The 72089-nt window shown below is 42.7% G+C and overlaps 2 protein-coding genes and 1 long non-coding RNA gene across 4 annotated transcripts in view; all 3 read right to left on the bottom strand.

Moving 5' to 3' along the window:
• Positions 1–32533, bottom strand: part of LOC115107962 (synaptosomal-associated protein 25-A-like) — a 38252-nt gene extending 5719 nt beyond the window's left edge. The window contains exons 1-5 of the mRNA XM_029631786.2: positions 32404–32533; positions 9857–10001; positions 8101–8142; positions 6664–6712; positions 4438–4555 (exon numbers count right to left, since the gene is read on the bottom strand). Of these exons, the coding sequence (XP_029487646.1) occupies positions 4438–4555; positions 6664–6712; positions 8101–8142; positions 9857–9928 (281 nt within the window). The 5' untranslated portion in view covers positions 9929–10001; positions 32404–32533. The remainder of the gene's footprint in view (positions 1–4437; positions 4556–6663; positions 6713–8100; positions 8143–9856; positions 10002–32403) is intronic.
• Positions 32534–40037: 7504 nt separating this feature from the next.
• On the bottom strand, positions 40038–53562 carry ankef1a (ankyrin repeat and EF-hand domain containing 1a). 2 transcript variants are annotated; one of them, XM_029631788.2, is made up of 10 exons: positions 53043–53562; positions 52096–52497; positions 51243–51442; positions 50765–50914; positions 49478–49601; positions 48399–49233; positions 47925–48151; positions 47568–47725; positions 42969–43109; positions 40038–40808 (listed from the first exon to the last, which is right to left on the bottom strand). In XM_029631788.2, exons 2-10 carry the CDS (start codon positions 52445–52447, stop codon positions 40653–40655), a joined length of 2343 nt encoding a protein of 780 aa, XP_029487648.2. In that variant the 5' UTR covers positions 52448–52497; positions 53043–53562; the 3' UTR covers positions 40038–40652. The 2 variants fall into 2 exon arrangements, with proteins under 2 accessions (XP_029487648.2, XP_029487649.2); XM_029631789.2 differs by lacking the exon at positions 53043–53562 and adding an exon at positions 52825–52900.
• A 3794-nt stretch (positions 53563–57356) lies between these two features.
• On the bottom strand, positions 57357–59686 carry LOC115108708 (uncharacterized). The gene is made up of 4 exons (XR_003860382.2): positions 59629–59686; positions 59337–59425; positions 59103–59157; positions 57357–57493 (listed from the first exon to the last, which is right to left on the bottom strand). It is a non-coding gene; the product is annotated as an uncharacterized LOC115108708 (long non-coding RNA).
• Between the last annotated feature and the right edge of the window lie 12403 nt (positions 59687–72089).

The raw sequence follows: 72089 nt of genomic DNA, 5'->3' as shown, positions 1-72089 counted from the left end.
GATGGCTGATTCTGACCCCTCCCACTGAAGTAGTATTTATAGAAATGGACTGAGGCGATGATTACACAGACCACTGTGGTAAAACACACACCGTCAGGCACACTGGCGACGCTCCTCTCTTCCTACATTCACTTGACTCAGTTATGTAATACAATTTGTTTTTACATGCAACAGTTAGGTTATCCAATTCCTTCGACGTGCCATTTGCAACGTTCTCTATCACTCTCTCGTTTTATGAGGTAAAAATGTGTTGTTGTTTTTTTTAAAGTGAGAAACTCCCAAATCCCCCGATCAGAGTGAATCTGTTTTAGTAACATACCGTATACCCTCCATGGACTTAGAGCTCTACCTACTGTACTTGGATATGATGTCAATCAGACAACAAGAGAGACACCTCATCAGGGTTAACTAACCCTTTGACCCACAGGCTCATAGTCCCAATAATCCTACTAGTGAAGAAGATTAAGTTGGATATGGTTGGAGGAGGAATAAGAAAAGAGACCTACAATACAGGTTAAATCCAGTGGATCGAGTTCTTGTCTCCAGTATAGTTCTAGATATCTAGAACGAAGCCCCGGGTTTCAGTCAACAGGGTATCTTGCCTACAGTATATATGATCTGGCTGACCTAGATCTGCGCTGCTTCCCTGGGGCTGCATGGGAAGAAGGGGGCACACAGTTACCACAGTGCTCTGTGGGAGTGGCGGTAGGCTACTGCATAGGCAATGCAGCGTGGCATCCACTCGTTTTTAGAATAATCATTTGGTTTTAGTAGCCTATTATAACCTGTTTGCGTCTGGGACCAGGAGACTGAATAACAGCTTCTATCTCAAGGCCATCAGACTGTTAAATAGCCATCAGTAGCACATTAGAGGCTCCTGCCTATATACATAAACTTGTAAAAACGGGCCACTTTAATAAATGGAACACTAGTCACTTTAATAATGTTGATATATTTTGCACTATTCATCTCATATGTATATATAATTCCAGTCTATTCTACTTTACCTTAGTCTATGCCGCTCTGGCATTGCTCGTCAATATATTTATATATTCTTAATTCCATTCCTTTACTTAGATTTATATGCATTGGGTATATGTTGTGAAACTGTTAGACATTACTCGTTAGATATTATTGCACTGTTGTTAGATATTAGTTGTTAGATATTACTGCACTGTTGTTAGATATTACTGGTTCGATATTACTGCACTGTTGTTGGATATTACTGGTTCGATATTACTGCACTGTTGTTGGATATTACTTGTTAGATATTACTGCACTGTTGTTGGATATTACTTGTTAGATATTACTGCACTGTTGTTGGATATTACTTGTTAGATATTACTGCACTGTTGTTGGATATTACTTGTTAGATATTACTGCACTGTTGTTGGATATTACTTGTTAGAAATTACTGCACTGTTGTTAGATATTACTTGTTAGATATTACTGCTGTCGGAGCTAGAAACACAATCATTTTGCTACACCCACAATAACATGTGCTGAACGCATGTATGTGACCAATAACATTTGATTTGATTAAAAATTAATGTTATTTTATGTTTATTATTATCACAGTTACTGATTATCCCTTATTCTCATTTTTTTTCCAGTCACTACCATAATAGTGGCAAATTAATGGGACCCAATTTAGCACCCAATTATATGACAAGTAACAGGAGTTCATCATGATCATCCTCAGCATCAGCATCATTTTTTCAACATGTGTACCATTACTAATATGAGCTGCATCAATCAGCATGCATGGCATCCAATGGTCATGCTCTCCAGTCATTCCAGTCAGTAGTCATTCGTGGGTTGGGTGTGCAGAGTTCACAGTTGCAGGGAGAGAGACAGAGATCTGTCTGCATGACGTGCAATTACTGATCTGTTCTGCAGATCTCAGGTTATTTGGGTGTCTGACCATGTCGTATTTACATGCAGATGAAGAAAACTGATAGGCAGTCCTGGAATCTTATAGTGGCTTAGATTGAAACTATAGTGGCTATGAAAGTAATAGTAACTATAGTGGCTATGAAAGTAATAGTAACAAAAGTGGCTATGAAAGTAATAGTGGCTACAGTGGCTTTGATAGTCCGGCAAGAGGAGGGAGGAGAATGGTGCTGTTACGTGACGATACGTTTGCTTGGACGAGAAGGGATCTTGGAGAAGGGAGCTTGGAGAATGGCACTTAGAATATGGTGTTTGGAGAAGGGTGCTTGGAGAAGGGTGCTTGGAGAAGGGTGTTTGGAGGAAGGTGCCTGGAGAAGCCCCTGCTGATGAGTTTTGGCCTGATCTATAGAAGGATAGGAGTCAAGACTTTTGGTAGGTTGGTGTGTTCAGGGGCCATAGAAAGTCTCTCCTGTCTGTCTAGCATTAATAATTAGGGACAGCAAGTGTTTGGACATTTGTGGGCAGTATTCAGCTTGGCTATTATGCTGTTGAGGAGAACTCCAATATAGTCTACATACTGTATAAGCTAACACTGCATTGTTAAGGGGTTGAAAACCTCCATACACTGTTCTCACACCTTTGTTGATTGTTGGCTGTGACAGATGGGCCTGTGGGGAGCTCCCGAGCCGAGTCTGGGGATTCCACAAGATATTCTGGGATATGTCTAGAGGCCTGTCCGGATTATTACCAGAGTGAGACATCATGTCGTGGGTGTGTGCACATATATTACCTGTCAAAGGTTTTGACACACCTACTTATCAAGGGTTTGTCTTTATTTGTACTATTTTCTACATTGTAGAATAATAGTGAAGATATCATAACTATGAAATAACAAATATGGAATCATGTAGTAACAAAAAAATGTTAAACAAATCAAAATATATTTTGATTTTAGATCTTCAAAGTAGCCATACTTTGCCTTGATGACAGCTTTGCACACTGTTGGCATTCTCTCAACCAGCTTCATGAGGTAGTCACCTGGAATGCTTTCCCAACAGTCTTGAAAGAGTTCCCACATATGCTGAGCACTTGTTGGCTGCTTTTCCTCCACTCTGCGATCCAACTTATCCCAAACCATCTCAATTGTGTTGAGGTCAGGTGATTGTGGAGGCCAGGTCATTTGATGCAGCACTCCTACACTCTCCTTCTTGGTCAAATAGCCCTTACACAGTTTGGAGGTGTGTTGGGTCATTGTCCTGTTGAAAATCAAATGATAGTCCCACTAAGCGCAAACCAGATGGGATGGCGTTTCGCTACAGAATGCTGTGTTAGCCATGCTGGTTAATTGTGCCTTAAATTCTAAATAAATCCCAGACGGTGTCACCAGCTAAGCACCCCCACACCATCACACCTCCTCCTCCATGCTTCACGGTGGGAACCACATGTGCGGATATAATCCATTCACCTACTCTACATCTCACAAAGATGTAGTCTGCGTCTCACTCTGCGTCTCACTCTGCGTCTCACAAAAACCTCATATTTGGACTCATCAGACCAAAGGACAGATTTCCACCATTCTAATGTCCATTGCTCATGTTTATTGGTCCAAACAAGTCTCTTGTTCTTATTGGTGTCCTTTAGTAGTGGTTTCTTTGCAGCAATTTGACCACGAAGGCTTGATTCACGCAGTCTCCTCTGAACAGATGATATTGAGATGTGTCTGTTACTTGAACTCTGCAAAGCATTAATTTGGGCTGCAATCTGAGGTGCAGTTAATTGCCCATTTCTGAGACTGGTAACTCTAATGAACGTATCCTCTGCAGCAAAGGTAACTCTGGTTCTTCCTTTCCTGTGGCGGTCTTCATGAGAGCCAGTTTCATCATATCGCTTAATGGTTTTTGCGACTGCAAAGTTCTTGAAATTTTCCAGATTGAATGACCTTCATTTGTTAAGGTAATGATGGACTGTCGTTTTGAGCTGCTCTTGCCAAAATATGGAATTGGTCTTTTACCAAATAGGGATATCTTCAACTGATCGGCTCAAACGCATTAAAAAGGAAAGAAATTCCACAAATTAACTTTTAACAAGGCACACCTGTTAATTGAAATGCATTCCAGGTACCTCATGAAGCTGGTTGAGAGAATGCCAAGAGTGTGCAAAGCTGTCATTAAGGCAAATGGTGGCTACTTTGAAAAATCGCAAATATAAAATAAATGTAAAACTTTTTTGGTTACTACATCATTCCATGTGTTATTTCATAGTTTTGATGTCTTCACTATTATTCTACAATGTCGAAAATAGTAACAATAAAGAAAAACCCTGGAATGAGTAGGTGTCCAAACTTTTGACTGGTACTGTATGTGTATGTGTGAGTGTGTGTCAAGAGGTCTTACGAGAGAATCAGAGGATTGAGGGGAGGAGTCAGTCTGGTTAGAGCTTGAGCAGACTAACGCACTGCTGGCTACTATGACATCACTTCCACCTTGGTTAATGGCAGGCAGGCAGGCAGGCAGGCAGGCAGGCAGGCAAGCAAGCATCACCTACTTGTTACATGGGCAGGAGCAAATACCACAGAATTTTCCTAGATCGTTCAAATTCTTTTCTGCATCCTTCATGTCCTTATTGATTTGGTCCATTCCCTCTTCGATGCGCTCCAGTTGCTCTGATTAAACACAAGTAATTCATCCCCCACAGAACGAAGCACGTGAGAAGAAAAGGAAAGGAAAGAAAGGAAGGAAGGAAGGAGGAGAGAAGACAAAGAAGAGAAGACAACAGATTCAGACACTCACTGTGACGAAAGGGGGAAAAAATGGACGCCACCACAAGTGAAGAACCTTTGGGCTCGTTGGGTCAGTACCTACTTGTTACAGGGACATATGATAAGACCACAGCATTTCCCTAAATCTTTTAAACTTTTCTCGGCCTCCTTCATGTCTTGGTTGATATGGTTCATGCCATCTTCAACACGATCGAGTTGTTCTGGTCAGGACAAAGGGATGACAGCAGTGGAATGAATTTGATTGACTATTTGACAGAAAGATATGAGTCATGAGCAGCATTGAGCTGTATACAATATGATATAATCTATATGAGTTTCTATTGCGTGCATGCATCAGTAAACTGGTATAATATGTGATGATGGATCTTCACGCCAGAGAGTACTGGGTACTGAATAAAGTTAAGACTGAGACTGTCAGTTGCAATATATTCTTTAGATTTTCATTTTACAGAAAGAAGCCTTTTAGTGTTGAAAAGTACGCAAAACCAAATATTTGTGGTTTATTACTCATTGGCGAGGGGGATTTATTATTTTTTAAATCTAAAGATACCATCATCAACGGTTTGCCATGGCTGTAGCATCACGGCAAATCTGAAATCCTACCGATCCTATACTACAGTATCATTCCCCTAGGAGATGAGCTGTTTGTGGGCAGTGTGGACATTGGGTCAAGGCATGAATATGGTAGCTGGATGGATGTTATTGGTGTGATGTCGTGCAGGGTTGGGGTCAATTCAGTTATCAATACAGGCAATTCATCAGAAAGTGTATCATGAATTAAAATGGACCATCTTTTATATGAGGATTCTTCAACTTATAAATTGCATTCCTGCAAGGGAATGAATTGAAAACAAAATGTGTGGGAGGGGATTAATGATACCGGGTAGGAAGGTGGGTGGATGGACAACTCTGATGTTCGGGTTTAGGAGGTTGCGTATGAATTACATGCAGCACGTGTTATTGTAAGATGAGGTTGGAAAGTAGAGTAGAGTAGGTCAGGAATGCAGTCGAGGCTTAAGCCAATTGATTGTAAAAATCCCCGGCATGCTTTTATACACACGTACTGTAGAAACATGTGACCTTTACAATAACAGCGGCAACTAAGAGGAACGTCAAATGGCAATAAGGTGATGTTGAATGGGTATTCTTTTCTCCGCTCAGTATCAACATAATCAATTTCTTTGCTAGTAGAACATTTGTTCACAAACCCTATATTTTTCATTCCCTTTTTAATTGATTTAATCCTGTGACTGATTCAAGCCTTGTGTACGGCATCAGTCCAGGCTTCTCCACTACGGCACCGTCAATAAGCGGAAGTCAGAGAGCAGCTAAACAGGCTTACAGCCACCTCAGCGACCAGACAGCAGTCTAAATTGGCTTCGTGGAGGCAGCGCTGGACGGATGCACTGCAGAAGGAAGGGATGAGTGGATAGAGGGATGATGATAGAGGAATGAGCAGATGACTTTGAGAGTGTCATTAAGGTCCTCGGTCAGTGGGGTTTCCCCAAAAAGGAACTGATTACTGCAGTCTCACCAGCCAATCAGAAGACTGGGTTGAGGCTAATGCCTTCTGGCAAGACAGACAATTATGCCCTCTAATCAATCCCTCCAAGCACAACAAACCAGTAGTAATGCCAGGGTTTAGGCCCTGCAATTATTTTCTCTAAATAACATTTGTTATTGGTCATTATCAGGTGTAAATCATGTCTATATTCTTTTTTTTTGAATGTGTGCAAAAAACCCTCTGTTCGTTTACATGGGTATCTAAAATATTGCTATTTGAGTGTTTTTGTACCTTCACCCATATATCTGTCTTTTTCAATGCACAAAGCCCTTAAAAATAACTCAAGTTGAAATATGAAGCAGAATCTGTCATTCTAGCTAGCCACTTCAAAGCAGGCACTGTTAAGTTATTCATAGCAAAAAGTCAGATGCAAGGCGGGGCACAAAGTCCTATTGGTTTTCCCTCCCAGAAGACATCCAACACTTACCTCCTTGCTCGTCCAACATAACCAAAGTCCTGATACCAGCATCTTTACTCTACTCCCCGAATAACCGCGGAGAAGAAGGAAGGGGTGAAGGGGAGGAAGAAAGGAAGGGGAGGAAGGAAGGGATGAAAAGGAAGGAAACAAGGAGACAGAGAGAGGTAGGATCAGTAAGGGAGTATACAGAAGCCATGTAGAATGGAGATTAGAGGGCAAGGCAACGTGATAGAAAAACAGGATGACACCGTCAGAGACACCTCACGCTTTAGACAAAGTTAGATCAAGGTCTTGCGATTTTCTCAACAACAAAAAATCTCACAATAGGGGTAACATTGTCCAAATCGCAACAGCCTGATAACATTAGCATATTCGTATAGGAGGAGAGTATGAACATTTGAGGCGAGCAATACACAGCCACTGCAGTGTATAAATATTTGTTACATTTTTTTTTGTCATTTAGTAGATGCTCTTATCCAGAGCAATTAGGGGATTTGAACCAGCAACCTTTTGGTTATTGGGCCAGCAAGCTTAACCACTAGGCTACCTGCCACCCTATAATTGATGCTGTAAATTAGCATTCGGTTTCCCAGAGAAATCCCAAAGTAGTAAATAATGACTCCTAGGGGGTTCTAATGAAACACGATCCCCATACTGCACTGCACTGATCCCTTCAGCTCTGCTCAACACTACCACATTATGCAAACCATATAGATGGAGATGGATACACCTTGATCCCGTCATTAAGTATTTGGAAATGCAGTTGCTTGTTTGTTTGCATGAAAAATAAAATGTTCTCACTTATTTGTTATGATGAGAGAGAGAGAGAGACAACTAAAATCAGAATCTGTGCTCCAAACCAGTGTGGTGACACACTCTTATCGCTGAACAATTATCACACATAATCATCTGATTAATCATAGCAGTCTGACTAATGTGTCCCTCTATTCCTCTCTCTCTCATCCTTTATAGCTCCCTCTCTCCTTCTTTTTCTCCTCTTAAGTCTTCCCTTTCGCCAGACAGCCCCTCCCTCTATCTTCACAGATGCTCGTCTGTTTGTCACGTCCGAGGTGCTGGTATCTTTCTCTCCCTCTCTTGCTCCAGTATTGACAGGGAGGTGCTGGTATCTTTCTCTCCCTCTCTTGCTCCAGTATTGACAGGGAGGTGCTGGTATCTTTCTCTCCCTCTCTCCCTCCAGTATTGACAGGGAGGTGCTGGTATCTTTCTCTCCCTCTCTTCCTCCAGTATTGACAGGGAGGTGCTGGTATCTTTCTCTCCCTCTCTTCCTCCAGTATTGACAGGGAGGTGCTGGTATCTTACCCATGTCAATACCATGCACTGTTCTGAGGCAGATACTGTACAGTACACTAAGAGCTGTGACACAGCTTGCATTGTATTCTAGCTTGGCGTGGTGAACACTAAGTATGAATGGTGTCTTTCTCTAACCTCTTCCACCAGCTGTAGCATACGACGAGTGCTCTCCAGCGACTGTGGACAGAAAGGAGAAGAAAGTTAGAATTGGAAAGCATGAGAAGACATGACAGATATGAGTGGAGACAGAGATGTAGGTTGACGAAGCTCCATAGACATCACTCCCTATGTTTGTGAAATGGAATTGCCTGGAATTGGGACGTAGACACTGGAATCAATAACCAATACAATCAACATGGCACTACAATCAACATGATGATCATTTGGAAAGCTAATGAATTATCTGTCATTTCATACAGTGATACATACATTGATAAGAAAATGTCAATATAATGTGCATCAGTAGGTTGAATGGCGAAAATAGAACTCTGATATAACTACCCGCAAAAGGGAGTCAGTCAGTTATAATATATGTTTTCTTTAGAGGCACAGAAACCATCACAACTATACTGTGGAATCAATACATTTCAAGATGTGGAAGTATTAAATAACTTGTACTGTAAATGTATTTTAATTCAAATAAGATTTTTTTTAAAACAGTGCTTCTAATTTTTTGTATCATTCAAAGCGATATAAACCCTGTTTTTAAATATCTGCATAAAGTCTGCTTTGATAGCTTAGGATCCCAGACCCCTTCTCAACCTTTACAATTGATGGCCAGCTAGCGAACAAACTATTTTGAATACTTATCAGAAAACCAAATATTTGAAGGTAATTGAATATATGCAAGTTATAAAATAATATATATATTTACTTGATGGATGCCAAATACTTGATGAAGAGCCTAAAACTACAACAGTTAGTTGAATTAGTCTAAATATATGATCATAAGCACATGGTTTGGAGGGCTCTTAGATATGAATAATAATATAGCCTATAGCCTAGAATTAATTACATGAGGGACATGGAATCAATTCAACATTGGAGTAGACCACTTTTACAGCTTCAAAATAATTAACAAATCATAGTTACAACTATAATTATCCTAGGTCTGGCACACACATGAACTAACACTTATCCACACGCACGCACGCACACACACACACACACATCACACACACCACTATTATGTAAGAACGGTACCAGGTGGACTCTCCCTCCACCTGACACACAGACACTGGCATTGCACAGTCGGAGCCAGGAGCTGTAAGCCCGAGGCTGGAGCCATCAGTATGTTACAGTACCCTCCCTGTGCATCTGCCTTGCTTGTCCTCTACAGGAGCTGTAAGCCCGAGGCTGGGGCCATCAGTATGTTACAGTACCCTCCCTGTGCATCTGCCTTGCTTGTCCTCTACAGGAGCTGTAAGCCCGAGGCTGGGGCCATCAGTATGTTACAGTACCCTCCCTGTGCATCTGCCTTGCTTGTCCTCTACAGGAGCTGTAAGCCCGAGGCTGGGGCCATCAGTATGTTACAGTACCCTCCCTGTGCATCTGCCTTGCTTGTCCTCTACAGGAGCTGGTTGCAGCTGACAGGAGGAAGTCATGTAGTGGGGATAGATTGTGATACAATGTGTGATACTGTCAAATGTGTTCGGGAAAAAAAACAAGAAGGATTTGACTGGATCTGTCTAAGTTGATTTTAAGTCAAGAGGAGAGTGAGAAATTCACATTTCCTCAATTCTACAGCTAAAACATACAGATGGTTTTGAAGTGTAGTTGCATATGCCTACATTTGGATGATTTTCTGTGTAGGCTTGAGTGTCTCTCAGGTGTCTAAAAATCTGTTGGAAATGTGGTATACAGTAGCATGGGTTGGGGCTGTGCTGCTCACCTCATCTCCAAGCTGGTCGGCGCGTTGCTGCATATCCGACAGCTCGTTGCGCATTTCCAAGTCTTCAGCCATGGCTGCTGGCTGTGCGTGGTGGAGCTGGTCTCCAACGGGGAAGAGTAGGTTCTAATGGGTGGCCGGGGATAGGCTAGAGGTGGAAGGGAGATACAAAACAACAACCATTAGCATGCTAAGCTAAATAATATCATTTAGCACAATACGCTTAGCAACAGTCTTTAGCACTGTAAGCTAAACAATAGTCTTTAGCCCGCTAAGCTAACCGACATAACGTAGCATGCTAAGCTAAGCCAAATAAGTATGTTCCCAAAGCTAAGGCTACGTTTCAACGTCCATACTAGAATATCACAGAATACATGTTTAAAACACTTGAGTGTACAAAACATAAGGAACACCTTCCTAATATGAGTTGCACCCCCTTTTGCCCTTAGAACAGCCTCAATTCATTTGGGCATGGACCCTACAAGGTGTCGAAAGCGTTCCACAGGTATGCTGGCCCGTGTTGACTCCAATGCTTCCCACAGTTGTATCAAGTTGACTGGATGTCCTTTGGGTGGTGGACCATTCTTGATAATACACATGGGAAACTGTTGAGCGTTAAAAAAAATAACAGCTGCGTTGCAGTTCTTGACACACTCAACCCAGTGCACCTGGCACCTACTACCATACCCCGTTCAAAGGCACTTAAATATTTTGTCTTGCCCATTCACCCACTGAATGGCACACATACACAGTCCATGTCTCAATTGTCTCAAGGCTTAAAAATCCTTCTTCAACCTGTCTCTTCCCCTTCATCTACACTGATTGAAGTGGATTTAATAAGGGATCATAGCTTTCACCTGGATTCATCTGGTCAGTCTATGTCATGAAAAACCTAATGTTTTGTTCATTCAGTTTTGTGTATCAGTGCACTGTTAGTGTGGATATATCAGTCTTTTTGGGAAGGGTGCTACATCATGGATTTTTATGAGATGTGTTTTGGCCCAATGTCACAGTAATTTAATTTAATTTGAATCTGTTAAGAGATTTTATCAAGGTTTAACATGAATGATTAAATAATTCTACTCAGAAACTTAACCATTAGGGATTAGAGGTTATGTAGCATGGATAAGGGGTAATTGGAAATGAAAACCATTGTGGAAGAAGGAATGTATGTGTGTGTCTAAAGTAAGCAAAGAGAATCATTAACCTATGTTTGAACCGACTCAGCTATAACTCTGTGGCGATAAAATAAGACAGCACGAACCCCTCCAGGTTTTCCTTATCTGGAACTGTCTGCTAAGTGGTAATAGACTATGGTGAGACTTCAAGAGTTAATCCAGGTATAGTGTGTCAGGTATGTGCGCTAGTGAGTTGGAATGAACTTTTGAACCTGCTTTGTCCTGGTCGAGAGGAGGAGAGACATTTTAAAACCTATGACGCCATATGTGATATATAAGCTGTTGTACATGGTTCTATGAGCAGCGCTCTCGAGAATAAATGCTATTGGCTAATTTTGGTAGACTGGTCTCTGTCTATTTTATGCAAATAAGGATCTTACAAATTCTTAGAAACAGACAGAGTGATTTTAATTGAATTGGTTAATGAACACACATAGGAATTGTTAAATTATTTTGACAGAATCTACCCAGTTTCTTCCCCCCCAAAACAAATATTTTTGTTTGATCTCATAAGCATTATTTTCTTGGATCTCAAGTGAATAAACGGCAGTCTCTTTCCAGCTGCAGTTAGAACCCAGTATAATAGAGGATGAGTGACTACAACAGCGTTTGTTCCACTCAATGAAAGGGAAGCAGAGCCATTGATGTTTGTAGAAGCATGGCAGTCTTAGAGAGTCGTGTCGATGGAATAGTGTGGATTAGCTAGCTAGCACACCAGACGTAAATGTTCTGCTGCAAGCCCGTGCCGTGTTCTCCTGTAGACAAGCGTCATGAGAGATTCAATCACACACCAGACAGGGGTTTGATCCTTCCTCGGCAGCAACGACCCACACTCACTAAGGGAATGACGACATTAATTGATTAACTTGCTGTAGCTCAGTTGGTAGAGCGTGGCTCCTGAAACGCCAGAATAGTGAGTTTGATTCCGGCACCACCCATAGGTTAAAAATGTTTGCATACATGACTGTTAGTCACTTTGGATAAAAGACTGTAAAGTTGCATATACTATCATAATAATACAAAAGAAGTGCAATCATAATGGTATAATGCTGGCTTGCCTCTGTGGGATGCAGGGTGGTCCCTGGATGAGGGACCAGATGGTGTTGGAGGGCCAGCTGGGGGCACTCTTCCCTCTGGTCTCATGAGATCCCAGGGCATTGAAGGGGACATTGCCCTGCGACGCATGCCAACATCTTTGTAAACCTCAAATACACTACCATTTTAAAATGTGCTGCATTGCAGGAAAGCTCTCCCGCTACACGGTGATCAAATTAAGATCATACATCTGTAGCTAATGTGTGGTGAGCTTTCTGGCACAAAATGGTCGGCGTGCATCACACAGGTGGGTGCCAGACATTGGCGGTGGATGATGTGAGTTTCCCCCTACTTTGTAAAGCACTATATACTGTAAATCCAATCAAGTATGCCACAACATATACAAGGTAGGTACTTCATTTGAAACAGTTTGCTCCAGCAGGAAAATAATCCTGCACCAACAGGACATTTTTCATAAGGGAAAATCAAGTCTGAAACTTCCAAGGGAAATTCACAAAATTCAGAAACCTTTTTAAAGGTCGAATGAAGCAATTTTGATCTCAATATCAAATAATTTATGGGTAGCAATTAAATACCTTTACTGTGATTGTTGGTCAAAAATAATTTAAAAAACCACATTCTTAGCAAAAAGCAATTTCTCAAGGAAAGATGTTACTACGACTGTCTGGGAGTGGTCTGAGTGTGGAGGGGAAAACGGAAAACTAGCTTGTATTGGCAGAGAGGCTTGGAACTCTCTTGGTCTATTAGCTAATTCACACCCTGGTGATGTCACCAGGCAGTCCAAAATTTCATCTGACCAAAACGGGCTAAAATTTCCAGCAGTCTTTTTTAAAACAGCTCTTACACTAAATGGGCATTACTATAATTTGTACTATTTAACAGTATTATTCCAAACTCATAGGGTGGAAATATATATATAAAACTCAGGTTTTTGACATCACTGTCACACACAAGTTTTACATTTCATGAATTGTAGAAAAGTTATCCTGCAACAGGGTGATCAAATTAAGATCCTACGTCTGTACCCTTCACAGGTTCCGTTGATTTCTATAATATATAATCTCCTCAAGGGTAACCTAACAACATTAAAATATTCAATGTTAAAGTTATGTGTATTACTGTGCAATATTGTGTGCCAGAAAGTGTATCATTGTTTGTGACTAAGGAGTGAGAAGGACATCCACAGATGTAGGATCTTAATTTGAGACAGTTTGCTACAGCAGGAAAATAATTCTACAGCAACAGGAAATGTGAATTATTATGTGGATTATAATTCATTGACATTTTGTAGGAGTTGATACATTTTCCATTAAGGAAAATCAAGTCTTTCATTTTGAAGTGGAAATGACAATCTTTAGAAGCCTTTTTAAAATTCAAATACACTGCTGTACAGGACTACTTTCTTATGTCAATCTCACTGGCACCTACAGTTTAAAAAAGTGTTGATAAGGGACAGAATGCGTCAAACTATCATATAGTTGCCATACACTCTTATGGAATTTCCACGTAGGTGAGGATATTCAAAATTGTATCAAATCCAACTGGATGACAACTTTACATTTTCCTACATAACATACAGTGCCAGTCAAAAGTTTGGACATATCGACTCATTCAAAGGATTTTCTTTACTTTTACTATTTTCTACTTTGTAAAATAATAGTGAAGAAATCAAAACTCTGAAAAAACACATATGTAATAACCAGAAAAGTGTTAAACAAATTGTTAAACAGATTCTTCAAAGTAGCCACCCTTTGCCTTGATGACAGCTTTGCACACTCTTGGAATTCTCTCAACCAGCTTCATGAGGTAGTCACCTGGAATGCATTTCAATTAACAGTTGTGCCTTGTTGAAAGTTAATTTGTGGAATTTCTTTCCTTAGTGCGTTTGAGCCAATCAGTTCTGTTGTGACAAGGTAGGGTTGATATACAAGATATCCCTATTTGGTAAAAGACCAAGTTCATATTATGTCAAGAACAGTTCAAATAAGCAAAGAGAAACAACAGTCCATCATTACTTTAAGACATGAAGGTCAGTCAAAATCTCAAGAAATTGTAAAGTTTTTTCAAGTGCAGAAGAAAAAAACATCAAGCACAATGATGAAGCTGGCTCTCATGAGGACTGCCACAGGAAAGGAAGACCCAGAGTTGCCTCTGCAGTGGATACGCTCATTAGAGTTAACTGCACCTCAAATTGCAGCCCGTTCAGAGGAGTGCGTGAATCAGGCCTTCATGGTCAAATTGCTGCAAAGAAACCACTACTAAAGGACACCAATAATAATAAGAGACTTGCTTGGACCAAGAAACACAAGCAATGGACATTAGACCGGTGGAAATCTGTCCTTTGGTCTGACGAGTCCAAATTGGAGATTTTTGGTTCCAACTGCCGTGTCTTTGTGAGATGCAGAGTAGGTGAACAGATCATCTCAGCATGTGTGGTTCCCACCGTGAAGCATGGAGGAGGAGGTATGATGGTGTGGGGGTGCTTTGCTAGTGAAACTGCTACCATTGCATTCTGCAGAGATACGCCATCCCATCTGGTTTGCGCTTAGTGGGACTATAATTTATTTTTCAATAGGACAATGACCCAACACACCTCCAGGCTGTGTAAAGGCTATTTGGCCATGAAGGAGAGTGATGGAGTGCTACATCAAATGACCGGGCCTCCACAATCACCCAACTTCAACCCAATTGAGATGGTTTGGGATGAGTTGGACTGCAGAGTGAAGGAAAAGCAGCCAACAACTGCTCAGCATATGTGGGAACTCTTTCAAGACTGTTGGAAAAGCATTCCTCATGAAGCTGGTTGAGAGACTGCCAAGAGTGTGCAAAGCTGTCATCAAGGCAAAGGGTGGCTACTTTGAAGAATATCAAAAATCAAATATATTTTGATTTGTTTAACACTCTTTTGGTTACTATATGATTCCGTGTGTGATTTCTTAGTTTTGATGTCTTCACTATTATTCTACAATGTAGAAAATAGTACAAATAAAGAAAAGCCCTTGAATGAGTAGGTGTGTCCAAACTTTTGACATGTACTGTAAATAAAACTTTGCTGGCGGTGGGGGCCCAAAAAAATCTCAACTCATCATGGTCTGCGTACCCACATGTGCACCCCCCCCCCCCCACCACATTGCGAGAGCAAAACATGTTAGCAGCCCCCCTCTTGAATGCAGGCTGCCGGTTGCCCATCCCTGGTCTTGCTGTGATGTTCTCACATTGATTTTTTAGCTCCCTACAGGAAAAAAATACAAAATCATTTCATAGAATTTAAACAAGACTAATTTCCCTTGGTCACAGATGGATGAAATCACTTTGTGTTTTAAGTTGAAGTTGTAATGAGTCTGCACACATTTGAATGGTGTCTCTGTGCTGCTCAGTAGACGTTGAGAATAAAAGTCTCTGTTGTCAATTATATGAAATAATGCCAATATTGTACTGTCAGTAAGTATGATCATATTATTTTACAGTTATAAGAATGGTGAAATCTTATAGTAGGTCATTTATAATTGGATTGCTACTATATTCAGAAAGCATTTCAGTCCTTTCAAGCCCTATTGCCTCACTGTTGTTGAATAGGGAAAAAAAATCTAATATGATTTTTCATATTTCAATCATATTTGCGCTATGTACTTGAGTTTGTGTCCTCAAAAGGGAGAAGACCTAAGCAATGAATTTTTTTAAATGACCGGAAAGGTGAGTTCTAGACCTTTCTAAGACTATGCAACATTACCAGTTATTGTTTATGGCAATCTCATGGAAAGGAATTACGTTTGGGCATGTCTATTTAGGCGAAAATCTGAACTTTGTCCTATCATAAATAGATGGAAGTATAATCTAAGCAGGAATCCACTGAGACATTTTAGATAACACAAGTTAAGCATGTTTCTACAAAAATCAAAATCTATACTACAAAATCAACACAATCAATGTGTGAGGGGGAAATGGTCCACATACATCTCCGCTGACAGATAAACAGGTTGGTTTATGTTACTCTCAGATCCAGCAGAGAGAGAATGTGTTTCTGTCATGTTAACCAGATCAGACACATTTATTGAGTGGCCTAGCTAACTTACTATGATTTACACACTTCTGCTGCACTTTGACAGCTGCCAGACATCTGCCTCATCCTCTACCTCCGCCCCCTTTCCAAATTCATCCACTATCTTCTCTTCAAACCCAAACTATACCGCCTCATTACCTCCTCCTCCACCTACCTCCCCTCTCCAAACCCATCTACTACCTCACTCTTTCTCTCCAAATCCAAAATAAATCAAATTATATTAGTCACATGCACCGAATACAACAGTGGAATGCTTACCTACAAGCCCCTAACCACCAACGCAGTTTAAAAAATATGAATAAGAATAAGAAATAAAAGGAACAAGTAATTAAAGAGCAGTAAAATAACAATAGCGAGACCATATACAGGGGGTACCGGTATAGAGTCAATGTGTGAGGGCACCGGTTAGTCAGGGTAATTGAGGTAATATGTACATGTAGGTAGAGTTATTAAAGTGCCTATGCATAGATAATAACAGAGAGAAGCAGAACCGTAAAAGAGAGGGTGGGGGGGCAATGCAAATTATCTGGGTAGTGTAAAGGTAGCTGGTGTAGAGAGTCAGGCGCAGGACAGCAGATATGAGTAATCAACGTACTTTACTCAAAAAATACAATAATACAAGGCAACATAGCGAGCCAAATCTTTTCAATCTCCTGAGGAGGAATAGGTTTTGCTGTGCCCTCTTCTATACTGTCTTGGTGTGCTTGGACAATGTTAATTTGTTGATGATGTGGACACCAAGGAACTTGAAATCGCTCAACCTGCTACACTACAGCCCCGTCGATGAGGATAGGGGGCGTGCTTGGTCCTCCTTTTCCTGTAGTCCACAATAATGTCCTGTCTTGATCACGTTGAGGGAGTGGTTCTTGTCCTGACACCCCACGGCCAGGCGACTGACCTCCCCCTATAGGCGGTCTCGGCGTTGTCGGTGATCACTGTTGTGTCATCGGCAAAATACTGTTGATTGTTTCATTTGGGATTGGTAGGCAAGTCCAACTACCTGCAGAGGAAATGTAACAACAACAACACCTTGACAATGTCTGTTGAGATGCTTTCGACTTTCATCCTTTCATTCATTACTAACACATGTTCAATTCTCCACCACTTCTGCATGCAAGCCACTGCTAGGTCTATCTTACTATTTGTCCTGATACCAACACACTCTCTCCCACAAACACACATGCAGACACACACACACACACACACACACACAATCTTGAGTGAGCTTTGCTGACTATCATAATTTAATCATTTTCTTTATGGCAGCATAAAATGTTGTTAAACATTTTATATGACAGCTATTACATTTCCCAAGGTAAATAACACTTTGTACGCCTCCAGTTGAGTAGAGACTTTTGAGGAATTATTGCGATTTTCAAAAGCAGTTCATCAGTTAATGTCTGCATTAACTTGAACGTTTCCACATTTCTAAACTTAATTGCCAAAGATACTGCTAACGGCGCCAGAGGGGATGGCTGCCGTTTTATGGGCTCTTAACCAACCGTGCTATTTTTATATTTTTTGCATTGTTTGTAACTTATTTTGTACACAGTGTTGCTGCTACCGTCTCATATGACCGAAAAGAGCTTCTGGACATCAGAACAGAGATTACTCACCTTGAACAGGACAAATAATTTTTCTTTAATGAGCCGGACGAGAGGGATTACTCCAGACACCCGACAAGGCCCTCATCCCTGTCCTTTGCAGGAGAAAAAGACGGAGATATCGCGGAAGGAGATCGGGGTGCCTTGTAAGGATCCGGCGACGAGGCTAATCTGCCTTTGCCATCGGTACTATTGGCCAACGTACAATCGCTGGATAATAAAGTGGACAAACTACAAGCACGTATATCTTACCAACGGGACATTAAAAACGGTAATATCTTATGTTTCACTGAGTTGTGGCTGATGATTGCACACTTTATCGGCAGGCTAGAACAGCAGCATCTGGAAAGACAAGGGGTGGCGGACAATGTATATTTGTAAACAACAGCTGGTGCATGATATCTAAGGACGTCTCAAGGTTTTGTTCACCTGAGGTAGAGTATCTCATGATAAGCTGTAGACCACACTATCTATATTCTTCGTAGCCGTCTATTTACCACCACAAACCGATGCTGGCACTAAGGCCACACTCAATGAGCTGTATACGGCCAGAAGTAAACAGGAAAATGCTCATCCAGAGGTGGCACTATGGCCCGGGACTTCAATGCAGGGAAACTCATATCCATTTGACCTCATTTCTACCAGCATGTTAAATGTGCAACCAGAGGCGAAAAAACTCTAGACCACCTTTACTCCACACAGAGACGCGTGCAAAGCTCTACCTCGCGCTACCTCTACCTGGCAAATCTGACCATAATTCTATCCTCCTGATTCCGGCTTACAAGCAACAACTGAAGCAGGAAGAACCAGTGACGAAGGTGCGGACTCCGGCCGCAAAACCTGAACCTATAGGGAAGGGTCTGGGTGGGCATTACTCCGCGGTGGCGGCTCTGGTGAGGGACCCCGCTCCACTTCTGGCTCGGCCGACTTTGGTAATGCATGTAGAGCGGGGACCCTCACCGCCGACCCCAGACTGCAGTACGCCATTGGACTGATGGTCGAGTCTGGAGTGAGTGTCTCCTCTGGATTGAAGGGTGCCTCTAGCGCCTCTGGACTGAAGAGCGCCTCTGGACTGGAGGGAGATTCTGGCAGCTCCGGGCTGGAGGGAGACTCTGGCAGCTCCGGGCTGGAGGGAGAACCTTGAGGGAGGAGACGGAGAGACAGCCTGGTGCGTGGGGCTGCCACAGGGCCCACCAGGCTGGGGAGACCTACAGGAGGCCTGGTGCATGGAGGAGGCACCGGCTGAACCGGGCTGTGGGGGAGCACTGGGGCTCTGGTGCGCAGCCTTGGTACCACTCCTCCAGGCTGGATGACCACTTTAGCCCGGCCCCTCCAGAGCGCAGGCACAGGTCGAACCGGGCTGTGGGGGAGCACTGGAGATCTGGTGCATACCAATCGCACCTCTCCCTTAAGCTCAATGCCCACATTCGCCCGGCACGGGTGGAGCGCAGGCATAGGGTGAACTGAACCCTCCCAACGCCCCGGAGACACAGTACACAGAGCCAGCGCAGGATACCCTGGACGAAACGGTGCACCGGAGACCAAACGGGCTGAGCTGGCACAATCCGCCCTGGCTGGATGCCCACTCTCGCTGGCCTATAGCACTCCGGACTATGAGCGCGCACTGGAGACACCTTGCGCTTCATCACATAACACGGTGTCTGACCAGTATCACGGTGCTTCCGGTAAGCACGTGAGGTTGGCTCAGGTCTCTCGCCTGACTCCACCAATCTCCCCGTGTGCCACCCCCCAAAAAAATAATTTGGGGCTGGCTGCCTCTAGTGCCTGTTGCGCTGCCTTACCTCATATCGCCGCCGCTCAGCTTTAGCTGCCTCCAGTTCTTCTTTGGGGCGGCGATATTCCCCAGCCTGTGCCCAGGGCCCCTTGCCGTCCAATATCTCCTCCCATGTCCATGAGTCCAACACTTTCTGCTCCCTGTTACGCCGCTGCTTGGTCCGTTTGTGATGGGTAGTTCTGTAACGGCTTTCATCGGAAGAAGAGGAATCATCAGACCAAAAAGCAGCGGGATACATGTTCATCTTTAATATAAGGAACTGAACACTGAATACAAAAATAACAAAAGGAAAACCCAAAACAGTTCTGCAAGGTGAAACAAACACTAAACAGAAAAACAACTACCCACAACTAAAAGTGGAAAAACAGGCTACCTAAGTATGATTCCCAATCAGAGACAACGATAGACAGCTGTCCCTGATTGAGAACCATACCCGGCCAAAACATAGAAATACACAAACCTAGACATACAAACATAGAATGCCCACCCAAATCACACCCTGACCAAACAAAAATAGAAACAAACAAAGAAATCTACGGTCAGGGCGTGACACAATAACTGCATTGATGACGTCTTCCCCACAGTGACTGTACCTACATACCCCAACCAGAAGCCATGGATTACAGGCAACATCCGTACTGAGCTAAAGGGTAGAGCTGCAGCTTTCAAGGAGTGGGACTCTAACACGGAAGCTTATAAGAAATCCTGCTACGCCCTCCGATGAACCATCTAACAGGCAAAGCGTCAATACAGGCCTAAGATCGATTCGTGCTACACTGGCTCCAACACTTGTTGGATGTGTCAGGGCTTGCAAACTATTACAGACTACAAAGGGCAGCACAGCCGCAAGCTTCCCAGTGACACAAGCCTACCAGACGAGCTAAATTACTTATATGCTCGCTTTGAGGCAAGTAGCAAGTCAAATCAAATTTTATTGGTCATATACACATGATTTGCAGATGTTAATGCGAGTGTAGGGAAATGCTTGTGCTTCTAGTTCTGACAGTGCAGTAATATCTAACAAGTAATTTAACAATTCCCCAAAACTACCTAACACACACAAATCTAAAAGAAGTGAATGAGAATATGTACATATAAATATATGGATGAGCGGTGGCCAAGAGGCATAGGCAAGGTGCAATAGATGGTATAAAATACAGTATGTACATATGATATGAGTAATGTAAGATATGTAAACATGATTAAAGTGTGATTATTTAAAGTGGCATTGTTTAAAGTGACTAGTGATCCATTTATTCAAGTTGCCAGTGATTGGGTCTCAATGTAGGCAGCGGCCTCTCTGAGTTAGTGATTGCTCTTTAGCAGTCTGAAGGCCTTGAGATAGAAGCTGTTCTTCAGTCTCTCGGTCCCAGCTTCATGCACCTGTACTGACCTCACCTTCTGGATGGTAGCGGTGTGAACAGGCAGTGGCTTGGTTGGTTGTTGTCCTTGATGATCTCTTTGGCCTTCCTGTGACATCGGGTGCTATAGGTGTCATGGAGGGCAGGTAGTGCAGACCACACAACACTCTGGAGAGCCTTGTGGTTGAGGGCGGTGCAGTTGCCGTACCAGGCTGTGATACAGCCCGACAGGATGCTCTCGACTGTGCATCTGTAAAAGTTAGTCATGGTTTTGGGCGACAAGCCACATTTCTTCAGCCTCCTGAGGTTGAAGAGGCGCTGTTTCCTTCCTTCACCACCTGGGGGGCGGCCCGTCAGAATGTCCAGGACCCAATTGCACAGGGAGGGGTTGAGACCCAGGGCCTCCAGCTTGATGATGAGCTTGGAGGGAGGGTACTATGGTGTTGAATGCTGAGCTGTAGTTTATGAACAGCATTCTTACATAGGTATTCTACTTGTCCAGATGGGATAGGGCAGTGTGCAGTGTGATGGCGATTGCATCGTCTGTGGACCTGTTCGGGCGGTATGCAAACGGAAGTGGGTCTAGGGTGGCCAGTAAGGTGGAGGTGATATTATCCTTGACTAGTCTCTCAAAGCACTTCATGATGACAGAAGTGAGTGCTACGGGGCGGTAGTCGTTTAGTTCAGTTATCTTTACCTTCTTGGTCACAGGAACAATGGTGGCCATCTTGAAGCATGTGGGGACAGCAGACTGGGATAAGGAGCGATTGAATATGTCTGTAAACATATTCAATGGTCTGAGCATGCTCTGAGGACGCTGCTTGGAAGATGCAGTCTGGGCCAGCAGCCCTGTGAGGGTTAACATGTTTAAATGTTTTACTCATGTCGGCCACAGAGAAGGGGGGGCAGTCCTTGTCAGCAGGTCTTGACGGTGGCACTGTATTATCCTCAAAGCGGGCTGGAAGCGTGACGTCGGTATCTATGACGTGGCTGGTTAGGGTAGGTTTTAATAGTCACATTGGGTACAACATCTCCAATGCACTTCCTTATATACTCACTCACTGAGTCAGTGTATAGGTTGATGTTGTTCTCTGAGGCTGACTGGAACGTATCCCAGTCCGTGTGATCAAAACAATCTTGAAGCGTTGATTCCGATTGGTCAGACCAGCTTTGAAGGGTTCTAGTCACTGGTACATCCAGTTTGAGTTTCTGCCTATAAGACAGAAGGAGCCAGATGGCTTCGTGGTCGGATTTGCCAAAGGGAAGGCGGGGGAGAGCTTTGTATGCATCGCGGAAGTTAGAGTAGCAGTGATCGAGTGTATTACCTCCGCGCACAGTGCAATCAATATGCTGATAGAATTTAGGTAGCCTTGTTCTCAAATGTGCTTTGTTAAAATCCCCAGCTACAATAAATGCATCCTTAGGATATATGGTTTCCCGTTTACATAGAGTCCAGTGAAGTTCCTTGAGGGCCGTCTTGGGTGTCTGCTTGATGGGGAATGTACACAGCTGTGACGATAACTGACGAGAATTCTCTTGGTAGGTAAAATGGCCAACATTTGATTGTAAAGAATTCTAGGTCGGGTGAGCAGAAGGACTTGAGTTCCTGTATGTTGTTATGATTACACCATGAGTCACTAATCATGAAGCATACACCCCCACCCTTCTTCTTCACAGAGAGGTGTTTATCTCTGTCGGCGCGATTCATGGAGAAGCCCAGTGGCTGAACTGATTCTGACACCATTTCCCGAAAGAACCATGTTTCCGTGAAACAGAGAATGTTACTATCTCTGATGTCTCTCTGGAAGGCAACCCTCGTCTACCTTGAGGTCAAGAGACTGGACATTGGCGACTGGTATACTTGGGAGCGGTGGGCGATGTGCACGTTTACGGAGCCTGACCAGGAAGCCGCTCCGTCTGCCCCTTCTGCAACGCCGTTGTTTTGGGTCGGCTTCTGGGATTAAATCCATTGTCCTGGGTGGTGGTCCAAACAGATGATCCACTTTGGGAAAGTCGTATTCTTGGTCGTAATGTTGGTAAGTTGACATTGCTCTTATATGCAATAGTTCTTCCCGGCTGTATGTAATAACACTTGAGATTCCCTGGGGTAACAATGTAAGAAATAATACATTTAAAAAATACTGCATTGTTTCCTAAGGACTCAAAGCGAAGTGACCATCTCTGTCAGCCCCATGTTTATTTTTATATATATATATATTTTTAAACATGCATGAGAGCATCAGCTGTTCTGGATGACTGTGTAATCACGCTCTCCGTAGCCGATGTGAGTAAGACCTTTCAATAGGTCAACATTCACAAGGCCGCAGGGCCAGACAGATTACCAGGATGCGTACTCCGTGCATGCGCTGACCAAGTGTCTTCACTGACATTTTCAACCTCTCCCTGTCTGAGTCAGTAATACCATCATGTTTCAAGCAGACCACTACAGTCCCTGTGCCCAAGAACACTAAGGTGGTAACCTGCCTAAATAACTACTGACCCGTAGCACACACGTCTGTAGCAATGAAGTGCTTTGAAAGGCTGTTCATGGCTCACATCAACACCATTGTCCCAGAAACCCTAGACCCACTCCAATTTGCATACCGCCCCAACAGATCCACAGATGATGCAATATCTATTGCACTCCACCATGCCCTTTCACAACTGGTCAAAAGGAACACCTATGTGAGAATGCTATTCATTGACTACTGCTCAGTGTTCCACACTATAGTGCCCTCAAAGCTCATCACTAAGCTAAGGACCCTGGAACTAAACACCTCCCTCTGCAACTGGATCCTGGACTTCCTGATGGGCCGCCCCCAGGTGGTAAGGGTAGGTAACCAAACATGCGCCACGCTGATCCTCAACACTGGGGGACCCTCGGGGGTCCGTGCTCAGTCTCCTCCTGTACTCCCTGTTCACTCATGACTGCATGACCAGGCACGACTCCAACACCATCATTAAGTTTTCCGATGACACAACAGTGGTAGGCCTGATCACTGATAACGACGAGACAGCCTATAGGGAGGAGGTCAGAGGACTGGCCATGTGGTGCCAAGACAACAACCTCTCCCTCAACATGATCAAGACAAATGAGATGATTGTGGACTACAGGAAAAGGAGGACCGAGCACGCCCCCATTCTCATCGACGGGACTGTAGTGGAGCAGGTTGAGAGTTTCGAGTTCCTTGGTGTCCACATCCCCAACAAACTAACATGGCACACCAAGACAGTCGTGAAGAGGACACGACAAAACCTATTCCCCATCAGGAGACTGAAAAGATTTGGCATGGGTCCTCAGATCCTCAAAAGGTTCTACAGCTGGTTCTACAGCTGCACAATCTGGTTGCATCACTGCCTGGTATAGCAACTGCTCGGCCTTCTGACCACAAGGCACTACAAAGGTTAGTGAGTACGGCCCAGTACCATCACTGGGGCCAAGCTTCCTGCTATCCAGGACCTCTATACCAGGTGGTGTCAGAGGAAGGCCCTAAAAATTGTCAAATGCTCCAGCCTCCCTGGTCATAGACTGTTCTCTTTGCTACCACACGGCAAGTGCCAAGTCTAGGTCCATGAGGATTCTAAACTGCTTCTTCCCCAAAGCCATAAGACTCCTGAACATCTAATTAAATGGCTACCCAGACTATTTGCCCCCCCCCACCCACCCACTCTCGTTTACACTGCTGCAACTCTCTGTTTATTATCTATGCATAGTCACTTTATTAACTCTACCTGCATGTACATATTACCTCAATTATCTCAACGAATCGGTGCCCCCGCACATTGACTCTGTACCGGTACCCCACGTATATGCTCTCGCTATTGTTATTTTACTGCTGCTCTTTAATTATTTGTTACTTTATTTCTTATTTTTCTAAAAACTGCATTGTTGGTTAAGGGCTTGTAAGTAACCCTTTCACTGTAAGTTTGTATTCGACGCATGTGACAAATAAGATTTGATTTAGATTTGATATAAAAGGCACCCTTCAAAGAATATACAGCTGAGCTACAGTCAGCGGGCTATAATCACTGCAGGTCCTGTAATGAAAAATATGGAGATGCCTTCATTCACATTACCCACACGTTCCCTTTTGAGGTTGTAATTTTTCATGCCTTGTCCAATCACAGAGTGCTTATAGAACGCTCTTCACACCATCACCTCTACCCCCGTCGGCTGTCTTTTGCTCATGTGCCTGCAAATGATCTGGCCTGGAAAACCTAAAACGACTGTACCTGTATTCATCAAATAAAACTCCTGCATGCTGCTACCCAGTCACAAACACATCAAAATGGACGAAGGGATGAGAATACCATGGAGGTGCTTAACATTCCTCAGGGATGCATTCCGTGCCATTCCCTGATCCATGTCATTCATTCAGTAGGCAGCAGCTATGTGGCAGACTGAAGCACTCAGACCAGACAAATGTTCAGTTTAAACTGGCATTCCCTAACCTGCAGACAAACTGGCTCATGGTCTGTTCTGATAACAGACCAAATCATTGTTCTGCTTCAACAGTTAAAGAGAGAATAGCTCTTTGTCTCTGTGTGTGTGTGTGTGTGTGTGTGTGTGTGTGTGTGTGTGTGTGTGTGTGTGTGTGTGTGTGTGTGTGTGTGTGTGTGTGTGTGTGTGTGTGTGTGTGTGTGTGTGTGTGTGTGTGTGTGTGTGTGTGTGTGTGTGTGTGTGTGTGTGTGTGTGTGCTCGCGCGTGTATGTTTGCATGCTCACAGTAACCTTATGGCTGCCATTTTGTCTTATTGCTCCAGTTAGTCTGTCTTTGCTCAATCTTTTACCACACACAGTATCCACCATAACAACACCATTTACACATCAATATGCCCTCCATAGTGTCATTCCTCACAACAATCTATTTTAATTTTAGCTAAAAATATAACGTCATCATGTTTTGGTCACTGAGAAGAAAGTACATGGTTAGCTAGTTGGCTACAGCAGGTTCTACCATTTCACAATAGCCTCTAATTACTAGTTATTATTTCTAAACAAAATACCTTTTTGGGTGGATTCTTGTTGTTTGGTTTACTGTTTGAACAGTGGCTGAGATTATATTTGGGTATCAATGCAAAATATTCTATTTTGATGAATAGTCTATAGATCAGATCAAGGAACCAAGTGACAACACTGCCTCTATGGCTGCGGAAGGAATGATATTGATGTCTACATTTTCACGTAGTCAAAAAGTAAGTTGAATGTCAGAGCATGTTACAAGGGGCCGCCCCTTTTGTGATGAAAAACGACATTGCAAAACTCAGAATCTTGCGTCTGCGTAGAGCTTGTAAGTTGGCTTTACAGTAGCTTCTATCGGACATCACCCCTCCTTGTCCCTCCCACCTGTTACAAGTGTACTAGGGTCTGCTGCTTAGGAACAGGAGAAAGATCCAGGATCAGCAGTGCATACAGGCCCCTTCACTGGTGATCTCATCTGGGTTCAAATAGTATTTGTTTTCTTTCACTTTAGGCGTGCTTGATTGAACCTGCGGTGCCTGAAGCAATACAACCAATGGAATAGTCCCAAAATGACAGGCTCCCATCAGACAGGCTCAATTAAATGCTTTAAGCATTTGAAAGAAAACAATGACCATTTGAACCCAGGTCTGGCATCAGCGCATCCCTACCCCATCAATACAGAGCAAAGGGGAGCTGAGCAGAAGCCCTAGCTCCCCTCTGACAGTGGCAGACAGTCACCTATGTGGTCTCCTTGCGTAGGGAGACAACGGCTGGGCTGGCTCTCTCCCTTCCTCCTGGGGGAGCCCCAGGACACATTTATTAACACAGAGGCCATTAAAGCAGACACACTGGACCCAGAGGGCCTGGGAAATATGACAAGTGACAAGCCAAACACGACAAGGAGCGGCAGCCGCAGGGGGTGGCAGTGGGCAGGAGGAGAGAGGGGAAGGGGCTGTGGGGACAGAGGGAGAGAAGAGGGGACGGGGGGTAGATTGACAAAGGTAGAGCAACAATATCACCACAGAACCTAATCACGCTCCATTGGCTCCTGATTAAGATACTGCAATCGTGTCGAATGCAGCCCAGAGTCAACAGAATACTAATGTCTATCCAGTCTATTGTCAGGCACCTGAGCTCACTGTAGGACATGTAACGGTGAACGGATCAAGCACGTTCATGTTGACTAGAACAGATGATTAGGTTAACGTGGTTCATTTGAGAAGGGATTAGATGGTAATTAGATGGCCGGTGCTTCAATCCAGACCAGGGAGATTTCAGCCAGTCCTACAGTTTGCCTCGTAACTCAACACAGAGGAATCCTTCCATCATACAACTGACTTGGAAGATGCTATTGGCGTGGTAACAGCTCGCAGCGCAACACTTATTACTGTTGCAGTCTCCGGCCTACCTTCTTACTGGCAGGCCTGTTCAGACAACGTGTCTTGTCATCACTGACCACTGGATGGTTGCAAAACAGAGATAGCCCTTGAAGTCTATAATAGCAAACATTCTTTACAACGACGCTTTTATTAGAGAGGTGCTACATAACAAATATTATTTACGACAAAGCTTTTATGATGGAGGTGCTCTATGATTTGGAGAAGGTCCAACATTGAGCAGATAGATAGTACTTCCCAAAAAAACAATCTCCAGTAGCAAAGATGGGGAGAAGTCTGTCCATAATAAAGCGCTGCTCTGCCTTCTATAGGGTCCTACAGGCCCTGGTTTTGTCACACCTAGTCTACTGTTCAGTAGTGTGGTGAGGTGCCACAAAGAAGGACTTGGGAAAATTGCAGGTGGCTCAGAACAGGGCAGCACGGCTGGCCCTTAAAAGTACACGGAGAGCTAACATTAATGACATGAATGTCAATCTCTCATGGCTCAAAGTGGAAGAAAGATTGACTTCATCATTACTTGTTTTTGTAAGAGGTGTTGACAAGCTGAATGCACTGAGCTTGTGCATACCCCACAAGACATGCCACAAGAGGTCTCTTCTCAGTCCCCAAGTCCAGAACTGACTATGGGTGGCACACTGTACTGCATAGAGCCATGACTACACGAAACTCTATTCCACATCAGGTAACTGACGCAAGCAGTAGAATCAGATTTAAAAAGTAGGTAAAATACACCGTATGGAACAACAGGGACTGTAAAGAGACACACACAAAGGTACAGACACATGTATACGCACACATTGTGATATTGTTGTATGGTGGTATTGAAAATGTTGTGTGGTGGATTTGTGGTGATTATGTGTCATGGAATTTTTATGTTTGTGCTTTTCTTGTAAATTCTTGTAAAATTCTAGTCATGTGCTGTTCTAATAACCAATTTCTGTGTTCAGACCAGTGACTGATTTAACGAATCCTCACTTCTCGGTATCTGAAATTTGGCAGTACACCCAGACCTTGTTTTGAGAACGAACAAAAGATATCTCAGTTTCAAGGTCTCAGCTTAGAGAGGAGAAGCCTTGTGAGGTACTGGTCAGTCACATGCTATGAACCAGTATTGGTCGGTCGGTCACATGAATGAAACAAAACGGTAATGATTAATGAATGTGTAAGAATTTCCACGCCAGGATGTTATATGATGTACTATTTTATCACATTATGTAATGTGGGTACTTTGGTGTGTTTGGACTCCAGGTAGAGTAGCTGCTGCCTTGGCTGCAGCTAATGGGGATCCCTAATAAATACAAACACAAACCTGCGGCCCTTTACCAGGGCCATGAACTTAGAATAACCTCCGGTCCACTGGTCTCTGCTGGTCAGAACAGCACCAATAGAGATCTCATTATGGAGATACCATCACACACAGTCCCTCTGACATCGTTCCAACACGACGGAGACAGAAAAAGTGCTGCTGTACACCTGGAGGCCATGATGACTATTTTCTTTGTCAGAGAGATTAAACTGAAGCGTGATAACTTTATTCTTATATCCAATTAAAAAGCAGAGTAAAATTCACGATTATTCAAGGTTTTTTTTTTCATGCTTTCGAGCTTCCTCCAGGCTCTCAAATGCATGTCATATTCTGCACGTTATGGTGCCATGGCTCTTTCAATTGACAAGCACCATTGGCAATCACGTTTTGTGGGTATGTTTGGCAAAAAGCTTAAACGGACAATCTGCGGTTGCTACATCCATTTTTGTACTGGATATTAATGATCTGTACTCATTGATTCTTGAAGAATATAACTTATAAATGCCTCATGAGCTTGGTTCAACTGTCATGCCCCACCAGAACCCAAAACACCAGCTTGTTTTAATTCCCCAATATGTAAACAAAGTAAATATAGACAAATGGTTAAAACTATCATTTTGATTTGATGGATGTCAGTCATTGCATCTATAGCTCTGTCTATGAATTTGAGAGTGGTTACATTTCTCCAGCCCATCCCTCAGTTTTGTTTTACCGAAACAGGGTCGGGGTCAGGTTGTATTATTGTTTCAACTGCTGATTGTAGCTTTAATTAATTCATCCAAGGTTGTAATCATATAGATTGTGATATAAGTAGAATGTTCTGAAATCGATTTACTCCCAAGTCACTTCTTGGCCAAATATCAATTTCAGTAGGCCTATAGTTGTTCAGGGGGAAATTAAATCCTGTCTGCAGTCAACTACTTATATCTGGAGGGTATATACTCAGAAAAAAAACAGGGATAGCTACAAGTCAAACACGCACACGACGCACAGTTCAACGGATCTTTAAAAAACATTGATCTCCGAGGCATTGGTTTGATTCGAGAAATGTCAGCTCAGTAGACGAGACACAGACAGAGTGCAGCTTTATAGATTAGCAATAGGCTGTGCCGGGAAACAATCAACCACTGGTGATGATATATGAGTCTGTTTTTACTCGGGGGACAACCCTTATAGCGCCGCCCACGCAGAGCGATGGAAGCAGCATGATGCAATATGGTATAGCGTAGCAGCCGTGCCAACCAAGAGCATGACCTTTTGTTTGTCAGTTTAAGGCCCTCTCAACAACCCTTTCGATGACGGATTTCTAGCATAACTATAGGCCTGCTACTAGCTTCTCAATGTTGATGCTCTCTGTCTCTCTATCGCTTTCTCTCTGATGTTATAACAAGAGACTGAACAGGCTCGAGCAGAGAGACAGGGGAGATGCGACAGTGGTCCAGCACGGAAATCTAAAAGCATTATCAGACATTTATGAGACAGTATTACCAGGTCCGACGTGTGAAGATGATCACCTGACCTACATAATTCATTTGCCCAAAAAATGTCTGGTCAACAAGCAACAACTTTCCATTGAACCATGATGAAGAAACGCCAGTGAGCAATAACTGCATTTTTGCCAATTCCACCACATGCTTCGTGCTGTCGACAATCTCAGGATCTCATGCTCATCTGTGGTTTGTTGTAGGGGAAGTGCATTGATAGACCAGCATAGATGTATGATATGGCGTGGATGAATGGGTGCTATTGAATGGGTGCTATAGGATGTCATAGGGCAGGTTTCACCACCGTCCTCCCATGCTCTTCTCGCCTCTAGCCTCCGCCCATCTAGACACATTATGCCTCACCACCACAATATGCAGCCTGGTCTCATAGGCTAGACGTAACATAGTAAATGTAAATCCAGGACACTCAAATTAGTATGATATGTTACATTTGGTATGGTTACGTAAGACAGATGGTTACTTAAGGCAAAAAACGAAAGTAAGGTTGTTGGTCGGGGTGGATCGGTTGGCATATAATGCAAATTTCGTATAGCAACGTTTCAACTACTTACAACTTTTTAGCTACTTTGCAACTACTTAGCATGTTAGCTAACCCGTCCCCAAGCCCTAACCTTAACCATTTGATCTAACTCTGCCCCTAGCCCTAGCCTTAACCCCTTTAGCTAACCCTTCTCCAACCCTATCCTTAACGCTTTAACCCTAAACTAACCCCTAGCCCAAACCCCTAGCCTAGCTAACATTAGCCAGCTAGCTAATGTTAGCCACCTAGATAGGATTCATAACATATCATACGTTTAGCAAATTTGTAAGTTATAGCACATTTGCGAAATTCATAACATATTGTACATTTTACTAATTAACAGTGGTGGAAAAAGTACCTAATTGTCATACTTGAGTAAAAGTAAAGATTCCTTAATAGAAAATTACTCAAGTAAAAGTGAAAGTCCCCCAGTAAAATACTACTTGAGTAAAAGTCTAAAAGTATTTGGTTTAAAATATACTTAAGTATCAAAAGTAAAAGTACAAATCATTTCAAATTGCTTACATTAAGCAAAACAGAACTTTTTGTTTTTGTTATTTACAGATAGCCAGGGGCACACTCCAACACGCAGACATAATTTACAAAAAAAAGCATTTGTGTTTAGTAAGTTCACCAGATCAGAGGCAGTAGGGATGACCAGGGATGTTCTCTTGATAAGTGCCTGAATTGGACCATTTTCCTGTCCTGCTAAGCATTCAAAATGTAATGAGTACTTTTGGGTTTCAGTGAAATGTATGCAGAAAACAATTACATTATTTTCATTAGGAATGTAGTGAAGTTAAAGTTAAAGTAGTCAAACATATATAAATAGTAAAGTAAAGTACAGATACCCCAAAAAACAATATATGTAGTACTTTCAAGTATTTTTACTTAAGTACTTTACACCACTGCAAATTAGTAACAAATATACGAATTGTAATTCATAACATATCATACGAAATGGAGTGTCTCGGATTTACATACAGAATAATATGAAATGCTCTGAGACCAGTCTGCAGCATGGCATGGTAAGGATATGGCCATTTTGACACAATAAACTATGGACAGACGTGCACAATAGTGGCACATTCATGAAGTTTGACAGTCTCCACCTTCCATCAAGACACTATGCATGGCGCAATTCACTATAGCCTAATGACAATCCCTAAATCAATCAAGGACCCCGTGGATGTGTTTCTCCCCAACTCTGTTAACTTTCTAGTACGTGTTCGGAGAGACAGAGAGTTTACTGTTAATTTGATTGTTTATTTCACTGTTGTTTATTTTCTAGTTCACTTGCTTTGGCAAAGTTAAATATATTTCCCATGCCAATAAAGCCCTTAAATTGAAATAGAGAGAGAGAGAGAGAGAGAGATAACAGCGAAGATGTCGTTGTCCAAGGTTCTGAAACACAGAAAAACGCCCACACCTTACACATTAGCACACACAACATCCTTCATTTTCAACAATTGACTACGCGTGTAGATTTTACACGCACAGCACAGTGGTCATGTATTTCAAAAGGCGTGCCGCGTTTGCCTCTTTCTAATAACTATACACACAGCCTAGAACGGATAAATAGGCAATATTAAACACAAAGGCAACGAAAAAAAGTTTGTTAATCAAGTGCTGTTATCATACCGGATTTAACAATAAAAACCCATCCTTCGTTGTACTCAGTCGAACACGGCTTCACAATTCAAAACCTAATGCTTCATTCTGTAGTAAAAGTGTTTTGTGGGGATGAAAACTAAAATAAAGCCTTTGCGATATAACAAAATAGAGAATTGTATACTTTTCTCCTACCTGTGCCCGTGGTCGGTGGCTTGCAGTCAGCAGGAGGAGCAGATGTCCGCAAATTTCAACAACTAACAGATATCAACCCCCGTTCTGTGTGGACTGGATTGTCACAAAGGCAGTGCGCGTGGTTGACACCTCCTCAGTTCTTCTTCAATGAAAAACAGCATCTCTGCAATCGTAAAAGATGTAGGATGCTTTTGACGTCAGCAGCTTTGAATCGATATCTGTCAAAAAGATCCACACTTCTGCAGGGTTGGAAATGGGAAGCTGCACGTGCACCGGTAACGGCTCAATGGAAATCGCCATGTATTTTTAGGCAAAACAAAAGCATGTTAATGTGTTCACAGTGTCAAATCGTGGTGTCACATCTCAGCCGTGGAGTCTAGACATTTTCTCCATCAAAACCAGTATTGTTTAGTATTACGTTTGTGGCTTTATCGTGAGAAATAGATAACATAATAGATGTACACATGCTTGGCAGGAGGATGTTCTTGAGCATCCACTAAACATGAGATTTAGTCCTATTGAAGCAAACTGCAGTGACACAATAACAGCACCATCTTTCGAGTGCTCTGAAATAGAATAGACTAGTGACTTACAACCAGCTTTACGTTAATGGATAGTCGTTAGGGACCATTCGAAAATGACTGGAAAGTGGGGGAGTCCAACTCGAGAGTTCTTTTTTTTTAAAGGCACCCGCCACCCCAAATGTTATAAAAATATATTCACCTGACCCTCCCCTTGTACTTAAAAAATGACAATACCCTCCCCTTCATTGAATTAACTCAAAATAATTGATTGTGACCACAGTAACAGTGACAAAGTATAAATGCATGTAATGCAATTCCAGTAATTTACATGACTAAAGACATTAGCGGAACGTCTTTTTTGATACCAGTTTTTCTGAGCTAATAGTCAGCAGGCCAGAACATAATATAAACATTTAAATGCATATATATAAATGCAGCCCAATTCATTCACCTTCACTATTTCAAACAATATTTTTGAACTCATCCGTTTAATAAATAATCAATTCAATGACACATTTTTTAGTAGTCTTTGTCTATTTCTCTGTGCATTGACTGGTTAAAAACAGTTAGCCTACCATAAAGAAAATGTAGCTTTCGATAAGTCCCAAAAGAAAGGAAGATTTAGAAAATAGGAGTTTCAGGGAAAAATGGACAGATAGATTATCATTAATCTTACCACATTTCTCAAAATGTCTCTGATGCCAATGCCAGTGTGTCTTGTTTGCAACGAAACCGTTGCTGTTTGTAAAAAAAATGTAATCTGAGACGTCATATGATTCTAAGCAACGCAAGCTACTTTTACAAGTGACATTCCCCCACCCCAGAAAGAGGCCCAACGCAGAAACATGTACGTTTTAACTGCTGGCTACTCTTCCATGGCTTAACCCATCAAGAGAAGGACAAAAGTTCTTCCCTAAAAGCTGCCTGAGTTTAAACAGCCTACTAGATTACTTTCCAAGCAAAGTAAAACATTTTACTTTTCGGCTAAAGAACTTCGTAATTCATCCTGTGAATGTCATAGAGACGAACCAAATATATCCCCATATGCATTAGAGTCACGTCGTATTGTGCATTTTGCAACTCGTATCTCTAGCATAAAGCATCGCAGAGGAAAGCGTCGTTATGGATGGCTTTAAATAATCAGAATCTGTTTAAGGTTCTTCAAAATCTTAAGCTAACAAGGTGTATGGTTTTTGCCATAAAAAAACAAAAACGAAAGAAAAGTAAGCTATGGCAAACCCTCACATAGGCCTACCCTCAAATTCAAGCACTGGTTTTAACTTAACACACCAATACTTTCATGGATACAGAGGTATTTAAGGAGTGGTGATGCTTTAAGAGGATTTGGCCAAGAAAAATCCATGGAAAGCTTATAATTTCATCTGCTGGAGCCTATTTCTTCCCATCTAAGAAATAAAAGGCCTACCTCTTATTTCTTAGACAGGAAGAAAAGGCTCCAGCAAAAATCCCTCTTGTTGTTAGTTAATGTGAGTTAAAATGAAGTCTGTTGAAATGAATTACTCGAATTAGCCTTATTTCAGCACCATGTGCTGTCCACCTTTCGATTGATTGTGCCGTGGGTGCAGCTTCACGTTTCAACACCACAAAGTAATGGAAGTTACTGTAATCTTGATTATTGTCAAGTCAATAAATGATGACCTCACAAACATCATGAGTAACAAAACATGTTGTTTTGTGGCCTTTGGAGTGGAAAATATCAAAGGTATGAGTGTGACCAATATGAGCCCAGAGCCGACGGCAGCAACCCATGTGGGTACTGTGGGATTGGCTAGTGTATACAGAAAGTGCCAATACCAAGGCGCATGCAAGCAGATGGGGAAAGTTGGCTAGGATTGAATAAATTATATAGGAAAATTGCTAATTTAAAACAGGGGAAAAACTCACTAAACTCCCCTGTGCCCAATAAAAATCCACACAACCCTCCCCAAAGTAAAAAAAAGTTACACCCCCCCTTCCCTATTTTGGACCCCCGCCCCTCCCCTCCAGTAATTTTCCAACTGCCCCAATACTTTCTCCAATAGCATTTCGTTTCAATCTATTTACATTTTTTCTCAGACTTTTTAGTCATTTTTTCTTGTCTTACAGTACATGTACCCAAGACAAAGATAATCACAGTCATGTATGAGGGTGTTATGAATATGATCATAGAATAATGGATGATAATTACAGCTTTTAATTTCAGATCAATTCTATTCAATTCATTTTAGGAAATGAATCATTCATATTTCCTAATGAGGAGTGTAGACTTCTCAGGCAGCGTGGGAATGTTCTCCTTTTCTCTCTACCTCGGTTTGGCAGTCTAACAAATGTATCTTCTATTGCTCTGAAGCAAACCTGTCTCCTAAATTAATGATAATGATAACTCCGCATGAAAAATCCATTTGGAGAGGAGAGCCAGAGGCCGAAAGCGAGAGAGAGAAGGAGATAAAGGGGGAGAGAGAGAGAAAGAGAATGAAAGAGAGTGATATGGGAAGAGACAGAATGGGAGAGATATAGATATATACTGTAGATGTGGGATAGAGAAAGAGAGAGACGAGAGAGAGATTGAGAAAGGAGTCTCTTGCTGGACATTTCATTCATAAAACCAACAGACAGTAACTGCATGTATTTAAATAGACATTCAATGCTCTGTATTTGTAATACAGTACAGAGTAGTTATGTGTCACATGTTGCCCTCTTTAGTTTTTCATAGATTGGAGACCAGCCCTTTTTGTGTGTATTTATTATTTCATTTTGAGTTGGCAGTGATCATTTATTTAACATATTTTGCATGCTTTATTCTAATTTGCATGACATTCTATGGTTTGCTGTGCCTCCCTTTGTCCTTTCTAATGGATTTATTGTAGACACATTCCCCTTGGCTGTCCTTGGAGACTGGAGTTGGCCCAGGTTTGCCACACTTGGGCCTTATCAACTAACAAGCTAACTGAGCTCCTTAACTGTTACCGACTCTTACATCTGATAACTCAAAGAATAATGCAATGGGCTGTTATGTAAAGGTGAAGTGAAGGGGAGACCTGCTGTTTGGAATGGTCCAACAGACAGCACATCACCCCAAATGAGAGGGAAGAGAACTATGGATGCATCCCAAAGTTCCCAATGGCCTCCCTAGTGGCGCAGCGGTCTAAGGCACTGCAACGCAGAGCTTGAGGTGTCACTACAGACCCTGGTTCGATCGCAGGCAGAGACCGGGAGACCCATGAGGCGCTGTACAATTGGCCCAGCGTCATCTGGGATAGGGGAGGGTTTGGCCGACCGGGATGTCCTTGTCCCATCGTGCTCTAGTGTCTCCTTGTGGCGGGCTGGTTACCTGCAAGCTGACTCGGTAGCCAGTTGTAGTGGCTGCGGCTCGGTAGCCAGTTGATACATTGGTGCGGCTGGCTTCTGGGTTAAGCGAGCAGCTTGTCAAGAAGCAGTGTGGCTTGGCAGGATCGTGTCTAATGACACATGGCTCTCGACCTTCGTCTTTCCTGAGTCCGTACAGGAGTTGCAGCGATGGGACAAGACTGTAACTACCAAATGGGGAGAGAAATGGGTAAAAGTACAAAAAAAATAAGTAGAATAGGGTGCCATTTAGTATGTATCCTGAGTGATGTTTTAGTGACAACACACAGAGATTGACCTGATGACAGAGAGAATCTCTGAAATGCTAGCTGAGGTGAGGAGAGAGAATGTAGGTTTCTTTCTGGTGAGTGAGGGAGAGAGGAGTGTTTTCCTCAAACTGGGTAGTACTGCAGAGCCTGCAGTGTGGCTGTGCCAGCCAGTGCCGCCTACCCCTCTGCTGCACGGAAACTGTTTTTCTTTCTTTCTCTCTCTGTCTCCAATTCTCTAATCTAGGCGCCCTTCTGTCCCAACCAGACACCAGAAAAAATATTTTGTTTCTTTCAGTAAATTTTGGGCAAGAAAAAACTAACCTGTAGCTAGCTGACTTCTGTGAATGGTGCTATGTCATGTCTGTTGCTGCTTATTGTATTGGTATTGGACGTTCTTTCGTCCACTATTTCATGAAGCATTATCATTTGTTTACCATATTTATCATCGTTAGGATAAAAGACACAGGAACTCAACTAATATGAACGCATCAAAAGGATGGGGCAGATGTACGCAGTCCCTATATTCTCCATGACAATAATGGTATAGGCTAATGATTGTGTACAACAATAGACAATATGGTCACAGGTGTGTGCTTCTTCTCTATGACATGGTGTATGTACATAGTGGTTTACAACAGGAGACAATAGGCAGAGTCGTGTATTTCTTCTCTCTCATATGAACTGTTTTTGGGGGAGAAAAGGAAAAGGAAACCAAACCAAATATGGTTGCAGGTGACAGCTGAGAGGATACCCTGTTGCTATAGCTACGTGCCAGCTAATTTCATGTTCATTCTATGGAGATAAAACATGTTCATGCATGTAGTGGTGTTAATAGTATAACACACAGGCACGCACACAAGTAGGTGCACATGCACACACACATAAACAAGCACGTGCATGCACAAACACATACACAGTACAGCCTCCCACATACACACTGGACCTGCAGAGACTATTACACCATCAGTAATGACAGAGTTGATTGGCTGACCAGAACACTGACCTCCATAACCCAGCAACCTGGACACAGATTATGAAGCATCCTTCGAGGAGCACTGCACTGTAAAAGCGCACGCATGCACACACACACACGGGGATCCACTGGCACACTGACTGCCCTCTCCCCACCACCCTTTCACAAGCATTCTCTGTAAACATCCTAATACTCATCATACATGCTGCAAGAGGATCTCAGCTGCTGCAATGTTTTATCCCGTGATGTAAATGCTCAAGCACACACACACACACACACACACACACACACACACACACAAATATGCACAGACACACAGTATACACACAGATGCTCATATGGAGACTAAGAATATACACATTTGTGTTCAGTTGGCAATAATGTGCCACTTTTTGTGAGTTAGCCAGGAGGAGGGGCCTTCTGTTAAGGTCCAGTACTCCGAGGTATAAGAGCATTCAGCTCCACTCTGTCCATCTGCACAGCTGTCCACGCACAAGACTGGCATCAGTGAACCTTGTAACCCTACTGGGCCCTGTTGAATAGCTTGCTAAGGCCGGGCCTATTATTATTATTATGCATTATACCGTACTGACAACTAAAGATCACCCAAATAGGTCATAGAAAATGTGAATAGACGAGATTTAATGTCGGTAAACATCTAATTTATTTGGTTTTGTAAACCCTTCATACAGAGGCCGTGTTTATCTCTGTAATTTCGTATATTTCTCACTGCATTTCTCTTTCCTTCTCTCTTTCTTGTCTCTCTAACTCTGCCTCTCTCTGTCTCTCCCTAACCCTCTCTTTAAATCTCTCACACACTCGCTCAGTCTCTGTCACTCTATAAAACTCCTTCGGTATCGGTGTCCCGTCCACGGGACAGTTGAGCTAACGTAGGCGAATGCGATTAGCATGAGGTTGTAAGTAACAAGAACATTTCCCATGACATAGACATATCTGATATTGGCAGAAATCTTAAATTATTGTTAATCTAACTGCACTGTCAAATTTACAGTAGCTATTACAGTGAAAGAAATCCATGCTATTGTTTGAGGAGAGTGCACAATTTTGAACATGAAAATATATTAATAAACAAATCAGGCACATTTGAGCAGTCTTGATATTTTGAACAGAAATGCAATGGTTCATTGGAGCAGTCTAAAACTGCACATACACTGCTGCCATCTAGTGGCCAAAATCAAAATTTCACCTTGGCTGGAATAATACATTACATTATTATAATACATAAATCACCACTGGGCTTTCTCTCCCTCTATTGCATTCATTTATTCAGCTTATCCTTCTTGCTCCCCCTCTCTGTAACTGACATCCCTATCTCATCCTCTCCTTTTCTCTCGCATGCTAGCAGAGACCCATAGACTTCCAGTCATTGCGCTACGGCTAGTTAGCATTGGCTCGCGAAACTACCTCTAACTTGCTTCATACTGAACACAGAGCCATAGAAATTGTATCCACAAGTTCATCTGACTCTAGGGAAGTAGGTATCCCTTTAGCTGTGTTAATACAAATTCAACACGGGCCTGTGTTACTGACCTCGATCTTGGTATTTTTTCCTTTTATTTGTAATAATGTCCAATGGACCTTTGAGGACACTGTAGTCTAATTTGATATTGTGGTGAGAGAGCATGGATCAGCATCAACAAGTACGAACACATTTAACACAGAGAGATAGATAGTGCCACGGAGTGTGATTGTAATCTTTGTCTCCCAAATGTGATCATCAACTCTCCATGCAGTCTGCAGTCTTGAGATAGTCTTGAGTGTCAGGGAAAATGTAAGGGGTATTTTATTTAGGAATGTAGTGAAGTAAAAGTTGTCAAACATATAAATTGTAAAGTAAAAATAACCCCCAAAATACCACTGCTAATACCATGGCTTTTCTTGTTATTTATTTTCAGGTCAAGTATATAATGGTATAGCAAGCTAATAACAGTACACATTGCTGCCACTTTTACTCACTCTGGGCTGTAAGACAAGAGCTCCCTATGTCTATTCACCCGCCTTGTCAAGGCCATCATCGTAAATAAGAATTTGTTCTTAACTGACTTGCCTAGTTAAATAAAGGTTAAATTAAAAAGATAAACAACCAGCATTTCCAGAATAAAGTTAGCCAAACAGTGCCTCTTGCAGGTTCAGAGGAGGAAATGTGTATTACATCGAAAACCATACCCTCTCTACTCACCAGAAGAAAAAGTGTCCAAATCCAAGTCCATTACAGACACATAGATGACTAACAAAAGGATAAAACAGGCACATAAAAAAAGTCAGGCAGTGAAATTAAATAGCACAGTATCAACCATGTGTGATGTCACTGGAATTCACAGGCTTAGGGAGGTGCGTCTTAATGTGCGTGTGGTTTGTGGTGTGGTGAATTGTGTGGTGTTGTGGAGAGGTGTGTGTGTACCTGCATAGTGAGGCATGCTACCCAGCGTGCCTGGCAGACGGCGGTGAGAGAAAGTGAGAGACCGAGAGGAGATGTTGACACACCAACCACCAGCCCAGATGCCAAATCAAATCAAAGTTTATTTGTCACGTGCGCCGAATACAACAGTTGTGTGAAGACCTGCTTACTTACAGGCTCTAACCAACAGTTGGGGAGGTGTGGATCCTCTCCAACATATTTCAAATCATTACTAGGACTTCTATATCAAATCCGTAGGACTGTAAAGCTGTCTGGATGAGTGGAAGCTGTCTGGTATACAGGACAGACTCTTTGCCATGTGCTTTGTGTCTAGTCATACAATGAGTACTCAGTAGGCATGTCAGAAGAAGAAAATTTTGTACTAAATTCAAGTGGATTTATATCAATAGATACAGTGAACAACATCTATACATTATTCTTACATCTTTACATCTACTACTTGGTGTCTCTTGTTTTAGTCAATACATTTACTGGCTTTCTATGACAGTGAGGAAACAATCCGCTCAGCCATCAGTGTGCTAAGGCAAATTATGATTTCAATTCAGAGAGTAAATTGAAATTCAATACATAAATTGAAATTATGACTAAATTAATTCCAATTCCCTTCCTGAATTGAAAACTGATTTGAACCCAACTATGTGAGGCAAATATATTCCATCTGCAAACATAACTGCTGACTCATTACAACCATGTTCCCACTAGTTAGTAGCTTGAGTCAGCTTCAGAGATTTCTGCTGGATGTTCTTACTGAAGGGCATCATAAAGTCCTCAAAGTCCACCTCGTAGGAAAACCTCTCCCTCTTCTTCTGCATCTTCTCTACCAGCTGGCTGGTGGTGGTCTGCTTGCCCCATACCTGGAACATAAAGGGGGAGAACATAGAGTTGTATAGAAGACATTCACCATTTTGAAGTAATCAACTGGGTGGGACTTCCTATGAGGTAAGGAAAGATCACATAATTCCATCCAGGTCATCAGGAGGGATCAGCCAATTAATTATACTGGTGAGCAAACATTCCATAACTGCAGGTGGCATTACACCTCCAACCTTGAGTTTATTTATACTTGTTCAAAGAACACACTCCAGGTGGCAGTGTGCACCCTTTCAGTTTGTTCTTTGAAGTAGTAGAATAGTAGTAGAATAAAATGGACTACTTCAAAATGGAGGCCTCAATGGCGCTGCCCGTGCCCTCAAAAACAGTGCTGATGTAGCAGGGGTAATCAGATTAAAATGACAACAAATCTCTCTCAAATGAGTTTGGTAACAATGTTAATTTTTTTCTGCAAGACATGTACAGTGGGGCAAAAAAGTATTTAGTCAGCCACCAATTGTGCAAGTTCTCCCACTTAAAAACATGAGAGAGGCCTGTAATTTTCATCATATGTATACTTCAACTATGACAGACAAAATGAGGAAAAAAAATCCAGAAAATCACATTGTAGGATTTTTAATGAATTTATTTGCAAATTATGGTGGAAAAATAAGTATTTGGTCACCTACAAACAAGCAAGAAATCTGGTTCTCACAGACCTGTAACTTCTTCTTTAAGAGGCTCCTCTGTCCTCCACTCGTTACCTGTATTAATGGCACCTATTTGAACTTGTTATCAGTATAAAAGACACCTGTCCACAACCTCAAATAGTCACACTCCAAACTCCACTATGGCCAAAACCAAAGAGCTGTCAAAGGAAACCAGAAACAAAATTGTAGACCTGCACCAGGCTGGGAAGACCGAATCTGCAATAGGTAAGCAGCTTGGTTTGAAGAAATCAACTGTGGGAGCAATTATTAGGAAATGGAAGACATACAAGACCACTGATAATCTCCCTCGATCTGGGGCTTCATGCAAGACCTCACCCCGTGGGGTCAAAATGATCACAAGAACGTTGAGCAAAAATCCCACAACCACACGGGGGGGACCTAGTGAATGACCTGCAGAGAGCTGGGACCAAAGTAACAAAGCCTACCATCAGTAACACACTACGCCACCAGGGACTCAAATCCTGCAGTGCCAGACGTGTCCCCCTGCTTAAGCCAGTACATGTCCAGGCCCGTCTGAAGTTTGCTAGAGAGCATTTGGATGATCCAGAAGAAGATTGGGAGAATGTCATATGTCAGATATTTTTACTTTTTACTTTTTGGTAAAAACTCAACTCGTCGTGTTTGGAGGACAAAGAATGCTTAGTTGCATCCAAAGAACACCATACCTACTGTGAAGCATGGGGGTGGAAACATCATGCTTTGGGGCTGTTTTTCTGCAAAGGGATCAGGACGATTGATCCGTGTAAAGGAAAGAATGAATGGGGCCAAGTATCGTGAGATTTTGAGTGAAAACCTCCTTCCATCAGCAAGGGCATTGAAGATGAAACGTGGCTGAGTCTTTCAGCATGACAATGATCCCAAACACCGCCTGGGCAACGAAGGAGTGGCTTCGTAAGAAGCATTTCAAGTTCCTGGAGTGGCCTAGCCAGTCTCCAGATCTCAACCCCATAGAAAATCTTTGGAGGGAGTTGAAAGTCTGTGTTGCCAAGCAACAGCCCCAAAACATCACTGCTCTAGAGGAGATATGCATGGAGGAATGGGCTAAAATACCAGCAAAAGTGTGTGAAAACCTTGTGAAGACTTACAGAAAACGTGTGACCTCTGTCATTGCCAACAAAGGGTTTATAACAAAGTATTGAGATAAACTTTTGTTATTGACCAAATACTTATTTTCCACCATCATTTGCAAATAGATTCATTAAAAATCCTTCAATGTGATTTTCTGGATTTTTTTCCCTCATTTTATCTGTCATAGTTGAAGTGTACCTATGATGAAAATTACAGGCCTCTCTCATCTTTTTAAGTGGGAGAACTTGCACTACTGGTGGCTGACTAAATACTTTTTTTGCCCCACTGTACATGTCTTGCAGAAAAAAATTAACATTGTTACCAAACTCATTTGAGAGAGATTCGTTGTCATTTTAATCTGATTACCCCTGCTACATCAGCACTGCAATGGCATAGCAGTCCTACCGTTTTTGGCACATAGCTGATGTCCACTTTGTTGACTTGTCCACTGATGATCTGAGTGCTGTGTCGAATGATGCTCTCCTTCAGGGACATCGCTTTATTCACTACCATCTCAGATGGAGCAGGTGTCACCGGACCATGACCCTGGGGGGGGGGGGGGGACCATGGCAACACAGTCATCAAGTCATCAAGGAGGCAGATAAAACAGCAATCAAGGTTTAGGGTCAGTTCCATTTCAATTCAGTCAATTTCTGGAGATTGTATCAGCATTTTAATTCTACATCAACTGAAATATTGACTCATTGATTTTCAATGAGGATTTATCAATACTTAGGAATTTTAATTCATATCTTGACTGAATTGAAATAGAATTGAGCCCAACCCTGGAGCAACATTGAAGTAACCACAGTGACACAGCAAAAACTGGAATATCTTATGTTTCACCGAGTCTTGGCTGAACAACAAAATGGATAATATAGAGCTGGCTGGGATTTCCATGCATCGGCATTACAGAGCAGCTACGTCTGGTAAGACGAGGGGTGGGGGTATGTGTATTTGTCAATAACAGCTGGTGCATGATGTCTAATATTTAAAAAAGTCTCAAGGTATTGTTCGTCTGAGGTAGAGTACCTCATGACAAGCTATAGACCACACTATCTACCAAGAGAGTTCTCATGTGTATTACTCGTAGCCGTCTATTTACCACCACAAACCAATGCTGGCACTAAGACCGCACTCAACAAGCTGTTTAAGGCCATAAGCAAACAAGAAAATGCTCATCCAGAAGCGGTGCTCCTAGTGGCCGGGGACTTTAATGCAGGAAAACTCATTTTTGCCTAATTTCTACCAGAATGTCACATGTGCAACCAGAGTTTTAAAAAATCTAGACCACCTTTACTCCACACACAGAGATGAACACAAAACTCTCCCTCACCCTCCATTTGGCAAATCTGACCATAATTCTGTCTTCCTTAATCCTGTTTACAAGCATAAACCACAACAGGAAGTATCAGTGACTCGCTCAATACGGAAGTGGTCAGACAGTCCTGTAGCGTAGCATCCACTCTGTTTTGCTAGCACAGACTAGAATATGTTCCGAGATTCATCCAATGGAATTGAGGTGTAATACCACCTCAGTTACAGGCAACATCCACACCCCCGTGCCCTCAGACGAACCATCAAACTCAAGAGCATGTATTGAGCATGCGCGGACCAACTGGCAAGTGTCTTCATTGACATTTTCAAACTCTCCCTGACCGAGTCTGTAATACCTACATGTTTCAAGCAGACCACCATAGTCCCTGTGTAAAAGAATGCGAAGGTAACCTGCCTGAATGACTACCGCGCCGTAGCACTCACGCCAGTAGACATGAAGAGCATTGAAAGGCGGGTCATGGCTCACATCAACACCATCATCCCGGAAACTCTAGACCCACTTCAATTCGCATACCGCGCCAAACAGATCCACAGATGACGCAATCTCCATCTCACTTCACACTGCCCTTTCCAACCTGGACAAAGGGAACACCTATGTGAGACTACAGCGTTGACTACAGCTCAGCATTCAACATCATAGTACCCACAAAGCTCATCACTAAGCTAAGGACCCTGGGACTAAACACCTCCCTCTGCAACTGGATCTTGGACTTCCTGATGGGCCGCCCCCAGATGGTAAGGGTAGGCAACAACACATCTGCCACCCTGATCATCAACCCCGGGGCCCCTCTGGTGTGCGTGCTTAGTCACCGCCTGTACTCCCTGTTCACCCACGACTGTGTGGCCAAGCACGACTCTAACACCATCATTAAGTTTGCTGACGACACAACAGTGATAGGCCTGATCACGGACAACGATGAGACAGCCTATAGGACAGCAACCTCTCCCTCAATGTGAGCAAGAAAAGAAGATAATTGTGGACTACAGGAAAAGGAGGACCGAGCACGCCCCCATTAACTTCGATGGGGCTGTAGTAGAGCAGGTCAAGAGCTTCAAATTCCTTGGTGTCAACATCACCCAACAAACTATCATGGTCCAAACACACCAAGACAGTCGTGAAGAGGGCACGACAACACATTTTCCTCCACAGGAGACTGAAAATATTTGGCATGGGTCCCCAGATCCTCAAAAGGTTATACAGCTCCACCATTGAGAGCATGGTTGCATCACCACCTGGTATGCCAACTGCTCGGCATTCAACTGTAAGACACTACAGAGGGTAGTGCGTATGGCCCAATACATCACCGGGGCCAAGCTTCCTGCCATCCAGGACCTACAGTGCCTTGCGAAAGTATTCGGCCCCCTTGAACTTTGCAACCTTTTGCCACATTTCAGGCTTCAAACATAAAGATATAAAACTGTATTTTTTGTGAAGAATCAACAACAAGTGGGACACAATCATGAAGTGGAACGACATTTATTGGATATTTCAAACTTTTTTAACAAATCAAAAACGGAAAAATTGGGCGTGCAAAATTATTCAGCCCCCTTAAGTTAATACTTTGTAGCGCCACCTTTTGCTGCGATTACAGCTGTAAGTCGCTTGGGGTATGTCTATCAGTTTTGCACATCGAGAGACTGAAATTTTTTCCCATTCCTCCTTGCAAAACAGCTCGAGCTCAGTCAGGTTGGATGGAGAGCATTTGTGAACAGCAGTTTTCAGTTCTTTCCACAGATTCTCGAATGGATTCAGGTCTGGACTTTGACTTGGCCATTCTAACACCTGGATATGTTTATTTTTGAACCATTCCATTGTAGATTTTGCTTTATGTTTTGAATCATTGTCTTGTTGGAAGACAAATCCGTCCCAGTCTCAGGTCTTTTGCAGACTCCATCAGGTTTTCTTCCAGAATGGTCCTGTATTTGGCTCCATCCATCTTCCCATCGATTTTAACCATCTTCCCTGTCCCTGCTGAAGAAAAGCAGGCCAAACCATGATGCTGCCACCACCATGTTTGACAGTGGGGATGGTGTGTTCAGGGTGATGAGCTGTGTTGCTTTTACGCCAAAAATAACGTTTTGCATTGTTGCCAAAAAGTTCAATTTTGGTTTCATCTGACCAGAGCACCTTCTTCCACATGTTTGGTGTGTCTCCCAGGTGGCTTGTGGCAAACTTTAAACAACACTTTTTATGGATATCTTTAAGAAATGGCTTTCTTCTTGCCACTCTTCCATAAAGGCCAGATTTGTGCAATATACGACTGATTGTTGTCCTATGGACAGAGTCTCCCACCTCAGCTGTAGATCTCTGCAGTTCATCCAGAGTGATCATGGGCCTCTTGGCTGCATCTCTGATCAGTCTTCTCCTTGTATGAGCTGAAAGTTTAGAGGGACGGCCAGGTCTTGGTAGATTTGCAGTGGTCTGATACTCCTTCCATTTCAATATTATCGCTTGCACAGTGCTCCTTGGGATGTTTAAAGCTTGGGAAATCTTTTTGTATCCAAATCCGGCATTAAACTTCTTCACAACAGTATCTCGGACCTGCCTGGTGTGTTCCTTGTTCTTCATGATGCTCTCTGCGCTTTTAACGGACCTCTGAGACTATCACAGTGCAGGTGCATTTATACGGAGACTTGATTACACACAGGTGGATTGTATTTATCATCATTAGTCATTTAGGTCAACATTGGATCATTCAGAGATCCTCACTGAACTTCTGGAGAGAGTTTGCTGCACTGAAAGTAAAGGGGCTGAATAATTTTGCACGCCCAATTTTTCAGTTTTTGATTTGTTAAAAAAGTGTGAAATATCCAATAAATGTCGTTCCACTTCATGATTGTGCCCCACTTGTTGTTGATTCTTCACAAAAAAATACAGTTTTATATCTTTATGTTTGAAGCCTGAAATGTGGCAAAAGATCGCAAAGTTCAAGGGGGCAGAATACTTTCGCAAGGCACTGTATATATTAGGCAGTGTCAAAGGAAGGCCTGAAGGCCCAAGAAATTGTCAAAGACTACAGTCACCCAAGTCATAGACTTCTCTCTGCTACCGCACGGCAAGAGGTACCGGAGAGCCAAGTCTAGGACCAAAATGCTCATTAGCAGCTTCTACCCCAAAGCCACAAGACTGCTGAACAATTGATCGAATGGCCACCCAGACTATTTACATTGACACCCTCCCCTCAGATACTCGCTGTTTATTATCTATGCATAGTCACTTTACCCCTACCTACATATACAAATGACCTCGACTACACTGTACCACCGCACATGGGCTCTGTACCGGTACCCCATGTATATAGCAATTTTATTTTACTTGAGTTTGAATAGGGACTCGCATGGTGTCTCTGCCGGCTACGATGCCTCTGGTTATTGAGAACTACACCACGGCCTTGTCAGCAAGTAATTCTACACGTCTGGACTAATTTGCTTACAAGTCTCTGGGGTAGGGTAACAGGGACTATCCTTTTACACTTTTTGGTTTTCGGTCACATTGAGAGATGGGAAAATCTCAATGTGATCAAAAAAGAATGGGTGTGTGTGACCACATCTTTGACATACAGGAATTTGATGATTGGTTAACAGTTTTACCATCGATCGGATCAAAAATAGAAAGAAACGGTCAACGTTGTTAGGACAAACCAGTAGCATCAAAGGTTCTTGTACCTTTTCTTGGGCAGTGGCAGGTCTGGGTTTAGGTTGAGGTTTACCCCCTTTTCCTTTCTTGTTCTCCTTGAGTTTGGGCAGAGAATCAATCTTAGCCTGGACCAAGTCCACAATCCTGAAGTCTGCATAGGCACGGGCGATGTCCAAGCAATTTTGCTCTGAAACAAAATGCACTTATTCAAATGGCAGAAAAAGTCTCTGAGGCAATCGATCAACCAAAACAGTCAACCAACTTGGCTGTTCTGAGTGCTGACCTTATGTGTAGTTTGGGTAGCCTACAGAGTGAGTGAGTATTCATTCATTGTTTGCTATTTAATATCCTACTGCATCATGCTATTCATGTACCATGTACAGTACCTTTCTTGTTTTCTGCAGCGACCTTTGCCCCGGCCTTGATGAGGTAGTCCACACAGCAGGGCCTGCAGCTCTCGATGGCCCTCATGAGGGGTGTGGCACCGTTGAGAGCGGGCGTGTCCACCTTGGCACCTCTCTCCACCAGCAGCTCCATTATGTCCAGTTGTCCTGCGTGACAAGCGTGGTGGAGGGGCGTCCAACGGAACTGGTCACACACATTCACGTCAGCCCTGTGGTATATAAGAAACACACACGGTACATTACTGAAATAGGCCTAATGCTATGACTGACTAAACCACTATAACTTTACCGGCATAATCACACTGCATTATAAAGCAAACATCGAGAAATGTATACAGTCTACAAAAAGGAGAAGTGATAAGGATGAGTTGTGTTACAACCCCTTTACATATGTTGACTAAGGTGTTCCATAAACTAAAACTAAATAAACTCGTCCAGGAGAGAATTCTATCTCACCCCAAGTTGAGGAGGAATTGGGCCACCTCGTAGTTTCCACTGGAGCAGGCGGTCATGAGAGGGGTCTTATAGAAGCGGTCCTTCACGTCCACCGGGACCCCCTGACTGAAGGCCAGGTTCAGAGACTCCAGGTCCCCCGTCTTCACACAGTAGTTGATGTCGATATAGACCCTCTCCGGCTTGTCTAGGTACCAGGCTGAATCATCCTCTATCGGGTGGACTGGCGGGTGGTCGCGGTCGAAACGAGTGACGTCAGTACAATGCTGGTACGTCTCGATCATGTAGTGAGGCGGCCCGCCGTCGTCCCGTCTGTATATAAGCTCAGGTGGGATTGTACAAATAGGCATGGGGAGAGTGAATTTAGCCTTTTTCTTGCCCTTTTTACCTCTCTTTCCTCCTTTCTTCTTCTTTGGACCATAAGAGGCGATGGTAAATGATTTCTGGAGGTACTTGAGGCCCTTGAAGAAGTCACTGACGTTGACTAGTCCTTCTCTCCTTTTGTCGTGGGCCACTACCACCTTATGGAGCTGGTCCAGTTCCACTGGGGCCTGGAGCTTCTGCAGCACAGATATGAACATTTCCCTAGAGACTGTCTCCGTGCCCTTGGCTTCTGATTCATCCAAAAAGGCGTTCCGGAGGGCGGCCTCGTGCTCGTGGGACCAATCGTGGAGGGTCAGGGCCCAGGGAGTGTTGGGATTGGACACCCCGGTTTTGGAGTACTTCCCGTGTATCCTCTCTGCTTTCTTGAGTTCCTTTACCACTGCCTTGTAGCTGTTGTCTTTGGCAATATGACGGGGAAGAAGGCCCTCCTGGTTTTTTTGTTTGGGGTTACAACCTGAAGTTATCACACAATAAAGATGGAAACCCTTTCGTGACTGAAGTGGAATAAAAATCTGACAAATCAATAGCCAACATTCCAAATGCTGGGAATAAAATGTATAAAATGCTTAAAAATGTTTCAAACACATGTTCACTGAGCTTACCGTCAATGTGTTTGTATGAGTTTAAGAAGGACTGATTCATTCCGTGTATATTAGTTACAGTATTAGTAAAAAAAGCATGTTAGTTAGGGCACATACCTCTCTGTGCTAGGAATCTGCAGCAATCAGTGAAGCCCCCTCGGGCAGCGTAGTGCAGAGGAGTGTCTCCCTCTGATGTCATCACCCCCATGTCAGCTGAGTAAGCAGACAGCACCTGGATCACCTGCAGGAAGTCAATACAATTATATTAAATTATATTAACTGATGATGCTTGTACACAAACAGATGACGTATAGGGCCTGTTTCCCGGACCCAAAATAAGCCTTGTCCTGCTCAATGGAAAATGTCTATAGGAAGTGTTTTTCAGTTCAGGACTAAGCTTAATCTGGGTCCAGGAAATTGGCGCATGAAGTTCAGACTAGGGTTGCAAAAATACCGGTAATTTACCAAAGTTACCAGAATCTTCAGTCATTTATTAATTAACAGAAAATATATGGCAATCTATCGTGACTTTGGTCACAACTTTTTTTAAATTATGGTTCAAGAGAAAATAGCCTAGTTAATAAAAAAAGCATCTAATCAACCACGGCATTAACTCTGCAACTCAACCAACTATTGACTATTTTCACAACTGCCACTACTTTGACGCCAAAACATTAACAACAAATACATATTGACATAGTAAAATAAAATAGAAGTGTGTAAAAATATATATAAAGGGATATTTCATGCTGAAACCCTCATATTATACACCAATAGTATTCACTAAATTGATGGTTTACATTTAGGATAATGTTTGACATCTTTGTCATTCTGTTTTTCTATTTTAATAACATCTTATTTAGTAATTTCATATATTTTATATGTGATAAGGCCACACAGAGGGCCCAAAATAATAAGACACTAATAATCTGAAGTACCCAAAAGGCCCACTAGATGTCTTTTGATAGATTACATGAATCCAAAAAGTTTCCAGTAATTTACCCTCCCTTTGCAACCTTAGTACAGATATATTGTATATGTGGCCCATGTGGGAATTAAAGCCACAATTAGACATGGGTAGTCTATACTGACAGACACCTGACGTTCAAATTAATTATTACTGCTTAGGCTACCTGGGGTAGCAGGTAGCCTAGTGGTTAGAGCAATGGACTAGTAAACGAAAGGTTGTTAGACTGAATCCCTGAGCTGACAAGGTAAAAATCTGTTGTTCTGCCCCTGAACAGGGCACTGTTCATAGGCTGTCATTGTAAATAAGAATTTGTTCTTAAATCTGTTGTTCTGCCCCTGAACAGGGCACTGTTCCTAGGCTGTCATTGTAAATAAGAATTTGTTCTTAACTAACTTGCCTAGTTATATAAAGGTCAAATTAAAAAAATAACCCACCTCAAAGAATCCCCCCATGGCAGCGAAGTGTGTGGCGTGGAGGCGGTTCTTGTCGAGGGTGTTGGGGTTTGCCCCCCTCAGTAGGATGGCTCTGACCAGCTCTACAGCCCCAGCCCTGGCTGCCTCCATCAACGCAGTGCGGCCTGTCATCTGAAGAGACAGGAGGATGTCACCTCTATGTGATATATGTGTGAATATGAAGACCAAATTCACACACATCAAAGTCTTAGTTACCTTATTCTATATCTACATTACTCAGAGACAACAATTCAGGTAATATCCTCTCCCATAATTCACAAGTCACAATAAGTTACATTTTAGAAAATATAAAATTAGTTGAATCCAAAATGGCACACTTATAATTTTTCAGCAAACTGTACCTAATAAGACTAAAGTATTGCACTAAATATAGAATAGGGTGTAATTTCAGATTTGCCCATTGATCTCCCAAAAACTCCCATGTCATGTGTTATGAGACCTGATTGGCTGAGTTGGGGTCGGCGCCCTGCTCCAGGATGCTGAGGCACATGGCGGAGCAGTCGGCAGCACGTTGACACGCCAGCAGGAACACGGGTGTCCCGGCGAGCGAGACGTTGTTGACATCAGCCATGCTGTGTAGGGCCACCTGCAGGCAGCGCATGTGGCGCTTGGTGGGGAAGATGCAGTAGAAGAGCACACCTGGGAAAAGAGCCAAGAGCCACCAAGTGAGCCATTGAGCTGAAGGGATCGGATTACCCAGCAGGCTTTACAGACAAGGGAGAGGTTCCCTTCTGATCTGTAATTAGATGTGTCCACAATCATCCCCAGTAAATAGCAAAGACTCATTGACTGTAAACTGAAGACTGGACCACACTGCAATTGAGGCTATTATCATAATTGGGCTTTAAGGAGTTTTGTATGAGCACCGTTGGGTTGGCTCCTTTGGAGGGAGGGAGTCAATTCGAGCCGCCTGAGACACTGATCTCATCAATATGTAAACAGAAGAAAGCATGCATTTTCATGAGTCAAACAGTCACGCCATTCAACAGGAGGCTACCAGACTGAACTTGAAACAGAACTCATCTCTTTGTATCAGAGCTACACACACAGTAATACAGTAAGTAAGCAAACTGTGGAGTGGAAATTTGAATACAGTGAATACTATGGTTTGAATTGATGCAAAGAGCACATTTCCATCTACGGGTAATAAATAAAGTAATATTATATTTGATTCCATCCCATTGCATAAAATTATATTCTCAGTGGCTGACTATTCTACTCTACACTACTCTACTCAATATCTCTAGCAAACACAGCATCACCTAATCTGGGGGCTGACTGGATCCTCTCACCTTTCCCCTCAGCATCCAACAGGTTCATTTTAGCGTAGTTCTTAGCTAGCAGGGCCACCATGCCGTCGTGCCCCATCTCAGCTGCTAACATGACCGGGGTGCGCCCCCTTTTGTCCTGGACGTTGGGCTGGGCGCCCTGGGCCAGCAGGAAGCTGACCATGTTTGTGTTGTTGGCCACAGCAGCCAGGTGGAGAACTCCGGTGCCCTCCCGTGGCTCTGTCAGGTTGATGAGGTCCTCCACACCCATGTCTACCATCTTCTCTATCTGAGGCTGGTCTCCCTCATGGACATACTGGAGGAGCCGGTAGATCTGCAGCACCTGCAGGCGACCCTCAGCCACCGGGGTCTTCATTATGGGTCAGTGGGCAAGTAGGGGCTCTCCTTCCAGACCAGGGTCAAATACTATATGTCAAAAGTTTGAAATAATTGAGTTTCACTTTATTTACATTTGTCTGGTACAATGTAGCCAATGGTATAGTCCCCAAAATGCACATTTTAAACCAAAGCATGCACAACTCTCGCAGAACTAAACTCCACTCTATGGTGAAGAAAGTTTAGAAACGTCCTTTATAATGGTGTATAAACTTCCTTCACCGTGGAGTGGAGTTTAGTCCGATAACACAACTCAAAAAATAGCCGACCTTCAACTATATGTATTTCTTTGACCCTTTCTCCTTGAGATTAAAATACAATCAAACTGTAGGCCCTATAACGTTACTATCAACTCACTCTCACATCTCCTTGTGGCCATTCTGCCTCGCTGTTGTAAACTGTTTACGTTCCGTTTACGATATCAATTTTTTTTTTTTTAAGTGGGGTAGGTCTGGCTTGTTTACGTGTCTGCCTAGCTACGTAAAATATGCCTAGCTACGTAGAATATGCCTAGACCAAACTAACGTAAACTGCAAAACAATTTGAAAGACAGCTTTTAAATTGTGCTTTCTTACCTTTAAAAAAATTCTCACATGCAGAAACTATTTCTACGTGGTTAGTTTCTTGACAAATCCAGTCATCATTGGAGCGAAATTAACGCGTAATCGACCGAATAGTTTGTTGTTTCAAAGCACAACCTGTGACTTTTGTTGGAGAGCAGGGTGGGAAAGAATTCCCATAGCAACGGAACGTGCGGGTAAAATCACTAGAGGATGGGCCTCAAGGAATAACTGCCGGCATCTTGAATGCTGGCAGGCAACGCGCATTCTATTTTACTCAATGGCTATGCTCTTAAAGTGGAATTACGGGTTCGTTGCACTTCACTGGCGTTGCAAATATCAGTTTACATCGTGTTTGTCAGTCCTGTCACTCAAGCACAGTCTTAAAGAGAGTAAAACCAAAAGCCAAAGGAATAAGATCAGACTGCGAGAGTAAAAGTGGATGAATATTGCCTCCCCTCTTCAAAATCAAAAAGTAATCTCCAAATATTCAGGGTTCAGCAGCGCAGTGAAGTAGAGCTATCATATAATCCTGGACATCCGTTTTCACGAGTGCAACAGTTTACAGTTGTCATAGAGAGGAATTGAGTTTAGCCTAGCTGTTTGCTAGCACTATTGAAATGTTTGTGTTTTTATAAAACACTCCACTTAGAATCTCATTCTGGATAAAGTCTCTGCACTACATTTTGACCCCCCACCTGTGCTGTAAATCCATATTTGAATAATGCTTCTTACAACAAAAATATGGATTTATGGGACATTGGATTTAATTAAATTGAGTGGAAAGAATGAGATTCTGATATATGAGTTAGTTTGGAGTATTTGAGCGTTTTATAACATGCTTAGACACATTTTCATAATGCATTATTGTCTATCGAAAGTGAAGACTGTAACCAAACAAAATATATTTTTTAAGTTTGGGGGAAACAACTACAAGCACAAAAATAGTGAAAATAAGGTAACGTGTAAAAATGGGTGAACTTCCCCATTTAGTCAAAGCGGAATGAAGACAAGGCCTCAAAGGGATTAACAAAAAAATGCAAATATGTCATTTACTATGTCATAATTTTTTTTTTTAATGTCAAACGTTAGTATAAGCTTATTATTTCTTGTTTTGATATAACTATATTTAGAAAAGTGATAAAATAACATGTGCACTACTCTAGTAGTGACACAGTAGTGAAACAAGACGTTTTCAATAGTAATTCAAAAGGGTTTATGTAGGAAATTAAATAGTCTCAGGAGCAATTCAGTAGGAACACAACACTACGTACACAAATGGCACTGGCAGCAGTAATTCAATATGAATTGAGTAGCCATACAGAATTCACGTGTAGGCATTGTGTAGTAATTCAATCGTGAATGTGTAACGCCCAACGCAGGAGATAAGAAGCAGGTATAGGGAGTGAACCATTTAATATAGGCGGACATGCAACGGAACAAGAGCGTCTGGACACAAACCCGACACACAATGCTACTAAAGAGAAGACAGGAGCAGACATATGCAGGGGCAATCAACAAAGTGAGGGAGTCCAATGAGCGCAGCTGCATAACAGGTGCATATAATGATCGTCAGGCTGCCACCCAGCATCCCACCTGGGCGAGCCAGACGAGGCATGGAGGCTGGACAAACCGGCTAAGGCCTAGAAGCCTGACGATCTTGCTGCAGCGTAGAAGCCCCATTGGCCAGCTGAAGCATGACGTGGATGGGAACCTGCCGAGTCAACGAAACCTCTCGAGCTTACCTCTCTGTTTTTAGAATATTGGTTCAGAAATAATATCCTATTGGTGAGCCAACTGGTAAATGCAGAGGGTCTTTTACTCAGTTATAAAGAATTCTTATCACTTTACAAGGTCCCTGTAACACCTAAAGATTTTGCAATTGTTTTAGATGCCATTCCCTCAGGTGTTGCTATGTTATTCAGGAACATGTCAAGACCTGACCCTCAGAGCCTACCTTCTGTTGACCCTGTTGACTCATCAGTAGGAAAGATTTGTTTCTCTTTTGGTCCATTCAACAGAGCGGTACGATCCTTGTTTCAGCAGGATGTTGTAACTATACCTTATGTCATGCCTTACTGGAATGGATTTATTGATAATATCTGTTGGAAAAAAGTTTGGATGTTGCCACAAACATACCTACTTGTTAACAAAATTAAGGAAGTTTCCTTTAAAATTATTCATAAATACTATCCTGCCAACCACTATATGAAGAAGTTTAAGGAAAACATCAACTCAAATTGCTCCTTTTGTAATGACCACCCAGAAACAGTTGTGCATCTTTTTTGGCATTGTATGCATGTAAGAAAACTGTGGCAAGACATCAGTAGGTTTATAATTGAACACATTTATGAAGATTTTACACTATTGTGGAGAGATGTACTGTTTGGATTCTTTACATACAATAGAAATAAGCGGAATCATTTTTATGTAATTAATTTCATTATTCTTTTGGCCAAATTTCATATACACAAATGTAAATTTACAAACAGAAAACCACATTTTCGTATCCTACAAAAAGAAATTGAACTGTATTTTAAGACGGTTAAATGCTCTACTAACAAAAAAGCTGTTAGAATTGTAAGTATATGCATGTCCCTTAAGGTCCTTGTGTAATTGTAATGTGATATTGTACCCCCTAGCTCGATTGTCCATTGTTTGTAATCTATGTATGCTTGTGTTCCCTCATGTGCTTTATGTATTGATTTGTTGTTAATAAAAAAATAAAAAAATAAAAATAAAAACCTCTCGAGCTAGCTATGACAGCCCGACGAGCCAGTTTAGGCAGCCCCAGTTCCATTGGTGGCAGAATCCAAGTCCGACGTCACCAACAAAACAAAAAAAACACCATGATGCGTCTTGTAATGGTAGTAGCATTCTGTAACACCCAACACAGGAGATGAGTAGGTACAGGGAGTGAACCATTTAATATAGACGGACATGCAACGGAACAAGAAGAGCGTCTGGACACAAACAATTCTACTGAAAGGAAAAATACAGAGGAACAGACATACATGCAGGGGCAATCAACTTAGTGAGGGAGTCTAGGTGAGTCCAATGAGCACAGCTGCTGCGCGTAATGATGGTGGCGCCCTCGCACCAGGGATGGGGAGCGGGAGCAGGCTTGACAGAATGTGTAGGATTTAAGTAGTAGGAACCCAAAAGCTCAATAGTTACACAGTAGTCATTAAGGGAGAATTATGTAGTGATTTGAGTAGGAAATATGTAGTGTTCACCAGTCGTGAAACGTCCCAATGTAGCATTACTACTTAAATTACTGGTTTGCTACACATCAATAGCAATCAAGTAGTAAAACCAGTCAGTTCTGTGTAGATCTTGTGTAGTAGTAATTCATTACATTACATTTACATTTAAGTGATTTAGCAGACGCTCTTATCCAGAGCGACTTACAAATTGGTGCGTTCACCTTAAGACATCCAGTGGAACAGCCACTTTACAATAGTGCATCTAAATCTTTTAAGGGGGTGAGAAGGATTACTTTATCCTATCCTAGGTATTCCTGAAAGAGGTGGGGTTTCAGGTGTCTCCGGAAGGTGGTGATTGACTCCGCTGTCCTGGCGTCGTGAGGGAGTTTGTTCCACCATTGGGGGGCCAGAGCAGCGAACAGTTTTGACTGGGCTGCGCGGGAACTGTACTTCCTCAGTGGTAGGACGCAGTGCCCTTGTTTGGGTGTAGGGCCTGATCAGAGCCTGGAGGTACTGAGGTGCCGTTCCCCTCACAGCTCCGTAGGCAAGCACCATGGTCTTGTAGCGGATGCGAGCTTCAACTGGAAGCCAGTGGAGAGAGCGGAGGAGCGGGGTGACGTGAGAGAACTTGGGAAGGTTGAACACCAGACGGGCTGCGGCGTTCTGGATGAGTTGTAGGGGTTTAATGGCACAGGCAGGCAGCCCAGCCAACAGCGAGTTGCAGTAATCCAGACGGGAGATGACAAGTGCCTGGATTAGGACCTGCGCTGCTTCCTGTGTGAGGCAGGGTCGTACTCTGCGGATGTTGTAGAGCATGAACCTACAAGAACGGGCCACCGCCTTGATGTTAGTTGAGAACGACAGGGTGTTGTCCAGGATCACGCCAAGGTTCTTAGCGCTCTGGGAGGAGGACACAATGGAGTTGTCAACCGTGATGGCGAGATCATGGAACGGGCAGTCCTTCCCCGGGAGGAAGAGCAGCTCCGTCTTGCCGAGGTTCAGCTTGAGGTGGTGATCCGTCATCCACACTGATATGTCTGCCAGACATGCAGAGATGCGATTCAGTAGTTATAACGACACAGGACGAGACCCAAATGCAGACACAAGAGGCAGATGGTTCGAGTCTCTGATATTTATTAATAGATAAGGGGGCAGGTCGAGGACAGGCAGAAGTTTGTAAACCAGGTCAGAGTCAGATGAGTACAGGACGGCAGGCAGGCTTGAGGTCAGGGCAGGCAGAAAAGTTCGGAACTGGGTGGACTAGAAAAACAGGAGTACGGAAGAACACACTGGTAAGCTTGACAAGACGAACTAAGCAACAGACAAACAGAAACCACTGGTACAAATACAGAGGGGATAATGGGAACAAATGGGAGACACCTGGTGGGGGGTGGAGGCAAGCACAAGACATGTGAAACCGATCTGTGTGACAGTAGTACTTAATGAGGATTCCTCTTTCAGATTCCCCTGTGACCTCTTGACCTCTGATTGAGAATAACAGTAATATCCATTTTCATCTGCCTCACTTTTCATTGCGTTATCATGCATTGGAGCAGAATAAAAAAGTGAAGTTGAGACTACACAGGAAGATGTCACAGAGCAGACTGATGCAAGGTCAGCTATTCCCCTGAAAAGGTGTGGTGATGGAAGAAGTACCCTTTTTGGTACAGCTTAACTGAGAACGTTTATTTCAAATGAACCTTCAAGTTCAAGTTCAAGGGGCGGCAGGGTAGCCTAGTGGTTAGAGCGTTGGACTAGTAACCGAAAGGTTGCAAGTTCGAATCCCGAGCTGACAAGGTACAAAATCTGTCGTTCTGCCCCTGAACAGGCAGTTAACCAACTGTTCCTAGGCCGTCATTGAAAATAAGAATTTGTTCTTAACTGACTTGCCTAGTAAAATTAGTTCTTACCTCTTTCTCCTCATCTCAACTTCACAATCTTGAAACTCAGAGCCAGTAAATGAAAAACAAACAAGTAATTTTAAAAAACTAAAGCAAATATTTTAACATTGTGACTAGGGTGGGCATTCTATGTTCTTTTTTCTATGTTTTTGTATTTCTTTGTTTTTGGCCGGGTATGGTTCTCAATCAGGGACAGCTGTCTATCGTTGTTCTGATTGGGAACCATACTTAGGTAGCTCTTGTCCACATGGGTTTTGTGGGTAATTATTCAGTTGTGTGTCTGCACCAGACAGAACTGTTTCGTTTGTTCCGCTTTGTTATTTTTTTGTTCTAGTGTTCAGTTTTACAAAAAATCTTGAACACGTACCACGCTGCACCTTTGTCCTCTTCTTTAAACAGCCGTTACACACACATACCCCTCAAACAAAATCATTATCTGTTACTCAATGACCAAGCACAGGGAAGTAAATTGGCACATTGTGACTGCTTTAGAAATATATCTTGCAACAGAAATGGTGAGAATTGAATCTGATTATTCTGCTAATCTCTTTAATATATCAATATAAGCGTATAGTCTTAATAGTGAAGTCTGTTTCAGGGTCTTGATCTAACGGTTGTATATTCAGTCTGTTGGTCTACCAGTGGGAAGGTTGACCTTAGTATAGGTAATGTCTGCTCTCTGGCCCTACACACATATGTAACAGTATAGCTTCCGTCCTTCTCACCCCTACCTGGGCTCGAACCAGGGACCCTCTGCGCACAGACAACAGTCACCCTCGATGCATCATTACCCATCTCTCCACAAAAGCGAGAACTACTTCAAGGTCTAAGAGCGTGCAACGTCACCGATTGAAACACTTAGCGGGGTACGCGCTAACTAGCTAGCCATTCCACATTGGTTACACATACATCGTTAAACACGTACACACACACAAAAATGAATCATGTTGATGAATCGATTGACTTACATCACTGTTTGCTTGCACCACATTTCCTGTGTTGACGGATTTCCTGAAAAATAATCTGAAATCGTACAATCGTGAATCATTAATAAAATTACACATTTCACACCAAAAAGAAAGGTTTTCTTTACTATACAACATTATAAATATCTACCAACTGTATGAAGGAAATTAGTTCAGTTCAGATAGAATAGAAGCTGATTTCAGAGGGTAATTAAGAGTTGTAGATGACTTACGCACCCTCCACCTGAAGATGACAACCAAAGCTGCAGCCACACACACAGCCATAAGCACCACTGCCACCCAAATCACCTCCGACTGGGTAAGAACTGATGGAGAAAGACACAGAGCACACCTGTGTCACTTGAGATCAGCCTGGCTCACAACAGAAAGGACTGACACACAAATTACAAAGTACATAAGGTGCCTTGCAAAAGTATTCACCCCCCTTGCTGTTTTTCCTATTTTGTTTCATTACAACCTGTAATTTAAATGTTTTTTTTTATTTGGATTTCATGTATTGGATACTCACAAAATAGTCCAAATTGGTGAAGTGAAATGAAGAAAAAAAAAACCAGAAAAGTGGTGCGTGCATATGTATTCACCCCTTTTGCTATGAAGCCCTTAAATAAGATCTGGTGCAACCAATTACCTTCAGAAGTCACATAATTAGTTAAAGTCCACCTGTGTCCAATCTAAGTGTCACTTGATCTCAGTATATATACACCTGTTCTGAAAGGACCCAGAGTCTGCAACACCAATAAGCAAGGGGTAATGTCATATATATATATATATATATATATATATATGTAAACATTCATACACATAGCTCATATATATTATACAGCGCCAAGCCAAACCGCCTGACTCAAGTCATCTTACCTACCCCTGTTAAAACAGGAACTAGCTCACACAGCCAGCAATAAAACTATCCCCTCAGCTTTGTTGTCTCCCGACCCCAGGAAACAAAGACATTCCATCGCAAGAACACATACACCCAGCCATAAAACTGACCCCCTCTACTGGTCAGGGAGCTCAGAGAACAAGACTCTGCTATGCACCAATGGGGCCCGCTCTGGCTAGAGCAAGGCCCGCCTCCAACTCTTTGTGACCAGTCAGAAGACCAAAACGACAAGACTCCACCTACTTTATTCTATGTATAAAAATGAATGTAACCTTTGTATAAGGTCTCTTTTTCACCTGACTCCTTGCCGAGTTATATGAACTAGATCCGTGCACGTAAAACTGCGGGACAAGATATCTTTGACTCATTAAAACTGTATTTTGTTACAACTGAAATCCACTCTGTCCAGCGTCCATGATTTGGTCTCAACTCTCCAATATATAAACACCAATCATAACAGTAACACCAAGCAAGCGGAACTATGAAGACCAAGGAGCTCTCAAAACAGGTCAGGGACAAAGTTGTGGAGAAGTACAGATCAGGGTTAGGTTATAAAAACAAATCAGCAACTTTGAACATCCCATGGAGCAGCATTAAATCAATTATTTAAAAAATGGAAAGAATATGGCACCACAACAAACTTGCCAAGAGAGGGCCACTCACCAAAACTCACAGACCAGGCAAGGAGGGCATTAATCAGAGAGGCAAGAAAGAAGAAAATAAGCAAACACGTTTGATGTTCGCCAAAAGGCATGTGGGAGACTCCCCAAACATTTGGAAGAAGAAGGTATTCTGGTCAGATGAGACTAAAATTGAGCTTTTTGACCATCAAGGAAAATGCTATGTCTGGCGCAAACCCAGCATCTGTCATCACTCCGAGAACACAATCTCCACAGTGAAGCATGGTGGTGGCAGCATCATGCTGTGGGGATGTTTTTCCATCGGCATGGACTGGGAAACTGGTCAGAATTGAAGGAATGATAGATGGTGCTAAATACAGGGGATTTCTTGAGGAAAACTGTTTCAGTCTTCCAGAGATTTGAGACTGGAACGGGGGTTCACCTTCCAGCAGGACAATGAGCTTAAGCATACTGCTAAAGCAAAACTCGAGTGGTTTAAGGGAAACATTTAAATGTCTTGGAATGATCTAGTCAAAGCCCAATCATTTGGTTACTAGTCCAACACCCTAACTACTAGGCTACCTGACCTCAATCCAAATGCGAATCTGTGGTATGATTTAAAGATTACTGTACACCAGCGGAACCCATCCAACTTGAAGGAGCTGGAGCAGTTTTGCTTTGAAGAATGAGAAATCCCAGTGGCTAGATGTGCCAAGCTTATCCAAGAGACTTTAAGCTGTAATTGCTGCAAAAGTTGGCTTTACAAAGTATTTCCTTTGGGGGGGGTAAATAGTTATGCACACTCAAGTTTCCTGTTTTTTTGTCTGATTTCTTGTTTATTTCACAAAAAATATATTTTGTAAGCTTCAAATTGGAAGGCATGTTGTGTAAATCAAATGATACAACCCCCCCCCCAAAATCAATTTTAATTACAAGTTGTAAGGCAACACAATGAGGTACAGCAGTGAAAGTGTTGCCTTGATAAACAGGGGTTGAATTTACCATCATTATCAGGCTTAATATTTCTTTCTTGTTAATTTCTTCCAGATCATAGTAGCATAAAAAGGATAACACAGGAGTTGGTGGCACCTTAATTTTAGAGGACGGGCTCATGGTGATGGTTGGAGCGTAATTAGTGGAATGGTATCAAATACGATGCCATTTCATTCACTTGGTTCCAGCAATTATTATGAGTTGTCCTCCATCAGCAGCCGCCTATGAAGAATACATACTGTACCTGAGAATGTAGAAAAACAATGTAGTCAATGGAGGTTTTCACTTTTCCCTTGTCAGTCAGCTGATTTCTGAGAGTGAGCACATGCGGCTATTCTGTGTTGATAGGTTAACAAAGAAACAGTTCCTCCTACATCCTTCATTTAGAGTTATTTATGCAACTTTAGTTGTGAGACATATACGTTGGGCTATATGTTTAGATTTTGTTATACATTCTAAGGCTGCATGATGCAACTCATGATGATTTGGAAAAAGTTGCATGAAAGGCATGAGCTCTGCATTGTTTCTTGCACAGGCTGCACAGACTTCATCAGTCTCTCATTCACAATTTGACTAGCACTCGAATTTCCGGGAAGCATCCTCCTAGTGTGGCAGTAATGCCCCCTAAAAAACTCCATGCCTTTTGCAGCCAGTGACCATTGTGCCCTTGGGCTGAATATAATCATTTGAATTCCCTTCACCCAGCTGCAGATTCCAAAGCAACACTCAGATATCTCAATTCTTAGACACTGCCCGTCAGGTGATCGGGTTTTTCTCATAGTCATCTATCTAAGCTCCGAAGTAGGCTACAAGTGAAGACAGACACATGCAACCTTTTTATCGTATTCCGAGGCGCATATTGAAGACGTTAGCAGAACTATCCACATTTACTTTTCTACAGCCAACAAGATGACTATGCCAAACAAACAGAAAAAGCACTAGCCTATATCTACTATGCCCAATAGTACAAACATTTTCATATTCTATTGGTCAACTTGTCCTTCTGTGCGAGAAATAAATATTCTGTACATAGTCTGGGACAGTTGTGGGATGCGATATATTCCAAATTAATACAACCACTCGCATAAAAAAACTGAATACACAATCCTCAAAAGTGACCACAAATGTGATTATGCATGAGTCATTTTTTTGTGTGGTACTTTTTACCCGTTTTTCTCCCCAATTGGTACAGTAGTTACAGTCTTGTCCCATCACTGCAACTCCTGCACGGACTCGGGAGAGGTGAAGGTCGAGAGCCATGCGTCCTCCGAAACAAGGCCCTGCCAAGCCGCACTACTTCTTCTTGACACACTGCTCGCTTAATCCGGAAGCCAGCCGCACCAATGGGTTGGAGGAAACACCGTAGAACTGGCGACCGTGTCAGCGTGCATGGACAAGGACATCCCAGCTGGCCAAACCCTCCCCTAACCTGGACGACGCGGTGCCAATTGTGCGCCGCCTCATGGGTCTCGCGGTCGCAGCCGGCTGCAACACAGCTCGGGATCATATGGATCTGTAGAACACTTCAAGCACTTCAAGCACACTTACACCGCTCCGCCACTTGGGAGGCCCTATAAAAGGTGCAGCGACACTCCCCATCCAACCTGACAGTGCTTGAGAGAAACTCCCCAAATACAGGTGTGCCAAGCTTGAAGCGTCATACCCAAGAAGACAAGGGTGTTATCGCTGCCAAAAATGATTCAACAAAGTACTGGGTAAAGGGTCAACTTCTATGGAAATAATCAATTTATGTGTTATCTCACACAATTCCATAGCCTATAGAAATGTTGCGCAACATGAGCTCATGGGCTCTCATGAAGTGTTTGATTTTAGTTTAGATTACATTTGCATTGATGTCAGAGTGATTAGAGGGACAATAGAGTGGTGAATACCAGGCAGTTTAGTAGGCTTTGGTAGGCAAGTTTGGTAGGCTACTAATGACTATCAGCAGCATCAGAGCTTGGAGAAGCCTAGTTACCATGACTAAACGGTCACATGGAATTTGACTGTGGTCATGACTTGTGACTGCCGGTGTGTTGGTAATAGGGCCACCTTAACAGCCCTAGTTGCACCCTCACCTTTTTCCCTCAGAACAGACTCAATTTGTCAGGGCATGGACTCTACAAGGTGTCGGAAGCGTTCTACAGAGATACTGGTCCATGTTGACTCCAATGCGTCACACAGTTGTCAAGTTGGCTAGATTTCCTTTGGGTGGTGGAGCATTCTTGATACACACGGGAAACTGTTGAGTGCGAAAAACCTAGCAGTGTTGCAGTTCTTGACACAAACCAGTGTGCCTAGCACCTACTACCATACTCCGTTCAAAGGCACTTAAATCATTTGTCTTGCCAATTCACCCTCTGAATGGCACACATAAATAATCCATGTCTCAATTGTCTTCTTTAACCCATCTCCTCCCCTTCATCTACACTGATTGAAGTGGATTTAGCACATGACATCAATAAGGGATCATAGCTTTCATCTGGATTCACCTGGTCAGTCTGTCATGGAAAGACAATTTCTTCCTCTGTTCAGTGTTGTTTTGGATTTGACTTAGTCTTACTGAGACGTCACTTCTTAGATTGGCTAATACCATCTTCTTTGATTTGATGTTGATGCGCAAGGATAACAGCAATTTTATCACACCAGGCCATTTGGATACAATTGTACATTTTGACCAGTGGAGGCTCTTCAGAGGATTTCATAAAAATAATGAAACAATTGTTAAAACCCTTTTTAGGTAAAACATGACTAAATATATTCACGTAACCAAATAATTTATTAAAAACACACTGTTTTGCAATGAAGGTCTACAGTAGAACTCTAGGATTGCATGAGGGATAGCTAGTTCCCCTCCTCCTCTGTATACATTGACTTCAATACAAAACCTAGGAGGCTCATGGTGCCCTCTTCCATAGACTTACACAGTAATTATGACAATTTCCGGAGGATATCCTCCAACCTATCAGAGCTCTTGCAGCATGAACTGACATGTCGTCCACCCAATCAAAGGATCAGAGAATTAATCTAACATTGAAAACACAAGCTACACTGCAGTGCATATAATGTGGTGAGTAGTTGAGAGAGAAAGATGTGTTAAACAAATTAATTATTTCAAAAATTAAGGAAAAGCAAGAGCGAGTTAGCTATATTTTGTTGTATTTATTTTCCTTTTTACTTAGCGAATGCAGCTAGCTAGTTTAGCTTACTCAAACACCCGGCTCAAACAGAGAGGGATGCCATGTTAGCTATCTGGCTATGCAACACTGGAACTCTTCCAAGTCAAGGTAAGCTTTTGGTTTTAGTACTTTTTTGTCACTGGGGCCCCCAGGTGTAACTGCTAAACTGCTTGCTGACTCTATACTGTCCTCCATGATTGTAGTGGGTTTACTAACGTGTTAGTTCTAGTATCTATGTTGACTATGATGTTAGCTAATATGGTGACAAGGATGTAGGCTGTGTGTAGCGGTTAGCAGTTAGCAGTTATGATATAGAGGTTTGGATTGGTCACAGACTGATGTTGTGTTGTGCACTTAAGTCCACAAGCGAAAGGGAAAAAGTGAGAGGAGGAGAGCACAAGAATGCGAGAAGGAATTATACAATGACCCAATGATCATGCTGTTTATACGTGGCAGCTATGAAAGTGAACTGTATTTGCGTGTGAGCAGGGCTGTATTCATTAAACCGATTCTGTTGAAAAACGTTTATTAAATGGAAGCAAACGTAAGGAAACGAGAATAAACATACCGGAATTTGTCCAATAGAAACTCTTGCTTGCAACTGTTAAACTAATGATACCCTAGATCAGCTACATGCAGGCAAGAGTGTGCAAGGCGGTATTGAATGTGTCAATGTTTGTTGCCTTGATTACTCAAATTTCTCTTGACCTACTTCTCTTTCATTTATAGGCTAGGTTGTAGCAACCTCATGATGGGTATAGGGAAAGTTTTTAGTATCATGTAGTAGCCTAAACCTATCGATGTTCAATTTAGCTGAATAAGTGCAACATGAATGACAGTCATCCAATATGCTGTAATAGAAATAAGGCCATGCTCGTTAAAAAAAAAGAATTAAAAAAAGAGCGTCCTCCCTCATCATAAACGGCACCGACCGTTTATGCCACTGATGTTGACATACCAAAAACTGCAAACGGTGCATATGGATCTTAATTTGACCAGCTTCTCACAGCAGGAACATAACCCTGCAGCAACAGGACATGTTTGTAGGGGTTGATACATTTTTAGTTAGGGCAAAACAAGTCTGACATTTTTAAGTGTAAATTACAAACTTTAAAAGCCTTTTTAAAAATCGAATACACGACAAGTTTGCATTTCCAGCTGCTCAGGACATTACCTGTAACAGAGTGATCAAATTAATATCCTACACCTGTATTATATTTGTTTTATTTAACTAGTCAGTTAAGAACAAATTCTTATTTACAATGACGGTCTAGGAACAGTGGGTTAACTGCCTTGTTCAGGGGCAGAACAGATTTTTACCTTGTCAGCTCAGGGATTCGATCTAGCAATCATTTGGTTACTAGTCCAACACCCTAACTACTAGGCTACCTGCCGCCGCGGTATCTTAAATTGCTGGCTACATCAGTTTGTTTGTGGATGAATGATCACAATAAATGTGATTCAAGAAGTCATCAAGGATAATGCGGCATGATCCTTTCGTATTGACTAAAAAGAGAACTTGGATTGCACAAGTTGGTTGTTTGAGTTACTGAGAATATGGAATTGTGTGTGTGTGTGTGTGCGCACGCGCCTTGGCCCATGGACCACTTCGTCTAGCCTTTGCTCTGCTAGCTGCTGCTAACTCATCTTTAAAGTGTGTGGTGGTGGTCTATGAGCACACATCTAAAAAGGAAAACAAACCCACATATTGTACACTGATAGACATCAATAATATATAGAGGGCAAGAAAGTCTACCCAAATGCACTTCAGCCCAGCTTAAACACAAAAGTGGATCAGGTGCTCGACTGAGGGACTTGAAAATCCAAAATGCTGTATATAGGGCTATAAACTAAAGAGTTTCAGTTTACAGCAAAGGGCCTCCACTAACACAGAAGTTGAGTACGCAGCTACTTACTTTTGGGTGCAGGATACAGAAAGTATTGAAAGAAAGTCATAAACTGAACAAATTTAACGTGACATTTTGGTTCCCTGAGGTTAATTGACAGTGACAGAGGGAGCTGGGGTCGCCAGGGTTCCTCTCTGGTTCTCTCCCTCTGGCAAAAGAAGGCATAACTGAGGCATACGTCACTGCATCCTCACCATGGACCTACAGACACAACAAATACACATACACATGTCAGTCACAACCTAGGAAAGGCGTCAAGGTCCAATTTGTAAGTCGCTCTGGATAAGAGCGTCTGCTAAATGACTTAAATGTAATGTAAATGTAAGGTGCATAGGAGGAGGAGTCATACCTGTACAATTGTTACGCAGAGTGTAACAGGGAAACCCAAGAGCAGACAGGTGAAGAGACTGGGCTGAAGTAACCAAGGTATTTATTGAAACACAGGAGGAAGATGGAGTGCAGGCCAGGGGAAGCTCAGGCGGGTTGCAGGGAACCAGGTGCTGAGGCGAGAGGGGTTGGGACAGGGTAAGCAGGTCCGGAGGGGAATCCAAGGGAGCAGTGTTGCGGATAAAGGAGAGGGAGCCACAGACAGTTAGGGAGGTCAGAACACTGCTGGGATTCTTCGGCTACTACAGACCAAGATTTCTCCAGGATGGCCAAACCCATATTTGAGCTGCTACAAAGTCCACCAGAAGAAAAGGGGAAAACTGCCAAGTCAACCAGAGGAAAAACCCAGGCCAAAAAGGTTAGCAATGGACAACGACATCCCAAGACACCAGCCCAGTGGATGGCTGTACAGAGATCCATCGTAGCCAAGTTGGTGGACATGCTAACCAATCCACTCATACTAGCATACCCAGACTGTGACTTACCATTTGTGCTACACACTGACGCTTCCAATGACGGTCTAGGGGCTTTCCTTTGCCAACATCAGAACGGGAGACTACGTATAATCGAGAATGGGTCTAGAACGCTAACTCCAGAAGAGAAAAAGTACCACCTCCACTCTGGCTAACTTGAGTTTTTAGCACTTAAATTAGTGATCTGTGACAGTTAGAGACTATCTATACTATGCATCCACCTTTACTGTATACACAGACAACAACCCTTTAACCTATGTTCTGAGCACAACTAGACTCAACGCAGTAGGTCACGGTTGGGTCGGGGGGTTGGCCAACTTCCACTTCGACCTGAAAAACAGGCATGGATAAGTGAATGCAGACGCTGACACACTGTCTCGTTATCTTGTCATTCTCCCCAACCACGTGCGTGAATACACAATATATGCCACCAGAAGTCATCTCAGCGGTATGGAAAGAAAGCTGGGCAGTGAAAAATGTGGATGTTCCATGGGTGGCTGCGCTGCAAGTCAACTCTAGAGAGGGTGGTGTGTCACCTAAAGGCGTGCCTGCCATCACACCAGAGGATAGGCTGCACAGAACGAGGATGCTGCAATCAGAGATATCATCTCGCTGAAAAACAAAAGATGGAATCCAAATGAGAAAGAGAAAAAGCTCATGAGACCAGAAATAAGGAGACTAGTCCATGAGTGGAACAAGCTGGTCATGGAAAATGACATTTTGTACAGAGAGGCTGGACAACGAAAGCAAGTTGTACTACCCAGCAAGCTGAAATCAGTGGTGCTGAAAAACTTACATGACGACATTGGCCACGTCGGAGCAGACGAAGTGATTCATCTAGTCAGGGAAAGATTTTATTGGCCATTCATGCAGCATAACGAAGAAGACTATGTGATCAGACAGTGTATCAAGCAGAAACGTCCCTGTGTTCCAGGGAAAGCACCTATGGGTTCTATCACCACCCTTTGAGCTTCTCTCCGTCGACTACATGAACCTTGAGCCAAGCAAAGGAGGCTATGAATAAATGATTGTACTGGTCGATCATTTAACACGCGTAGCACAGGCCTACCCAACGAAGAACATGTCAGGAAAACTGCAGCCGAGAAGATATTCCAAGACGTCATTCCTCAGTTTGGCTATCATAGTAAGCTTCACCACGACCAAGGGCGAGAGTTTGAGAACAACCTGTTCCAGAGACTCCAGCAGCTTGCAGGGATCTCACACTCTCTAACTACCCCATACCATCCACAAGGGAACAGTCTGGAAAGGATGAATAGAACACTCCTGCAGAAGCTCCGTGCTATGCAAGAAGAGAAGATGCCAGAGTGGAAAGACCATCTACCAAACATCGTCCATGCCTATAACTGTACAAGGCCTCCTGTATGGCAGAGCCTTCCTATCGACCTACTTTTCAACCTCGAAACAGTGACAAGAACCCAACAGACATTTGCTGATAAGTGGGCAACAAAGATGAAAGATGCATACAAAATTGCTTCTGAGAACAGTCAAAAGTCCTCAGCGAAAGGGAAGAAGTACTACGACAAAGGGGTCAAAGGTGCAACTCTACAGCCGGGTGAGCGAGTCCTTGTGCGGAACCAATCGGAAAGACGTGGCCCCGGGAAACTCTGTGCTTACTGGGAGAAGACAGTACACAGAGTTGTGGAGAGAATTAGAGAGGATCCAGTGTATAATATCTAGTCAGAGTCTGGAGACAAAGCTCTTTGTGTGCTGCACCGGAACCTCCTGTTACCTGTAAATGACTTGCCAGTGCACCAGGACACTCCAAACAAACAACACTAAGACAAACACAGAAAACAAACAGTAAAATGATTGACCAAGAATCTGACAGTTCAGATGAAGAGTAAAGCTACTATACTTACCAGCACAGTCCTCGGTTCAGACTGCAAGCTACTGCTCAGGAGTTCAGACCTACAGTGGCAGAGGAAATAGAACAGATCCAGCAACAGTCTGAAGGACCTGAACAGCACGGAGTGGAGGATGAAGTGCAGGAGGAACTCCAAGATGTTGTGCTAGTACAGAGGCAAGAGGTCAATGGAAAGGAAGCCTTACCTGTGAGAAGGGCCACGCGCACTGGAAGGCCCAGATACATATTTAGCTCTGAGAGTCTGGGACAACCGTCATACCAGTCATGGAGATAAGGAGCAAACACAGTTGTGCTCAATTCTTACATGGTGACTGGAAACATGATGACTTATCCAGTTTTACAAGGAGATTACTGGCACGAAGTAACACCACTTGTCTGGACATGCTAGACATTGACTTTAGACAGACAAACAAATAGATGCCAGGAGTCATCAAAAAGAGGGGATAGTGTAATGGGTTGAAAACAAAGTCATTAAAAACAGACACCCCTTTATTATATATTTATTTGTTAAGTCAATTTGTTTATGTATTTGTCTTAATTCATCTAAATGGTATATTATACATGCTTTAGCGTTAGTATTCAATCAAGTCAATAGATGGCGCTGTTGTACCGTGGTAGTAGGAGAAACAGCAAGTTCTGGCCAAGCGCACGCACCATTCTTCAGAATAAAGAAAGTGCCAGAATGTTGCGGTCTTAAACTCGCTACAGACTGAGGCAGGTAAACACTAGTTATAGCCTAATGTTAGCTAGATAGCTAACATTGAACCTAAGCTTTGAACCTGACACCTGACAATAGCAATATCAGATCATTATTTTTCATATAGATTTTATTATTTTTTTTTTATTTATCCGTTATTTTACCAGGTAAATTGACTGAGAACACGTTCTCATTTGCAGCAACGACCTGGGGAATAGTTACAGGGGAGAGGAGGGGGATTAATGAGCCAATTGTAAACTGGGGATTATTAGGTGACCATGATGGTTTGAGGGCCAGATTGGGAATTTAGCCAGAGGTGGGACACCTTGTTTGGGTGTAGGGGCCTGATCAGAGTTAACACCCTACATGGTCTTACGATAAGTGCCATGGGATCTTTAATGACCTCAGAGAGTCAGGACACCCGTTTTAACGTCCCATCTGAAAAACAGCACCCTACACAGGGCAGTGTCCCCAATCACTGCCCTGGGGCATTGGGATATTTTTTTAGACCAGAGGAAAGAGTGCCTCCTACTGGCCCTCCAACACCACTTCCAGCAGCATCTGGTCTCCCATCCAGGAACTGACCAGGACCAACCCTGCTTAGCTTATTATACTTTACAGATTTCACCAGTATGCTTTTCACATAAATGGAGTAACTTTATCCATAGAATGTCACAACAAAAATGTCTACTTATCAAAAAATGTATACAATATTTAGCAGATACTAAAGGGACCCAAGCAGCCCTAAAACAGCTATTTCAACCATTGTCCTCTTAATCTGACTCTCCTCTGTCAGAGTCTCAGCACAGCAAGTTTCTCACTTTAAAGTATTGAGCATACAAATATCCATCGCAATTTACAGTCATGGCGGCAGTGCATTCAATTAAGGTAGATAAAATAACCACATATTGCAGTCATTGCAAGTAAAAAAAATCCTCATTACAGCAGCTATCTGATAAATCAGTGCTAGTAAGAAGAGACAAGTGCTCAGTGCATGTATTAGTGCTTTCTCTGGCATGAAATGCACATATTAATTGCACAGCCAATTGCACAGCCAGGAAATGGGGAGATTTATTCTCCATTCATGCCCGCAACCAATCAGAGCACACCAACAGTTAATTTAAACTGTCCTAAAAACCAGAAACAGAGTTACCTCTGGTTCGTTCAGCCATTTCTATGGGTAAAATTAATGGGTAAAGAATAGGGTTTTGGGATAAAAGACGAAAATTTAGTATGAGATTAGCACAGGTTTAGAAGATCTTATATGTTTGGTCAGTCAGTTAACATGACCTTCATGAATTATGAAGCCTTTATGTGCTTTTTTTATTACATAAATGCTTCAAAATTCACAAAAAGGGATGTTGACTGATGAAGATTATCTCATAGAACAAAAATCTTCTAAGCCTGTGTTTACCACAGACCACATTTTCTGCGTTTATCCAAAAACCTTACAAAAACTCCATTCATTTACACATAGCTTTGTCCAACGAACCATGGCGAGGTTAGTGCCTACAATCGAAAATCAAAAATCAAATCTAGAGTCGGCTTTCTATTCCGCAACAAAGCCTCCTTCACTCACGCCGCCAAATTTACCCTAGTAAAACTGACTATCCTACCGATCCTCGACTTCGGCGATGTCATCTACAAAGTTGCAAATGAGAACTTGTTCTCAACTAGCCTACCTGGTTAAATAAAGGTGAAATAAAATACAAATTAAATACAAAAAGACACCATTACTATTGCTCTCTATAGAGGCACTTCCAACCTATTACACTTTGATAGCAGGATACCACAGGTGGCGTGGTTTCCATGTGTTTGATACCATTCCATTCACTCCATTCCAGCCATTATTATGAGCCGTACTCTTCCCTTAGCAGCCTCCTGTGCAGGGTACATATATATAAATTTATATAAGTGACACATTTTACCATGCGTTACATTTGGGCTT

The sequence above is a fragment of the Oncorhynchus nerka genome, linkage group LG24 (assembly GCF_034236695.1).
Source record: "Oncorhynchus nerka isolate Pitt River linkage group LG24, Oner_Uvic_2.0, whole genome shotgun sequence".
Classification (NCBI taxonomy): Eukaryota; Metazoa; Chordata; class Actinopteri; order Salmoniformes; family Salmonidae; genus Oncorhynchus; species Oncorhynchus nerka.
Note: the sequence above shows the minus strand (reverse complement) of the source record. Positions and strands in the feature narration are given on the sequence as shown.

Excerpts from the sequence above, each read along its gene's own strand:
- ankef1a (XM_029631788.2), bottom strand. The coding sequence starts at position 52,447 with ATGAAGACCCCGGTGGCTGAGGGTCGCCTGCAGGTGCTGCAGATCTAC. Across the intron at positions 51,443-52,095 it reads GTTGGATGCTGAGGGGAAAG|GTGTGCTCTTCTACTGCATC; the intron begins GTGAGAGGATCC and ends CTCTTTTCCCAG. Across the intron at positions 43,110-47,567 it reads CTGCCACTGCCCAAGAAAAG|GGTCATGGTCCGGTGACACC; the intron begins GTACAAGAACCT and ends CCCCCCCCCCAG.